Genomic DNA, 72,089 nt, shown 5'->3' on the forward strand with positions numbered 1-72,089 from the left:
GCTGTAACTTTGGCTTTATCTGCAGCTATGTCACACAAAATAGCAGCAATGTAAGTCATAACTTTTAAAGCCAACGTTGAAGCTGCTGAGGCAGATTTCACAATTCTGTCATAGTGTTGTTAAGATTGAAGTTCATATGAAGTTCATATCATAAAGTGAAGGATCAGGTGGCAGTCAAAGAGTTAAAAAAAGTTACAAAATCAAACAGATCAGGATACAGTAGCATGAGGAACTGTAGAAATAGGCAGAAAAAAGGTGTATCTGGTTGGGGAAACCACAGTGCTCTGAGAACAAAACATTGAAACATGCAAGTTCAGAGGAATTTTATTTCTCCCTAGGCATAGAGATAGAAAATGTAAGGCAATACAAGAAATTGTGGATACCCAAGAAACAGCAGTATAACAGTACATTAACAGTACAAAATCTTAAATGGTACAGAGCAGTGGACAGCAGATTGCATTGACATAGTCTGTTATAGGTCTCAGTATTACAGTGATTTACACTGAATTAACACCAATCCAGTGATTCCTCATATTTTTCAGTTATAAATTACATTTAATTAAATTATACAGATTTTAAAAAGTAAACATTTTAAGTGAGCCTTTGAATGCTAGAAGGTGACATTTTCTTTGGTGAAAGAAGAATCTGAAAAAGAATCTGCTAAGAAAGATAAAATCTAAAATGCTGAGTGATATGCGTTTTGGTCATATTTGCTTTAAATGGGTATTAATCATTTTTATTTAAAAAAATTGGACATTATTTGAAGAGAATTAATACTTTCATGAGGTGCTGTACATACTGTAGGTAAACAGGCACTGTTTAATGATGGGCTGCATTGCATTCTTGGAAAAAAACACGCAGTTTAATTTTATGTTTTGAAAAAGGTGTTTCTCTAGCACATGTGAAGGATATCAGACAGCAGTTTCATAGGCACAAATGTGCATTAAATTCATCTTGATGATGATTGCAACAGAGCCAATCCCTAACAAAATTCTGAAATTGTTAGTTACTGTATAAGTTTCATGGCAGGTTATTGTAATTATTATTTATATTTTTTTGCTTGTTTTTGCTATTTAAATGACATAAGTAGATTCCATTTCAGATACAATATCTATGGAATTTATTTTTTAGCAAGAATTTATTTCACAGAATACATAAAAAAACATAAGTAGTAAGCTTTATACTTAAAATGTTTTTCTTTGCGGAGAAAAAAAATCTTTGTTTTATTTTGAAGCTTTTTTAATATACGACTCTCAATGTTTTGGGGGTATTCTCATTTTATTTTGAAACTAAACATTTTTTTTTATTTCATAGAATTTAGAGAAAAACTTTATTTTGGCCCTTCAAAAAATCAGAATAGTTCTTGCTCTCGGACAGTGTTTTCTGAACTTAACATTATATGAAACATTGCAGAAATTCTACGGATCTGTTGAGGGTCATGTGAAAGACAGTTTGATATACTTTAAAGCAGATTTAATATTGAAAACCTGGATCTCTGCATATACAGTACCTTAATCCACTTTCTGGTCTACCCATTTACTGTTTCCATGCAAAATGGACTGTGCGTGGGGGACCTGCTCTGAATTTTATTATTAGTTTTCTCCTTGTTGGCGCAGCTCAAGGTGGAGACAGTTGATCTATTTTAGCAACCTCTCAGTGTTTCTGGTACATCTTCTCCTTCACACGGACAAAGCCATTTTACCTTGACCCAAGGGACAGGGGCTAAAAGAGATACTAGGTGCAAACTGACATCCATAAATCATGAAATCCTTCACAAAAATTAAAGTTGGGCCTCCAAGTGAAAAACAAAGACAAAAACCCTAATGAAAATGATCCTGAGGGTTTCTATTTAAATGTCACACATTTTAGGAACTTATATGTCATATACTGTATCTACCATTTTCATAAGGTACTGAAAGTAAAAAAAACAATAAGAACTGTGTTACTCAACCCTGAGAAGATCAACTTTTTCATTCTAATATATATAAACCGACTAGGATTTAAACAGGACCATTATTAAACCTTATCTCAGTTTCTCCACCAAGGTTATATGTAAATAAAAAATGGATAAATTGATAATGCTGAAATATCAATTAATATTTCCACATCATTTCATTTCCACATTATGTCCTTCAGACGAAAAGAATGACAGATGGGTCACAGCTTTCCTGTATTTAACTCACTGGTACCATAGACCTACAGAGACAGCAAAAATACAGTATGACAGTGTATGACATTATAATTGTCCAAATCGTATGCAACCACATATTCTTATTTTACAAATATTTTTCTGTTTTTATAAAAATAAGTGAATGAATTCCACACCTAACAGACATTGGAACAGAAAGGATTTCCACAGCAGCTGGTGGTTGGGGTAACGAAGATATTTGCCTTGTCCGTAAACAGTACAGTATGCTATCATCTACAGACCTACCAATAAGAGAGATCACTTTATTAGCCATATACAATACCTTGCATTTGGACTTTGTTAATATTAAGGAAAGAGTAGCAATGCAGCATAGAGTATATTTACAAATCAGACAAAGATAGCATAGTTTAATTTTTTTATGACTTTTTTAAAACTTTCTTTGCATGCATGATCTTTGACAATATTATTTAAATTACATTTTACCATGCTGGCTGGTTTATATGTATATTCAGTATCAATATAATTTATATACAGTATATACTATACATTGCGCAATATTGGCTAGCTCACTTGTCATATTACAACAACAAAGACACTACTGTGTAACTAGAATCTAGAAATGATGGATAGGTGGGTCTGTGGACGATATATGGTTGAAATATCTATTGTTTTCACAATAATTACAGCACAAGATAGAAATGAGCCCTTTATGTTGTATTCAGTTTCAAAGAACATATGTTAATTTCTAAAGTCTATAGAAATAGAACAGCAAATGTAAAAAGTTAGAATGAGAGGTTGTTCTGCTTTTCATTGACTTGCTAGAAACACAATAAGATAGTATTTTTTTTCTTTTTTACAACCAGTATCTTCAGATTTAAATGGTATTCTGAATCGGTGTCTCTTCATAGAAAACTAATTAAAGGAATCAAAGCTGTTTTAATCATGGCTATTCTGGTAATTAAATCAATGATTTCACTGTTGTGAATGGGAGAAGCACAGGGGAGATGAAGCATGTTCTTTTGGAATTTCTTAAAGCACTAATTACATTTGAAAAGATAATTAAGTCATAAATCATCTACAAATCCATTAACAGAAATCCCAGTGAGAATTAATATGTCAATACTTTGAAGTCATAATTTTATCTTAAGTGGCCTTTATTACAACAGACACTTTAATATACATTGTGTTAATGTAACATAATATAAGCAAAGTGTAGATCAATTATTTAGGAAAACATTCCTAAATAATAATAAAAACAAAAGATTAATTTTGATGAGTTTTAATTATCTTCAGTTTTATCTTTTTTTTTACTGTTTTAATTTGTTTTATTAATTACAGTTTATAACTATAGTAGAAATTAAAATGAGACATTTTCCATATCAAAATAGGTGTGAAACTTATCAAAATAATAGTGAAATTTGCAACTTGATTGTTCTTCATACAGATGCAGCCATTCAAAGTGAGCGGTACAGACATATACCGCAGGTAATTGGCTGCGGTATCGCGTATCATGACGCAATATGACGCGGTGTGTGATTGGTTGACCGACAGGGGCACTCGTGGTCCGTTGGTCTGTCGTAGAAAGACTTACTGTAAACGTCTTTACTGTGCCCGTTGTAGATATTGAATTTTACCACTGAAGGGAAATCTTAGTAGCTGAGCATAAAAAGAATAGGAGCATACTGTAACGCGTGTGAAGGCCATAAACGATATTAATTTTGGAACATAAACATACAGTATATAGCTGGTCTTGGTACTTTAAAGAAAAAAATACACACCAGTATTCCATTTCTCCCTAAAAATTTTAAGCTTCGAAGTCTTTAACTAACGTGATACCGGAGTCAACAAGCATACTTTTAGAATTTGATTAAAAGGGAATATAATATGGAATCGCGCATCTAAAGAATTTAATAACGGTATGATTATATTCGTGTACTGCGACAGGGCTGTGTAGGGCTGTTTCGCCTCCCTGTTCATGCGAGTTGTCTTGTAGCCTACTGGTCTAGGTGCGTGACTACCAACTGGCAGGTTGTGTGTTTGAATCCAGCTGGTGCTGGACTTTTCTTTTAACAAACATTTCTTCGAAAAAATAGAATAGCGATATTATGGACAATCAATTTACTGGTTCTTTCTGTATGAACCAGCTTAGAGGTTCATACAGAAAGACAGCTTGTGTTTAAATTGAGTGTAAGGTAATTTATGCTTCTAAAGTCATGGTCAGCATTTATTATTGTACTGAGCTGTAAACTTTTTCTGTGCCTAGTCACATTATTTTATAGCGTTTTTATTGCGTTATTAAATCCGGTGGCGCTGTGTGTTAGTTTCCTGACTCCCATGTCACATGGTCTGTGATTGAATCCCATGGAACTATGACTTTATTTTTTAACAAACATTTCTTTGAAAAAATGAAACATTTCCCTTGGTCAGAGATTAAATAAAACCTCACTCGCACCAAACACATTTATATTTCTAAATATCACGACATGATCGAATTTAAGTATTTTTAATAACAATGAATAGTCACCTATGCGTTACAAAATATACATTTATATTGATTTGAATCGCGTTTTGATTTAAATCGTAAACGCGTGTTTAAATATATGTGTTATAAAAGCGCTGATTCCTATGGAGTGTGTCCCGCTGGGGATTCAAAAAAATTATTTTAAATAGGCTGATAAAGCTTAGACTACTGTAACTGTATTCTAGCCTGTATTACAACAGAACATTGGACAATGCAACGTAAATTGCAAAAATGCACTTGGAATCTGTCCAAGCCCTCCTACAAAAATTATTTAAACTACGACACTGATCATTCATCTCTAAATAAACTTTATTTTATATAGCATTTTAAGCGAATAGGTAATTAGATTGCTCATAAACCTAATCGCTTTTTCTTCATAAACACAGCGTGATTGCTCTCTGAAAATGCTTTTCCTTTATTTTTACAGTAGGCTCAGATTTCAACTATAGATCGTATTATTATAAACTTTCTTGGAAAAATGTATTTTATGTAAACCATGTTTGCTATTAATTCATTTAGGGCTAAAATACGTTCATTGTCTTATAATCGAGTCGAGTTGACATTGGAAGCCTGCCACACCCGGACTGTTAAACCAACGCATTAGCACGTCAAAGCCCATTGAGGGTATTGAGCCAGTATTGGCTTTAGTATTCCCCCCCTCTCCCCTCAATTCAATTCAAGGTGTTTTATTTGCATGACAGATGGGTACAAGCAGTGTTGGGTATGTATATTGTAACGCTTACGGCAGACAGGCACTGTGTAAGAGCCGGCGCACCAGAGCAGCGCACCGAGGGAGCGTCTGCATTTATAACTTAGTTTTTAAAATTAGTCAAGCAATATGAAGCATCTCCTTTTACTTTTAAGTCCCTTAAATACATTGAGCACAGCTTTCTCACCATCCTTACACAAAGCAGAAACTTTCCGATGACTCACAGTACAAGTGGAAAGATTACAGATTTTAATCGTCTTTAATTTTGTCTTTAATTTTGCCTGTGGAGTGTATCTTATTAAGCTCTAAATTGCATTTTGAGCGCGGTTTTTGACTTTTTTTAAATTGCATTTTGGGCGTGGACAGCACATACAAGGGTTAATGAACTGCGCCAAGAAATTTAAAATAGTATTCTTTAGGTGTGAGGGTAGGAGTGGACCGCAGCAGGCATAATCAGCAAACCAGGAAAACAAAGAACAGGACAGGTGAGATGTGTATCCAGAAAGCGAGTGATCAGAAAAAGGAAATGGAAAACGCAGAAAAAGGAAACGCTTTACAGGATAAAAACAATAACAACAGTAGTGGCTGGGCAAACGATTTTTTTTATCGAAATACAAATTGAGATACTGCTGAAAACTGCTGAATGAATAAAATAATTTTATTGAAAACGCGTTTGCGATTGTCTGGTATTTAATTTGGTCCCTTTTAACTGTTTTTCGATCTACTGTATTGCTTTGAGATGCCACTTTTAAAGGCGATATGTAAAATAACGTTTTTTATTATTGTTATAGAGAAACATGATCAGATTTTCCCTGGTTCAGAAAAAAGATCTAAAGTGCTACACATAACTTTCTTAATTCGATGTATTTAAAGCAGTGAACTACTGTAGGTGTCACATAACATTCAGAAATACAATCACGTATTTGACAAATAAAAACGATTATAATCTAATCCTTCCACGTTTGATCCCAAAATCCCAAAAAATATAAATCTTGAAGGGTAGAAAGCTATGCTGAAAGTTTATTAAGATACTTAGAAGACAAAGATACTGTATCAATTTATGTTTCATTAGCCTGATTATGATTAAAAAACACATATAATTAAACACGCCTTTGCGATTTAAATCAGAACACGATTTAAATCAATATAAATGTTTATATTGTAACGCATACTGTCCAGCCTCCATTTCTCTATAAAAATTTACTCTGTTGCACACACACACACAATAGAAGCAGGAAGCAGAAGCAGGGACCGTTGTCAAAAATGACCTAGAATCGATCATGTTGCGATATTTTGAAATATAAAAGTCAATTGATTGTCCATAATATCGCTATTCTATTTTTTCGAAGAAATGTTTGTTAAAAGAAAAGTCCAGCACCAGCTGGATTCGAACACACAACCTGCCAGTTGGTAGTTACACACGTAGACCAGTAGGCTACAAGACAGCTCACATGAACAGGCAGGCAAAACAGCCCTACACAGCCCTGTCGCAGCACACGAATACCGTTATTAAATTCTTTAGATACGCGATTCCATATTATATTAGCAGAAAAGCTTAAAACTACCACTTTTTCACACGCTATTTCACATGCTACTTAAATACTTCGATGCTTAAAATCGTTAGGGAGAAATGGAATACTGGTGTGTATTTTTCCTTTAAAGTGCCGATTCCTGGAATCTGACTGGCTGACACCCCTCTGAAGTGGTTCCGTAAAATCTGGTATACGGAAAAGAAAGCGTTGATAAATACAAGTGTCTTTTAATACACTCTTTGCTGTGCTCTTGAGGATCCTTGTGATATTTTAAGCTCTAGTTGAATGATAAGTGTCGCATTTTAAATCATTTTCGTGGTTAGAAATTATGAAACGCCCTGTTAAAAGCAAGGAAGTTTTTATGCCCGTTGAAGTAAAACAAAATGCCTGACAAAGTATGGCTTGGACAGATTCCAAGTGCTTGTACAAATGTGCTAAAGAAATTATACTTTGAGTATACAGCTTGTCCAAAGTCATCCATTATTAATACTATTAGTAATATCTTCAGTAAAGGCTTTGATGCATAAAGATTTCTGATAAAGGTAGGTTGTGTACTTTTGTCCAACTGAGCAATCTTGCTTTCATAAAATATACCAACATTTTAATGACTGATGATTAACATGCTGTAATACACAGTTCAAAATTAAAGGCTCAAATGCTGTACATGAGAGGTTAAGCTCCCCCTGGCGGTTTTACAAGGCGACGCCGGATAGTTAACCACGTGACACCACGTGAACTGCGTGATACCGCGACACGCCCACCGGGGTATGCCGCGAAATACCTCACCAATTTTGAATGGCTGCATCTGTAGCTGAATGGAACAATATACTGTAAGTAACTTTATACAACTACTGTATAGTTAAATGCCAATAAACCACTGATCTCTTCAATATAATACTGATTAAGCGATAGTGTATGACAGTGCATGGAAAATTCATATATACAATTTGCAAACCTGGTAAAAAGTACTTCAGCCCTTCAATCCACCATAGAGAAAGAAAAAGAGAAAAGAATAACTAGAGTACTAAAACATTTGTTGATGGATGCACTGTGAAAATTCAAGGACAATCAACTTTAATAGATATGGAGCCTGCCATAAAATCAGCAGCTTCCTTCATCTTGTGATTTAAATAGAGAAGTATTATTTTCAGTAAAAAGCCATGTTGATTGTTATGTTTAATGTTTAATGAAAACTCCCACACAAAAGCAAAACATTCAGTGCTTGAGGATTGATTGCAAAAGCTGGGACTAATTTTCTGTAAGTACCAGGGCCATTCTAACCCTCCAGTTTGAATAATTATCTGAGCTTCAAGTTTGAAGTTCTAGCTAGTCTAGTTTTATTTTTTTAAATAAAATATTAAAATAAGGCCTTCCATAAGGAATGTGCAGATTTCAAAAGATTTTCCATGGCTCTTAAAAAATTATCATTAATTTTGTATAAATGTAAGATGTTAGGGTTAAGGTCAAGCTAACTATTTTTCAGTAAATGGACTTTGATACTGGATATTATGCACTTTATTAATTATATCCATTTTGTCTTTTGTAATTTGTCTACTTTGCTCAAAAGATAACATAGTGGAGCCCCCTGTTAGTGGGGGTAGAAAACTTATTTTGCTCAAGGTGTGACCAAGTTGGAATGATTGTGTCTCTCTCGTGTTTTATAACTACCTGACAGAAACTGATAATTAGGTAAGAGCCTAAGAATTCATTTTGAAATCTGACATTTTAAGGTTTTGAGGATTTTTAATAAGGCTGCTCCATATGGAAGTCACCCTGGTTGCTTCATTGCTCTTTCAATTTCTTATAAGATCCTGAAGAAAGATGTGAAGACGGGGGTTTGAATTTAATCCTTTCTGTAGGGGGTTTAGACTTCTAAGTCACAAGCTGGGGTTTATGGCAGGAAAGGGGGTTAACTGATAAGGATTGCAGATGCAAGCTAGGAACCCCCCTGGGTGTAATGTTAAACTGACCATTTGCCCAGAACATCGTGAACTGGCCAAATACCATGAACCCCCCTCTTTACCATCAGACCGAGTGACGTCAGAAACGGAGAAGAAAACACTATATAACCCAAAAGTTTGTAACAGTACGTGGAACAATACTTCGGTTTTGTTGTTTCTTGCGGGAAACAAGACTTCGGCTTTATTGTTCCTTGCATGCAATAAACTCATCTGTTTTACTTCATTTCGGGATCAAGAACCTTATTTCTTCTGTTACAACAAATTTGGCGTAGTCGGCGGATGCTCCAGAAGGCGCAGAACTTCCCATCGGCAGGAGAGACGGTCAGCGCTCACATTACTAAGAGGTAAGGACTCCTCTTTTTAAAAAAAAGTCCAGACTCTCTCTGACCGATTGGGAAATCTCTGCTCCCTGCGAGAATCGCCCGAGATGACGGAGTAAACGTGAGTTTCTGAATTCCTCTGGCCCGGGGAAGGCACCGGTGTATGTAATGGGTTGTTTGCTGTAAGCCCAGAATTTGGTCTGGCAGGGGTTCCGCGGTATTGTGTACAGGCGTTCGAAGCTGGTGTATGCCTTAATTGCGCGTGGAGTTTTGAACGGGTTTTGGACCCTTACCGTGAAGTTCAGGACTGGTGTGGGCCTTAATTGCGCCTGGAGTTCTGAAGGTCAGAACTGGTTTGGGCCTTAATTGCGCCCGGAGTTCTGAGGCTCAGAATCGGTGTGGGCCTTAATTGCGCCCGGGGTTCTAGAGCAAGTGGTGCATTAAATGCACGTAGTTCAGGACTGGTGTGGGTCTTAATTGCGCCCGGAGTTCTGTGGCTCAGGATCGGTGTGGGCCTTAATTGCGCCCGGGGTTCTGGAGCTGAGTGGTGCATTAAATGCACGTATAATCCAGGATTGGTGTGGGCCTTAATAGCGCCCGGGGTCCTGAGATTAGCTACGCCTTGATCGTGCACAGATTGGCGTGGCGTGGTTTTTTTTTTGTTTTAAAGGAAACAGGAGTAGAAGAGATATATATATGTATGTATGTTTTTGGTGTTTTCCTTGTTTGTGAAATACATATATACACGCACGACACTAACATAAACACACCTCATAATAAAAGAGCAAAGCATTAAGTAGCAGGATTTAAAGGACGTTGAGACCCGAGAATCGCCCTGATTGAGCTCAGTGCGTAAGTCCACCCCGGGGCAAAAGCAGCGATGCTGGCGTTCTGGGGATGGTGAATTACTGATCAAGAAAGGGGGTTTTCGAGGTCTCGTTTCTTACCTGTGAACAGTGTGGTGTAAGTCCTCTAAAGTCTCTGAGAGGCATTTAGATCTGGAGGTAACAGACGCCCTTGGCTGAATGAGTGCAGGAATGCACAGGTTTTTTCAAGTGAAAGCATCCCCTTACTGTATGAGCTGTTACCTCACACACGACAAAAGTAAAAGAGACCGAACATGTGTGCTAACTGATGGTTTGAGAAAGTGGTGGAAGGGTCCGTTTATATATTGGAAAAGTGTAAGTTGACGGAAAAGAAGGAGAAAAATATAGGAAAAGCGTTTGTCAGAGGGAATTTGGGGCGAAGACGCCTGTAAAGAAAGCATATGAGTATTGATTGGCAAAAGCACAAGCATGTAGCTCCCACCCTGGTGCACGGCCGGCACCAGTGGTGGCAGATACATGAGGAAAAAGAAAGAAATTGGGATGTGATTTAAAAGTGTGTTTACGGGGAAAACAAAAACCCGGAAGAAAAGATACTTTACTCGCTACGAAAGAGTATAGAAAAAAAAGCTAAAAGAGGCAGTACAGGAGAATGAGAAACTAAAGAAGGAATTAACTCCTGGTCACGCTGCACTGGTTAATGTGCTGCAGCCAGCGACTAAGTTATATCCTGCTCTCCCACAGGGGAACAAACAGGCAGGAAACGAAAATAATTGGGATCAATTCCCTCAGTGGCCATATGGAGAAGGGGGGTCTGATTGGGATAACACTTGGTATGAGTGTGATAAAGACGGATCAGGGTCTCCCCTGTTAGAGGGAGGGCGCCCCCAGATCTGTACTCTCACTCGAAGTGGGAAAGGACTTGATGTAGCAGGGGCTGGCGCCGTTGATGACAGCGCCACTCTAACACTGTCTCGCACCCCGTCGAGGGGGTCTGCAATTGCACCTACCTTCCCTGATTTCCCCCATACGATCAAATCCAAAACCGTAAGATATTGACCGGTGGGCTAAAGTACCGTACCCGAAATTAGAAATGCAGCGAACCTGGAGTGCGCTTCAGGAATTAAAAGGATTCATGTAGAAGTAAAACAAGAATACAGCACATTGTATTACGAAGAGAAAAATATATTCTCGATGTGTATGTGTGTTTTATGAATTTGTGTGCCGGCATGTATGTGTGTAACTGTGAGTTTTGGTCTACTAAATGACGGTGTGAGTGTGTTTAGCCAGCGGGACTGGCTAGAGACGTAACTAAAGAGACTTGACGAAAATCAACTTAAGGAGATTGGAAAATATAAGAGCGTCTGAAACGTATAAGTACAGTACAGGTGGACGTAAAAGTAGTTAAACAGTTTTTGTATTTTTATACAATTAGTTGCAATAATGGAAACAATTTGGTTTTATTCGAATGTCTCGAAACCAGACATGCTGAAACGCTGTAGGTTTAGAATCGAGACTGGGGAGAATAACGTCTTGTGAGAAAATCTGTTTACCTAACGATTAGATCCTGTAAATCCCTTGTAGCCTCCCTAAGTCTGTCCCAGTCCAGTGGATAAAAATGTACTGTTAATGGAGTGTTGGTTTCTCTGTTAGGGGATACTGGAGCACTACTGTCCTGCTTGTTTCACTCCTCTGTTCAACAGTGTACTATAGAGCAATGTATATGGGAAGATGGCAGGAGGCCACAGGAGTATTGGGACAGCAAGTTTTACTTGCCGAGTACCAGATTTTAATGGGTGGTTTTATTCCAGATCTATTGGGTTGGAATATTATGCATTACAAAGAATGACTATGCAGAACAGGGTATCACGTGGCTTCAACTGGCTGTGATCACTCAGTATGTTGATGGTATTCTGAGTGCTTCCCCTGACGAGGAAACCCACAAGTCTGAGTTGCTTCAGCTTTAGAGTGTCTAATAGAAGCAGTTATGATAAGGCCCTTTTGTGTCTAGCATTGTGAAATTTTAACAGGGCCTGGGTGCAATGTTTTTTTACAGGGTGAGCACAACTCTTAACAGATCTGCTTAAGGGGGGAGTGCAGTACAAGGACAAGATTGCCTTGGTTCCCGCAGCAAAAGCCGCCTTTAATAATTTGAAACAAGTTCTCTTACAGGTGCTGAGACTGGGGTTTCCTCAGATGGATCAACTATTCCTTTGTATTATTGCAAGTTGCTGACAGAGGCCACCCAAGGAGCCCGCGAGCAGGTCCTGGAGGCGTGGGGACCACCACCTGAAGGAGGGCACAACCTCATCCCAGGAGAGTGGGTGTGGATCAGGAAATTTCCTTCACAGGTTCTCCAGCCCAGGTGGGACGGACCCTAACAGATCCTGTTGACAACCGAGTCTGCGGTTCGAGTGGAAGGAAAAGATCGCTGGATCCACGCGCCACACTGCCGACGAGCCTCATCCCCATTTACAGACTCAGAATGAAATCATTTCTGCTTATAACAATAATTGTTGCTGTAGGACTATGTTCCGCAGGAATTAATGATCATCTCTCCCACAAAGGAGAACATGGAATTAATTCCTTTTTAGGCCTCTCCTATCTGACAGCTAAGAAAACCAACCAAAGTGCCTGCTGGGTGTGTGCCGCATTACCCAAATATGTACAGGGAGCACTTCCTATGGGAGCCATTCCTTGGCGTCTCGAGGAAGTCATAGGCATGATCATTTGGTGGGATAATTTAGGAGATTTTAATATGACAAACTATGGGGGGTTGCCATAACACGACTTTAACCTGCACAACATTACAATATCTACAGGAGCGAGGCTTAGAGCCCATGAGTTTCACAGGCTCTTACGCTCCTAAATATAACAGAAGCCATACACCACCATACCTGACTCTCAATAAGGAACGTGAGGGAAACATATGTTTTCAGCACACTAATTGGTCTGCACTTGATTGGATGGAGTCGTTGCAACCTTACCATCGCTGCAAATATATCCACCTCTACCTTCCAAATTCCAGGATGGGATCGGCACACCCCATAATTCGGTATAAGCTTCTTATTTTCAGAGGCATGGGGAGCGCCAAACGGAACATCTTTCATTTGTGGAAAACGAGCCTACCCATGGTTGCCAGCCCAGTGGTCTGGCTCATGTTATTTAGGATATGTGGTTCCTCATATCCGTGTTCAAATCCACAGCCCCCTCGGACCTAACCACAGACCACAAAGAAAATTGGCTGATTGGGAATATTATTTAGGTATAATATTTCCACAAGCCGGCATGAACTTTCTGAGTCGAGAGTTAATTCAAATGGCCTCAACTTTAGAAGAATTAGCAAATTCTACCTCATCTAGTCTGAAGGCTGTTAATGATGAGATGGTAGCCCTCAGAACAGTGGCCATGCAGAACCGACTAGCTTTAGATTATGTACTGGCGGCCCAAGGAGGAACTTGTGCAGTAATTGGCACTGAATGCTGCACATATATTCCTGATAATTCTGAGCACATCTCAGATCTGGCCCAACACATTTACAATGAGGGACAGAAATATCAGGACTATTATACTGAAAATTGGGGAATTGGGTCTTGGGTAAAGTCTGTGTTTGGGGCCTGGGGTGGAACCTTTTTATAGTGTTTATCTGTAGGAGTAGTATTGTTTATATGTATAATGGTAATCATCACATTCACAAAAACATGTATCACATCTTGCTATAACCGTGGAACGTACAATGACATGGCAATACATACCTGTTCGCCAAGAAAGGAAAGATCTGCCCTGACATTGTATGTATAAAAATAGGCTACACTGACGTATGCCATATTTTATAAGGGGGGAATGAAGAAAGATGTGAAGACAGGGGTTTGAATTTAATCCTTTCTGTAGGGGGTTTAGACTTCTAAGTCACAAGCTGGGGTTTATGGCAGGAAAGGGGGTTAACTGATAAGGATTGCAGATGCAAGCTAGGAACCCCCCTGGGTGTAATGTTAAACTGACCATTTGCCCAGAACATCGTAAACTGGCCAAATACCATGAACCCCCCTCTTTACCATCAGACCGAGTGACGTCAGAAACGGAGAAGAAAACACTATATAACCCAAAAGTTTGTAACAGTACGTGGAACAATACTTCGGTTTTGTTGTTTCTTGCGGGAAACAAGACTTCGGCTTTATTGTTCCTTGCATGCAATAAACTCATCTGTTTTACTTCATCTCGGGATCAAGAACCTTATTTCTTCTGTTACAACAATCCTTACTAACTTGACTACATAATAGTGTTTCCATTTGGAGTGTGATGTACTCTGACATCTGTATCGCTCTGTTACTGTAGCATACTCCTCCTAAGTCTATAACCACATGCATCTCTGGGTTCATATCTTATGCTCAATATTTGTGTAAAACAATTAAAAAAAATGGTAGGGAATTGAAAACATTCATAAAGATATACTCCGTTGAATGTGAGTTTCTAGAGTTTGTAATTATAAGCTTTCACTGTATCTGTCTTGTTTTCTTGTAATATAATTGTCTGCCTAAAGCACCACTCAGACAACAGAATTTTGTTTGTCCCCTATTCTTGAATCTAACTTTAAATGTTTCATACTCTGCATATCCAGTTTGTGTTCTTCATTTTCTTGCACTACTGTCTACCTGACAAAATTCTTCAAAATTCTGTGAAAAAAACTGTGAAAATATATTTTCATTTTCATTTTCATTTTGATTACAATGTTAGTTGAACCATAAACACAGAATAGTTATTTAAAGATACGCATATCATTCAGCACATGGTGCCTGTAATGTTGACCCAGGGTATTTTCATTCAGTTGTCAAAGATGTAAAGATTTTACAGTGTTCACTTGCCTGCTCTATTATTGAAATGCAGGTAAGTAACATGAGTGTATACACAGTAAGTAACATGTAACAAACAGAAAAAATATATAATTAAATTCTAAGCCTTTGCCAGCCATGAACATATAAGACCCTAACACTGATTTTAAAGGGATAGTTGTCACTTTAATCATAAGCCATTTTTGCCACAACAACTATTGCCTTTGATTTGTTTCTTAGGATTTTTTTCAGTTTAGGAAGATTTATAAATCTACCAAGATGCATCTTACTAGCAGTGGACTTTACAAAATGCTCCATTAATTTTGGCTAACACATTAACTTTGGCTATTCCAAGTTAACATAACCACAATGTTAAATTAATTTGTTTGGAAGATTCTTTCTTGAAGAATTTTCTTTGAAAAGCTTTAAAATCTTTAATTATAAACTTTTTTTCAGGGAAAAAGAGGGAATGTGCACATGCAGCAATGAACTGCATTAATTTATTAACTTTGTCAATGTTGTGTTTCCCAGATTAGTTAACATAATGAACTACAGTAAATCTGGCCAAATTTTACAATGTGCACATTAGGTTTGCATTTTAACAACCAATAACAGCCATTCTACAATGAAATTTCAAAATCCACACAGTTTTCTGTCTTAATTTATCAGTTATCAACATGTCACCCATGAATATCCTCAAAGACGTACACTTCAGTAACTGTATTTACGTGTAGATGTGTAGTCCCCAACAGAGCTGGTTTCTTGGTTTCTCTGCTCTAGTCTGCAGTCTTTTGAATCAAAACATCTCATTATCCAGACAAACGTATATCAAAACCAAGTTGCCTTCAATCATGCCAATACCAACAAGGCAACCTTCATCATTGAAGCAGAGCATAGATGGAGCTTTCGTTGCTCTTGCATTAATTAAAATTTTGTCTTTTCAAGTGACTGTTTCTCTAGATTCTTAGAACATTGGGGTAATTCTAACTCAAATACCAAACACTGAGCATCTGTTGTTTTTATGAAAACGCATGATTTGAGCTGAGCATTTTATGATCCCAAGGAAAAGTATTATGCTTCAAACTTATCAGCTTAGTGAATGCAAACAGCATTTTTTTATTTATGGTCCAAAGCAACAGCAAACATCACCAACAAGAATGTAGTGCTACAGTGTTTCAGGGGATAGGTGAGTTATTTTACATTGTTTGAGAGTGAGATTGCAGAGGGGATTAAAGATTTCCCAGGTCTCTTGCCATCACAACTGTGGATACAGGGATGTCCTAGATGAGAGTAGTGTAAATTTATAGTGAAGGTGGTGTGCTACACACTCCGTAAGGTTCTTAGCCTTCTTTACACCCCTTTGTTTGTAGAGGTCATTTAGGTTAAGGGCAACAACTCCTAACTGGGCTAGAGGTAATCGGTGGTGGTAAACTGGGATCTGTTTTAAGCCAGCACTCTTCTGTTCCACTCCTCTGGGAGTGACAAACAGAAACATTAGAGACAGAATTATAAAAATACACATAATTGTGGATTGGGCAGACAGCAAGTAAAATGTAATGTTTAATGTTAATGTGGATTGTCAAAAACAGACAAGTGAAAGATAACGATTTTCTTAAATCTAGAATAAAGGAGTTTGAGAGGAGATGTGATCCAGGTGAGATGAGGTGTATAGATGAGATCATCTGAGTGGACTATTTCCCACTCAGCAGAGAAAGTGGACAGAAATACTTAGATCACAAAATAGAAAAATATTTATTTATACAAAGGCTTGTGTGTATCTGGAACAGATTTCTCTGCCAAATAGCTGAGGTCCTAACTCAGGGTTCCTTCATGAAATTCTTGTGTTATGTTTTCATAAATGAAAAAATGTGGTTTTAGTGGCTGCAGTGCAAATGTTTCACAAATATGTTCTACAATACAGTGCAGTAAAGTGACAAATTTGTGCTGCATGTTTATAGCAAAACCATCTCAATGTACTTTTTGAGACTAACATGGCTCATCTGTGCCTATTATAGTGACATATCCCTCGGGAACCTGGATAGCATTGAATTCTCCTGAAGCAGGATACCCAGTCTTTTGGCATAGTGGAATTCACTGCCATCTGGAAAGTGGGTGCTGTGTGACTCTGAGACCTGGGACATTCAAAAGAGCCGCAATCAAATCCCAGCAGGTGCTGAGTTGCACCCTACACAAAAGCCTCAGCCCCCTTTCAGTCACATGTTTCTTAATGGGTTAATGGGTTGGATAAGTTGCTCTCAATGCATTTCTTTAAAAATGGATCACTTTAAAAAGGGTAACTAAAGCCCCATGATCTGATGGCATATTTTGTCTACAGTACATGCCAATGAAAAGTGACTTAATGTAGTGTGCTCTAATAACACTGAGTACTGTATGTTCATCCATGAAACACAACACCAAAGGGTTGTTTCTCAAGGTTTTCAGTTTCTCTGAACAAATGAGAAAAACCACTCCACCAGGCTGGTAAATTAAATACATGCCAGATTTGTTACTAATAGTATTGATAGCAAAGAAATATATTTTTTTTTATTCACTTGAAAGATTGCAAGCCTGCAAATACATCTTCCTATTCAATTTCTAAATAATAACAGCCTCCATTACTTTTTTCTCTTTCTTTTATTTTGTGATACTTTGCACCTCCTGACTAACAATTTTTCTAACATGATTCAGCAAAATCAGTCAATTCTATCTGTGGTGAATTAAAAGCTTTCCAAATAATGATCATCTTTTTAAGATGAGGAAATCGTAGGAACAATGATCTTTGTATGTGTAATCCCTACTTACAATGAAACAGATGTTTGCCTACACTCCCTGCAGGTTTTAAAAATATTTAAATGAAATGAACACATTTGAGTTTTAATTCCAGGGTCAAAGTTAACAATGCATTTTTGGAAAAATTGTTATCCACATCAGCCAATTAATCATAGCAATGTTAAACAAAATAATAATCATTAGCCAACAAGCAACTCAGCAAAAAGTCTGAATAACCTATTCTAATATTATAAAGCACTCCATTTCCATGATAATCCTCTGCATCTTTGATACTAAGGCTCTGATCCCTTAACCTGTCAGTGCATTAAATTACAGTTCAATTCCAAGTCAATTTTAAAAGGCTCAGCCGTCCTATAAATAAGCAGGGATTGCATTACAAAACAAAAGCTTGCCAGGATGACAAACAACTCAAAGTGTAGGCCCACATAATGATAATAGTAATAAAAAGAATGAGGAGCAGAAGAATTAAAATGATAAAAAACAAATGTATTTACCATGGTAAATTGTTAGTTTATGCCAGCCTAATGATATCAGATCATTCTATCTCCCTAGATTCCACCCTATTATGAGTTGTCAGAATCTAAAAGAACAAAAACACTGAATGAGTATTTAGTTTGTGTGTGTGCCCTGTGATGAATTGGCACCCAGTGTTTCCAGGAAAGGCTCTGGATTGATACAGTATGTTGCTTATCATGAATGCATGGGTTATTAAAATGAATAGATAGGTTTGCTTTTTTATTATCACCATGTTTTAGGCGGTTAAAGGCACTTGGCTTCATTTTTACCTTCACAACCCATTAAATACATGAACTATAAGTGCAATATAATCACAATACAAGTTAGTTATGGCCCTTCTGCATCAGATAGCTATAACAATAAAGGCTGACTACTGTATGAGCCTAGTATTGTATTACCACATTTCTTATACTGTACATGTCTAAGTTTAATATACGTATGTTTAAAATGAGAGAATTGACAAGGAAGGAGCCTACAATATACCATTTTGACTGTGTTCACATCTGTTTGAGGAAATAGATAAATATCAATGAGCTGCACATGGCTATTTTAAAGTTATTTTTACTCATTCATTCAACTGATACTTTTATCCAAAGCAGTTTTTATTTGTTCCCATGAATACAGCCATAATCTGAGTGAATTGCCTTGTTCAAAGGTACAATAATGATCAATGGAACAAGTAAAGGTTTATTGCATGTTGAAAAGAGAAGAAAAGAAACACAACATGTTCTTCTTCCGGTGTCAAGGCTCCACAGCGGAAATATTGTGTTTCTTTTCTTCTCTTTTCAGCATGAAATAAACCTGTTCCTTTGCAACCTACACATGCTGACGCAGATACCTACTTGAACTAATAATGATCATTATATTTTGCATTCGTTTTACTAGGAATATTTGTCAAAGTCCTTTTAGATTCTACACTACTCTTAATGCAATTTTATTTTCATCAGACGATCCATTTTTTTTTCTGTCTTTTTCTGATTCAGGGTAGCAAGAGAGCTAGAGCCTATCCCAGAAAGCAACAATCCATCACAGCGTGCAATTGAACATGCACACTCACACCAGGGCCAGGTATGCTACCTGGCCTCCCTATTATTTTTATTAGTGGTAGCAGTAGTATAAACATATTCCCCATATTTCAAAGAGAGTGGATGTTATTACTTGTTTAAAGCTTAAGAGATTTATACAGTAGATGGTTTTTAATGTAGTACTCTATTCGTGCCTTAGACCCTGAGTTACACTTGTGGATAAGCTTTGCAATGCAATTCTTCAACATCAATGTTTTATACCTTGTACTGTACAGAAACACAGTTCCACTCCAGGATGCCGAATAAACAATTTCTAAAGAAACAGATCAATTTCTCTTTGATCTTACTTATCTTCAGGGAGCTATTAGGAAAGAAAAATGTCATTGTCAAATAAGATTATATTGCAGTGATTGTTAAATAATTTATGTTGTGGCATTAATATTGTTTTCAAGTATTAATAGCAGACTGTATACAGTACACCTTACTTTTGATTTGTTTTGTAGTTCAGATTTACCTTTAATTTGGTTTTGGAATTTCATTGTAGAATGGCTGTTAAAATGCAAACCTTATCTGCACATTGTAAAATTTGGCCAGATTTACTGTAAAGGAAAACATAGGGATTATAATTTTTTTATTTGTTATTGTAAATAGGATCAAGCTTTCTGTTCCTTGCACTTTGTAAATGTACAGTATATGGTAAATCTTGATATTACTGTTATAACTGATTTTATTATATCTGTGAGCCTAAATGGCAATGTTTTATTATAAGGTTGAACTGAACCAACGCATTGTATTTAAGCAGCCAGTGTCAGTCAGTGAAGGGGAGCTGAGTTGAGAAACAAAACCATTTTAGTTAAGGCTCAGTTGTGAGTTTGGACTATGCAGTCCTATTTCTGTTGAAAAATAACTTGTAATTTGTCATTCCCCTACGTGATTGTTTTCTTTTTCCATTAATATTAACATTATTTTAAAACTTTGGTTTGTTTTGTTTGTTTTGGTTTGTTGGCAGTTTTGTCTACCAACATCATCAATATCTTCTTTTTGCAGATAATAAATTGCTGTGAGTTTTAGCATCCCTACCTCCTCTGTCATGTGTAGCTCTTGTTGGAATGTGTGCCTGCTTTATGATCATGTCTTAACGTTATCAAAGAATATTTTTGTATTAATTATACAATTATTTAATAAGAAAAATGTTTGGAGGCACAATATACATTGCTTTATACAGTATATCCAACAGAAAATAAATGTCAGGATGTGTACATGCATAGCATGGATTAGGTTGTCTAAAATGTCTTAAGATGTTCATAGAATTTAGACTAATTGTTACAATGTTATTCTTATGGTTTTGAGTGGCAAGTCATCTGAGCCTCTCATGCTGTAAGGGGAGGTAATAAAACCACTAGGAGGAGATATACCCTTCCAGAAGAGGGATATGGCTTTTCCAGTCAGAGGGAGAGTGACTTACTGTATGAAAGATCATTATGGAAGCCACAGAGAAGTCTGGCATTCCTTTTGTGAATGTATTGTTTGTTCTTAGAAAACCCACTGCACCAATGGCCAGATGGGTGGTCTTGCAGGGCATCAGTGCCCATGATGTAAAGGTCCCAGGCTTGAAAACCTGTTTGACACCCCATACAACAAAGAATGGCCCTAAAGCTGACTGAAGTTCTCACATTACTTACATCTCAGAAAGCAACTGCCTCACTCACAAGGAAGGGAGGCACTGTAGGAGCCAGACCATGTTGAAACCACTAAGGATCACTTGCGATAGTCTGAACACTTGCAACAGCGAAGAGAGGAATGGAAACAGGTGGAAGCTTGCTCTTCTCTTTATATTATAGGCAACAGGCGTATACTGTAAGTAGCCCCAACTGCATCTCCCTCACTCATCAAGAAGAGAGGAAGAAGAGCAGCTTGTGAGAGAGTCAAGCCTTTCATGCCCTCAGAGCAGGAGCATCAGGGCAGTTTTGAAATCCTTCATTCTGGTGATTGTTTTAGGAAAAGGGGCATACACAAAATTCTCAAGATGAGGGCTATGGACTGTTTTGTTATTGTTTTTCTTTTGTTTGTATACTACTGTATACTGTAAACCTCTATTCTTTTGTTTTGGAGAAAGACTCTCTGGGCTCCTGGAAACCAGGGTGTCATATAGTGCTGAATCTCCAGATTTGTTGAGACCTCAAGACCATACTACTGCATTGAAAAGTGAGGTCCATGGAGATCTCAAGAAAAGGTGATTGTTACTGTCACTGAGTCCTGAATAATATGCTTTGGGAACACTGTGAATTGAAATGATTGCAAAGGGGTTTGAGCACTAGCAGTATTGAGAATTGAAGCCCTGAGCCAATTCTCAAACTCAATGCTACAGACTAGACAATGAAAGGTTTGAGAGCCAAATGCAGGCATAGAAACAGCACTGTATCACTCTTTATTCTTTTAACAAAGAGGTCTTGGTTTCCAGAGAAAATGTTCACAGTGTGAGCACAAAACAATATGATGAAGAGGCAAAAAACTCTTCAGCTGCTCAGAAGCTTCCCAGGCAGTCTGAAAGCTGTCCTTGGGCTTATTGTCTGGTCACTCTTATCCTGGTTTTCCTCTGTTACCCCCCTCAGCTATATATGCTCAGTAGATGGGAACTTCAGCTTGGTAACATGCTTTCACTGGAGCTCTCCTGCTGAGCTCCCTCGTATGCTGTAAATGACCTCTCACTGGCCTCGTCTGTCAGGTATCATGTTTGGGCAATGGTTTGAATTGACAGGATAGCTCATTCCATCCATCCTTTTTCTAACTGCTCTATCCAATCCAGGGTTGCAGGGAGCCAGAGCCTAACCCAGCAAACACCAGGTGCAAGGCAAGCTAGTCCATCAGAGGGCAGACACAGACACATACATTCACACCAGGGTCAGTTTTCCCAGAAGCCAATTAAACTACCATTATATCTTTGGCCTGTGGGAGGAAACCAGAGCACACATAGAAAACGCATATGAACCCAGGGAGAACCTACAAACTCCACACAGATACAGTAGAAGCCCAGAAGTTGAACCCAGATCCCTGGCACTGTGAGACAGCAATGCTAACCACATCGTCACCATGCTGCCTGTGAGACACAACAAAATACTCTAAAATAAATTTATTTAAAACATCTTAATATTATTAATGATAACACTTTAGTTTTATGTTAAGTTTGAATTATTATGTTGGTGTGGTGGGAAGAGAGTGTCCAAAGTTGTTGCTATTACATAGAAAAATGTAATTCAGTAAAAATGTTTTGAAAAAATGCTAAACATTAATCCAGAAAGTACTCGACCATTAAAAAGAAAGCTTAATATTTCACACACACCAATATAAATTTCTCAGAAGCCAGTAATAGGGATTCCAGTCACATCTTTTTTTCCATAATTTTATAAATAATAATAATATCCAAATAAAAAGAAATCAGAGCTGTTTTGAGAAAGCTTGTAATACTCTTCAAAACCTACACAAGAATGACTGCAATAAACACAAAACTGATTAGACAAAAGAAATGTTTTCGAGTTTTCACACTTACAGAATCATCTTAGGAAAGTGGAAAAAAATAACAAAAAGTTGCAATATTGCTGATTGTTTCCCACAGCATTCAACCTAACCACTTCTTCATGTGACCAGTCACCATTATCTTTTCTGTTGCCATTTTTGTGTACCAGAAAAAAAGAAATGTCAAAAGTAAGCATGTTTAGTTATGATGTATAGCTAAATAAAGTGCACATAAGCTGTATTTTTTAAGCTTTACTGCAAAGAAATGCAATTACAGATGTTGCGTTCAGGGTCTAATACTCCGATGCTGTTATGGGGTTTCTGGTATTTAAACAAATTTCTTGTTTATTTACACTAACATCAGAATGCTGAACAATTCTAAATTATGCAAATGGCTTTATATCAGCCATAGGAATGATTACTTAACAAGTTAACAATTATCTGATTGCCTTGTCACATCAACGTAAACATTGTACAGTATGTCACTATTTCAACTACAAGGACTGTCAATTTTTTTTTATCAAACACTCAGCGTTTGTGTTTCTGCCTTTCCAATCAGTGGAGGGGAATTTTGATCAGCTTGACAGCAGCAGCAATGCACTGAAGGGATGTTGACGTCAAAACTTTTTGTTATTGAGTCTTGAAAAAATAGAGAGGGGTAAAATATTGGTATTTTTAGTGTTTTTTCTCAAGTTAGACTCAACAGATCCTTTAATTAAACAATAAATCATTATATGCAAGGAATCTAGAAGATTGGGAATCTACATTCAAGTTAATGGCATAGTTTATCTCTTCAAACTCTTCACCTAGCTGTTATTTCTCTCTTTCTCAAAGACAATGGCATGTACAGTAGTCCATCATGGCATGCCAAACACAATCCTTCTTCCTTCAAGCTGGTCCAACAACTGAATGCATTTGTTAAAATGTATACAATTACCCATATTTCTTAATCAACTGTACCTTTAGCTAGACAAAACTAATTTAGTCTAGTGGCAGACTTCCATTTCAGCTCCAGCTTAAGACTTCAATATGAGGTTTGCTTTGTAATTGTATTTAGTAAACTGAGCTCACAAATTGTTTCAGGGCATCTGCAATTCGGTGATGTCTTTCAAAATAATAAGCTTTCATGAGTGTGACAGTTTTCATCCAAGTAGTTAAACAAGAAAAATTGGCATAATTGGGAAATTAAAGTAAGTCAAACTATCAAGGAAAAAATTGTGAATTTTGCATTCAACCTACAAAATTATTTTCAATCTAAGCGTTCAACCTAAGAGTTCATTCTGAATGGTTTCTGACAGGCTGCAAAAGACAGGTGTATATTTTTGCCAGTGGGCTTCCAACTCAGTGTTATGTCAAAAAATAATTAATTAGCTCCCTGAAAATACCTTGGCTGTTAGAATTGCTTGTTTCCTGGTGGACACATGATGCGTGCTCTTGAGAAGACAGAATACAGTATCTTACTGTATATATTAATGACCTTTTCACAATTTTTCCTGACATCGTCCTCAATAATAAGAATGCACCTTTGTTCTTTCAAAAACGTTTAAATTGAAACCACTTCAATCTATAAATGTGACAAGGCAACTATATGTTCTATTTTTATGAACTATATAAAGAAACACTTTGTAAAAAACAGTTACATTACCTTTATATGTCCACACTGATTTTTGTGCCAAACAAACATGTACTGTAGGGCACTCTCTGTCAGCCAAGTACCACACCGAGATATCTGAAACTGCAACAACCTAACAACCTTATCTTGTCTTGCCTGTTATCTTGTCTTTAAATGCTCAGCATGTTTTCTTCCTTTCTCCTTTGAAATTAGTAATCTCTCCACATCAGATATTAAGAAAAATCCATGTTTTTTAGGTCATTAACAATGTCATCCTCTGACTTAATCGAGTCTGTCTAAAAATATAATAAGGCTTCGCGTGCATTATAGGATGAGCCGTTACTATGAAGCATACTGGCAAATTCCCTTGAGCCTGGAAACCCAGTTTAAAATAGCTTTTGCTATACCTACAAGGGTGTAACACTACAAAGTTCTACACTTTGAGATACTGTATCTGCTTAACTGGCAACCTAGTGGCTATTAATTTAACACCTACCCAGGTCCCACATTTAGATTCACTTGGTGCTGTAAGGCAGTAATTAATAATAATAATAATAATAATAATAATAATTGCTTACATTTATATTGCGCTTTTCTGGACACTCCACTCAAAGGACTTTACAGGTAATGGGGACTCCCCTCCACCACCACCAATGTGCAGCATCCACCTGGATGATGCGATGGCAGCCATAGTGCGCCAGAACACTCACCACACATCAGTGGGGAGGAGAGCAGAGTAATGAAGCCAATTCGTAGATGGGGATTATTAGGAGGCCATGATTGGTAAGAGCCAATGGGAAATTTGGCCAGGTTACACCCCTACTCTTTTCGAGAAACGTCCTGGGATTTTTAATGACCACAGAGAGTCAGGACCTCGGTTTTACATCTCATCCGAAGGACGGCGCCTGTTTACAGTATAGTGTCCCCGTCACTATACTGGGGCATTAGGACCCACATGGACTGCAGGGTGAGCGCTCCATGCTGGCTCCACTAACACCTCTTCCAGCAGCAACCTTAGTTTTGCCCTGCTGGGATAATGTTGGGACAAGGCATCAGTATTCTGTACATATTGCAATAGGTTGGCAAAAATAGTTAAGATATGTAACAAAATATTTCGGGCAAATCAGTATAATTAAATGGTTTATTTTAGTAATGGTATGGCATATTACTTCTTTTTATTCTTTTGTATGTTATTTAAAATTAAAACAAAATCAACCTACACAAATATAGCTTACACATATCTTGCATGCCATTTTCCTTAAGCGTCACTTTGGAAAGATGTTGTTTCCCAGGGTGTTTACTGTATATATTGTATCTGATCTGTGGAGAGAAAAACTCACATGAATCATCTGGTTCGAGAATGCTATGACACTGTTGAAAACTACTGCTGAGAATATAAATATCTAATGAGTGTGAATATATCACATAATTTGTTATGATAATTTCTGAGGTCACAGTCATTGGTAATTATCTTAATTAATATTTTCTAGTGTACATTTGTCATACTGCTGTGTAAATAGACTTCATTGTGCCTTAAAGACACTGGACCTATATTTAAACCACATAGGTACTTAAATGCTATAGGCTGCCCTGGGAATTTTAGTGCCTAAGTGAGTATAGGACCCATAGCATTTAAAATGATATAGCTGATGGAAGTAGAATAAAAGACCTCCGTGAACCAGCAAGGAATTTTACATAAAGTCTTAAATTAAGAAGAAGAAACCCTTTCCTTTGGAAATAAGAGTTCGTGTCTCAGGTTTATTTTGGTGCAATAGTATATACTGTATCTCACACCACCATATGCACAATGAAAACATTGTTTCATTTTTCAATATTTGTTTTTATTAAGATATTTTCATTTTGATAGAATGGCTACTAGAGAAACCTGAAACATGCAGGATATTGCAGAGGGACCCTCGTAAGGACAGAGGTAGAAGTTGAAAGAGTGCTCACAGCTGTGGGGTTTCTGGCTGGTTAAGCACCTGTCATTGTCTGCCAGTGTCTTTCCAGCAGATAATTATAGTTCCCAATTTACACACAGAGCAGACAAACACACTCACACCCGCTTGCAACACACTTAGAGGAGACAGCAAGTGTCTCTACACAGTGACACTGATGAGAAATAGAAACCATTTCCATAGCAATGAGCCCTCAGCTGGATTAAATTAACAAGTCTCACTTCAGCGGATGAGAGGGGATAAAAATGGAGGTGACTTGATATTATGACTCAACCAGGCAGAATTGTGATGTGGAATGAAGGGCTTAATGAAAATGACCTTATTTGTATATGTAAGGAAAGTTAATTCCATGCAAAAGTCCCCCCAACCCCTCCAAAATAGCATTTTACACAGCTGAAGGTCAGGAGTGCTATATTTGTTTTGTACCAGTATTAGACATTTGAACTGATAGTGAATTAAGGTTATTATGTCGTACCATGAAATGATCTTGAACATGAATAATAAATGTGGTTACTAAGGTGAGGAGACTTTTATTTTTGAGGCAGACAACTACAGTACAACATTATTAAACATTGCCTAAAAATCTGTGCACGAGTCAATAAGATTATTTTTTGTATTTCAATCAGTAGATTTAGCTAAAAATATCCTGAGCAATTAAATCATAATTATCTGTTTAAGGAGAATACATAGTTTCAAGTACTGTATGAACTTGTAGGGTGGTATTAGAAAAATGTTTTGACAAACACAATCAAAGCCATGTTTACAGCAGAACCTTGTCTGTGTTTTGTGTCTAGATGAGGGCTATCTAAAAATATATTGTTTCTCTAACCTAGGAAAATGAAAGGATATCCTTTTTCAGCATGAGCCATGAATGAGGTAGAGAAGAAATAGAGGAAGGAAAGCTGTTCAAAATAAAAAAAAATAGCTGCATACTCTCATACTCTTTATTCAATAGGAAATTTGTAATTTAGATTAAATTCTCAGAAAAGAAAATAGTATGGAAATAGTATAGTATAGTATTTCAAATGTTTTTTTTAAAATCAGGAGCATAATTTGTTCCTGATTCTCCAAATATTAGAAGGCACAAAGTTGGTGTAGATAGGTATATTGATCCAGAAACAAAGGAGCTCATGCATTTGAACAAAATCTGTTACAAGTCATCTTACAATCAATTTGTCTTATAAGCTTGAAACTGGGGACATGTTTTTTATTTTATTTTACATTGTTTTTGCTGTTTCTTTTTTTAAACTGTTTAAATTCCTAGAAAAAACATGGGAGTTAACTGAAGGAGAAAGAGGGAAACTACGATTAAATGCATCTAACAGAACTGGGAGATGGTGGAAAAAACAAGCTTTCAAAGTAGATTTAGGTTTAGAAATGCCTCAATTTTGAAATTAAATGAACAATTATTAGCATTTATTCACGACTGCATACTGTTACTTGAAAATGCTGTATGTTTTAAAACAAAGAGACAAAGAAATTTCAACATCGAAAGTGCTACAAGGTACCAGAGCACTCAATTGTGCAAACGTTATATCTTATGGCATTCTTTTGATTTTTAATAGCTTTCTTGAGCACTACCATACCTTCACTTTGAAGTATGCCTTAAAAACAGAATTAGCAATGCATTAGTGTTTGTACAGGCCTTTCTGAACAGCTCTATCACAGAAGCAATTAATTGGAGTCATTGTATCGGTTAACCAGAGCCATGACACACATCCTAGTTATTAGGTTTCTGAAGAGAGCAGCTTGGCTCTTGGAGGAAGCTGTTAATGTGATTCTAAGAGTACATGCTGACCTGAACCTGCTTCAAGAAGCCAATGTGTAAAGAGCAGCTTGCAAAGCCTGGAAGTATTTTCTTTCAGCTTAATGTATGTTTTGGAAAAAAGATTAGAGTTACCTTCTTAAGGTTATATAATGTATACTGAAGTGAATCACAGTTAAATTACATAAAGAATTTTAATTTTCCAAATGCATAAATAAACATTTTAGATGAAAAGTAAGATAAAAATTAACACGTTTGTATTATTAAGTTATTTATTGTTTTTTTAATCATTTAACGTTTGTAACTTTGTAGTGCATTTTAATTGGTGTTAAATATTTTTAATCTGGTATAACTTGAAACTGATATCAAATTAAATCTTATCAGATTTAACTAAAAGACACCTGTTTCCGTAACCATTAGCTATAGATACAGTGCCTTAAAAAATGTCCCATTTATTTAATTACAAATACCGTATACACATTTTTAAAGGAAATATTTTAAACAGAACACAACTACTCAAACTGAAAACTTTAAAAGATGAAAGAAGTTAAGTGTCAGCAAATACTCTTTAGTTCAGATACAGCACCTTTTTCATTATTTGCACTACTGTAACTGATTCTATTCTATTGTGCAATCAGTAATTAGTAAAGAAAGAAGTTGTCATAATTTAAAAACAAATGGGAGAAACATGTAGGAACATAATTTGCTGAGGCTGAAATCATAGACATGTAAATTATGTGGCAAATGATTGCTGTCTTTTGTCAGAACACCTGCTAGGACTACCTGTTTAAATCAAGGATCCAACCAAGGTAGAGTAAGAAAAGCAGAAATATTAGGAAGCTTTGATAATTTAATGATATTCATAACATATAATTTGAAGCCATACATGTAAATATTACAAACAAAGGTTTATAATCTGAGGAAAGCATGATATGAGGGAGAAGTGAAGTGAGCGAGTTTGAAGGTATTCGACTTAAAGCATAGAAGACATACAGTACTGTACTGTACATCAGTAAAATAAGTCAATCAAAGTTTACAAAGAAATTTGACCAAACTGATTTACGCTATCAGAAATTCTACTTCAGAAGATGAGTAAGGACCAGTGAAAAGGGATATTAGAAAAGCCATGTATAAAGTATATGATCCAGTAAAAGAAAAGTAATAGATTTTTAAACATGCATAAAACAGAATACATTGAGAGAGAACCGAATATTGCAATGGAGACTTTCATAAATAATGAATTTTTTTTCAGCTTTACAAATGCAGAAGGATTAAGTTAAATGTCTCTGGGATAACAATGGAAACGTTTTAGACAATTATAGGGAAATGGTTGATGTATTGAATGACTATTTTTCTCAGATATTTACCATAGACGAAATCAACAACATGCCTTCGACTGAGGAAAGACAACATTCTCTATTAAATAAAAAAGACAAAAATACAAAAGAAGTGTTATGGATATTATTCCAATTGTACTTAAGGAAAGAAAAGATGATGTCCATAGGCTAAATGTACTCTTCCAGGAGTTACTCAAGGCGTGGACAATACCCATTACAAAATGTAAGGTCCATCTATTAAAAGGGATAAAGGGATTCCAAAGCTAAAAAAACTATTTGTGGACCTACAGTATAAGTCATGCTCCTAATATATGAAAGTTGATGGAAACAATAATTTGAAGTAGATGGTTTATGGCAATAGAAATCAAGGGGATAGTCAACACAGAAACGGTAGGACTTTCTTTACTTGGTAGAATTTTTTCAACAAGAAACACCAACAATAGTTATCAGCAGGGCATATGAAATGGTTAGTATAGATTTTCAGAAAGTATGTAATCAATGAATTGGGTGTATTTGAACTGAAAAGAGATTATAAGAGTCTGAAAACAGAAAACTCAACAATTACCAAAGCTCAAACCATGGCTTTTTTTTTCAAGAAATTGGAGGATAATATGTTTGAATTACTTAGCTACCTACATCCTAATAAATTATGGTATGTGTTCCAAGTTGCTACAGTAAATACACTGAAGTGGGACATGTATATATCTCACTTATCCAGCATCACAATTTCACCACTTAAGCACATTGTGAGAGGTGTTGATGGGGTCTGTTAATTTAGCCTCAAACAAAAGTTACGCTAAGATGCCATAAAGCTGACTTGCTTTAGCAGCCCCAGTGACTTAACACTATATAATAAAAAACAGAAACAACACCCACAAACAGGATAAAGCAGATCAATTCTGCTGCATATCAAAGGACAGAACCTAGGGCAAGACAGAGTAGGACAAGAAGTAATTACATATCAAAGAACAGGACAAGCTCTCAGATTGTGAAACAAACTTTCTTCAGACTGTGTATAAGACCTGGGAAACACTTGCAGTTTGTCTGTTCTGTGGGGCAGACCCAGAGCGCATGTTGGACTTATTGAGCTCAATTAAACTGAATCTGTACAAGACTGTTTCCTGCTCCTCTGAAGAAGAATTTCCCACAACACTAAATACATAATCCTCTTTGTGTTCTAAATACACAACATTTTACATCCAGTTGGCTGTATGCAGGTAAACACAATAATACCACTGGGAACTCTTTAAAGTTGTGCAGAAAATTGTCAAAATGAGTGTAGTAGAACTTACTCTGAATGTAGAGAAGATGAATTCTTTTCTATAAATAGTCTTTTTCTGGAGGCATTATGGTGACCTCATTGCTACATGAATACAAGCTTAAGTCACATCCAGATTTCTATATTTTGTATTTTTCTGTTGGATGCTTATAAAGATACATTGATTCTTACCATTCCCGATTTCTATTTTCTAATAATTTATGAAAAAAAAATCAAACAAAAAATATTTTTATTGGGTGAATAGTGCATAAGAGTGTTTGAATGTTTCTGAAATTTGAGAAATTGACATTGAAGCAGCACTGGGGGTTGGGGGTGTGGGGGGGGTGTTAGTCAAAGCAAAGATGTTTGAAAGAAGACAAGCATATTGTACAGTGTGGCTGGTTAGGGCAAGGAAGATGGAAAACAAATTGCTTGGCATCCTAACTAATGTAGACAAGGAATCTTGCTTGGAAACTGTGCTAATGCAATCCTGCATACACAAGGCAAGTAATCCTTGTTTTACCTACAGGGCTTTATCAGCTGAAGAGGCCAACTCTCTTTGCATTGTATTGTATTGAGCAAGGGTCGCTCTTGACAACTTGATGTGGAGGCTTGTCCAAAGTGCACAAAACGCTGACTAAGTAGCAGCTGAGAACTTACTGTAATCCTCTGCTTACATTTCTGATATAGTTTTTTGTCTTTTTATAGCCCATGAAGAGAAAGGAGACAGGTTATTCCCTAACTCCAAACAGGACTTCCAATTCACATTGAAGTCTGCAAGGCTTGTAATTCAAACATGATGCTGAAAAATGCACTGCAGTCTGACTGCCCCTTTTAGCATTTTCTTTGAGGATTAGATGTTTCCTCCAGCACGTATTTTTTCGTATCTTGAGTCAAAATAACAATAGTACACATTAAAAAGAAGTGTGTAACACGTGAATTAAAATTAGTTCTTAAAAATGTGTAGTAAACATCAATTGTCAAAAACCGAGCTTTTCTAATACTGAAAATTTTAAATAAATGATTTAATTTATTTTAGAATTGAACCTCTTTCTCTTCTTCACTTGATTATGATTATGTCCATATTGCACTACAACTGAGCTTTCTAATTCTCATTACAGCTGTACTCAATTTCTTGAAGATAATTGAACCCTTAACTGAACAAATAATTTTCCTGGTCTAATATATTAAATTCTCTTAACCATTGAAATCCCTAGGGATTTGAAGCAAATGTTGAATGCTGTGATGTTTCAAAAGATGAAAATCATATGAGGGCTGTAAGTAATTAGTTCAATTAAGGTTTCAATTAAGAGTTCTGAGAGTTCAACTGGATAATAAACCTGCAGACACTGGGGTCTTAAGAACAAAGATTGGGAGCACAACACAAGATATTGGATAATTATACTTACATTATATAATGTGTCACGGTTGGTAAAGATAGCTAGTGACACTTAATTGCAGGATATTTTGACTTTGCTACTTTGTAGCTGACTAAACTACCCAGCAAATTTAAGGGTGCTAGAACCTTTTTTTCCCCTGTAACAGGTTCTTTGTATCTACCAGATCCACCAGTGCACACACTGACCAGCACATGACTTTAGTATTACGAAATTATCAATTTTATTAAAGTCTATCATTCTACCAATCACAAAGTAACCGTGATTCAAATTATCCACAAGGGACACACACTCAAACATCATATGGATCCCAGCAACCCATAAAAACAGTATCCCTAAGGTGCAGTCCAGCAGTGTCATTGTCCATAAAAGCAACTCTGATTGGTGACCTAACTGCCATGCTTCCTTTCTTAAGTTAAATTATGCTGAATGCGTTTCTGCCTTTTTTACTTCATCCTTGTTTTAAATAGGAGACAGAAAGTGGGGATGGAAAAGCAATTCAGCTTTGCAATGTCGCATAGCTGATTTCCTCCTTTCATTGTATGTTTGAGCTGGAGCAACACAACAGTTTCTGCTGAAAAGGTAATTGTAGTTAATGCCATCCTGTCTACAATAAACACAAGTTCCTTCCCACAATCTCAGCTGTCGTGAGAATGAACATTACCCTTGTCTCAGCAAAGCAACTAAAATTACATGCTCCAAAGTGTTGTCCTGATGGAGTTTTCTGGACACCAATGCAAAGATAAAACTGTCCACCCAGCTAACCTGCATATACATTATATAAATACAGGACAGACAAGATAATGATCGGCTGTTAAAGAGCATCAGAAAAACAGAGATTGGAATTGTCTGAATTTAAGAGTGGTTAGAAATGTGGGTTATATCAAGCCATTAATTAACCAGTGTGTTTGGCTACCCATAGGTGAGTTATAGCAATTGAAATAAAAAGTACTGTACCTGAATGGATGTAATAAAGATAAATTAATGAATTATCTATTTTTATCCTGGGAGTATAACGGCATTTGGTCAGTAAACACTGCAAAACATTATTTTAAGAAGTCTATGTCATTGAAAGTTCTTCTATGGTCAGTCTTTGGCCACTGAAAGTGTTACTTTAGCAAGGCTGAAAAGTCATCTTCTCCACCAGAAAAAAAAAGAAGTAATAATTGACAAGCAGTGATCTTGGAGACAGATTTAATATTTTTTCAGTGCTCTTTTCCCCCAGTGAAGAGTAATGATGCTGGTTCCATAGTGGAGGTTACAGTCTGTGTAACTGGTAGAGTCTATTTGTGAATACGTTCCAAGCAAATTTCCCTTCGGGATCAATAAAGTCTTATCTAAAATCATTCAGGGCTTTGAGTTTTGGGGTCACTTTTTTATGACGGAAATCTGTAAAACAGATTATTTCACTGCTGATCAAATTGATAAACTGGGCTTGTTGGCTGCACTTACTGGTCCATTTTGCTACTTGCTTCTCATTGCACAAAACCAGCATAATGGGAATTTGGGATGTAATCTGACATACAGAGTCATTGTTACAGTAACTTAAAGCCTTAAGTGTAAACGCATTTAGCAAAAAGTAAAGAACTTAAATAATTTGATAGGAGTGAATTAACCATCACTATCTTCCATAGGTGGGTCTTTTTCAGTGTGATTTGTTTGGGGCTTGAGACATTGCTCTAGAAAATGTTGTTTAAAGTTATAGTGTAACTACAGATGTTTGTTTTATCTCAAATTTAATTATCCATCCCAAACACGACATGTGGGGAAAATTCCATCCTGTCATTTGTAATGGTTCTTGTGTTCTTATTCAATATTCTGACCCCCAAAAGAAACGAAGTACTTACAGTACAACTACAGCAATTTTTTTTCCTAGCACATGGACTGACATTGTATGGAAAAGACATGACATATGTAAATCCAATACACTATTTGACTTTAGTGATCAACAGGGTACATCAACTGTGAATGTCACAGGCTAGTAGCAAATATGGTGAACACTGGAAACAATGCATAACAGTGTGATGCACACTGTACTTTGTACCAGGTTGTAGTTTTATGTGATTCTGTTTCATTCCTTTTTTAAGGCCTGCATAGGCATGTGCATATTGACTTGTCTCTGAGCCTTAAATGTCACATCTTATCCACATATGTTCATTGATGGTTCAAACTCGGGCATGCCGGCATATTTGTCACATTGATTTTCTCACTAGAAAGCTTTTATTGCACTAACAACATGAGGATGGGTGGTCTGTTATGCTCGCCGCTGTACAACAATGGGGTTGTGCCGCAGCTGCAATGGTTGGCAGCCATGTCTCCACTCTGCCCTAATCACCATGCAGATGGTTTATGTACCTGCCTGGTTGTAGTAAGGCTCTCATGGGACCAAGTGCTCTGGGGTTTTCAAAACCATCCGCTGTCTCTTCTCAGCAATCTAGCAATGATGTTCATCACTATACTCCTGAGCCACCTTCTGACATTCCAGCATACAGTAGTCCTTCCTTTTTCTCGTTTCCAGTTCTCTTGAGCTCTGCCTGGGAGCTCTTCCTGTGGCTGTGCTGCCCAGTGGCTTCTCGAGGTAGCTGAGTGTGGTTGGAGGTCAGGATCCTGCTGTGGACCTAGACCTCTCCAGATGACACCACTGGCCTGGTCTGCGCCAAGTTTTCCCAGTCCGTCCTGATGGCACATGCTGGCCTGGTCTCTGGAGGAGACTCCCTGATGAGCATGCGTCCTGTTCAGCCCATTATTGACATGCTTTGTGGATGACTTCTCTGATTGAGAGTATTCTGCCAGACTTCAATGCCAGACCCCTGGGAGTAAATTGCCACTGTATTATGTTGTGGCCGGCAAAAAACAGCTGTTTAGCTCCCTCCCCTAAGTTTACTTTCTGATGTATATGGTGGTGAGCAGCGATTTGTTGTAAAAGTCACCATCTTACCTAAAACGCAAGCTGAGTGGTGTGGCCTTGAGCCAAGAAGGATATCTATTAATTGAAAACACCTGCAAAATAAGGCACAACTGGTCTGGATAAGTAATTAGCACTCAGAGAATGTGAAATTCCACTTGAGAGAAAAGAGCCTAGGTTGAACTGAGGGGTATCATAGGTCCTGGAAAGGCAGGCTTCATTACAGTTTATTTACCAGGCTCAATGGGGATGATGTGTGCTGCCAAGGAGCAGGGTTGGCCAGCTGAACCTTGGCTGACTAGAGGCTTTAGAACCTGGAGGAGTGGGGGTATTCGCTTGGTAAGGTAGAAGAATATCTTCTCCCTGCAGCTCAAAGAGATAGAAGTATAGAGTCCCAAGTTTGTCACGTGCCTTACTGTCAGCTGGTAGATGGGCAGTATGAGAGTGTGAGAGTTTGTCATTCTGTAATGAGAGTCTAGAAAATCATCTCAGCCATTTTGCTAAACAATGCATCATGATATATCATGTTAGTTTTAGGAAATGGCAGAATAAGATCCTCTGATAATTTAGCTACAAACAGCCAGATGGCCTCCTCCTTTTACAGGTTTACAGTATATATTTGTGCCTTAAAAAAGCGAAACTATACCCGAGGTTTGATCTTGAAAATATTTAGCAAATAAATCTCAAACTAGCATTTGGAAAGTTTAAGAAATTAAACTATTAAGGTGCTGGATTTTGAATGTTGCTTTTGTGGTACATATTGATATCTGTGTGTTTTCAGTGGTTTTTTTTTTGGTTGTTAAAGCTTTCTTAATTTCTTTTGCTAGACTAATGTCTTATACAGTGTAAGATTTTGCATGTCATGCTCAGGTAATAGGTGATCCCTATCACTGGGCAAGTCACAATTCTGTGATGTGTTATATTTTAGAGTTCTTGAATTTCTGTAACTGAGTACTCTATTTAATTCTTCTAGCACTTATTTTTTCTTCTCAGTTCTTCTCAGTCTGGGTTAAGATGCTTTTTTAAAATACTAAATAGAAACCTCTGCAACAATAAATTATATATTTTATTATAAACTTTAGATTGTACTGCCTAATAGTGTACAGAGTGGTTGTAGGTGCGAGATAGATGTTTTATATAAATTAAACAAACGAACAGAAGGATGGCTTCTGTTTCTGGAGGCACCAGTTTATTCTTACTGCTCTAAACCCTGTCTCAGTATTGGAACAACACTGACCTGGGAACAGATCAAATAATGATATGTTTACCTGTTTCTCAAACCTGCCATACTGTATATAAGTGCAAAAACATGGGTTTTCTTCATCTTTTCTTCAAAAATCATCCATAGCATCAAGTTAATATAAGAAATGTCTACTAAACATTGGTATAAATAAATATATTAAATATTTTAAAATGAACAATTAAATCAGTGTACCAAGGTGGAACTGCAAAATGTTCCATACAGTATATTCAAAATTAAATGGACATCAAAAGATTTCATAATGATGCAAATGTGGGGGAAAAGCAAACATTTCTTTTTCAGATGCTATAGTTTTCTCTTACCTTTTCAAGATATGATGTCTAGGTCAGTTTGTGCTTGAAACTGTCCCTATGTGTGTGCATGGGTACTTTAGTGGGCTGGTATCTGATATCCCTTATAGATTATAATCTTGCCTTGTGGCCTATGCTTTCAGGGTAAATTTGCTGTTAACCCCTTGATTAAGCAGTTTTCTGATAGTGGATGTTCTGACTCTCTGGAAAAAATCTGGGAAGCTTTTTACTTCAGCATTTGTTAAGTTTTTTTAAGTACAGTAGTTTTGACATACAACATAGTACTTCTTGCAGACTGTCACCACATAGCCGTGTGACTAAAAATATGATATTATCTTTCAAGGCAAATTGATCCCTAGATTTGAGATTTTTGTGTGTCAGCATATCAGTAATGTATATTGTCTTTGTGTTAACCTCATATTATGATATTGTACTGCAATCATTGTTTTGTTGGTTAATTAGTACAGTGGCTTTGCTTTGGCCTAGTTTAAGTTTGAGATTTTTTGTTAATAGTTTAATTTGAATTTGTATTTAATCTAAATCAAGGTACTATATTATTCACTACAAGAATTCCCATTCCTCGTTCTTTAAAAGCCTTGTGCATGCCTCTGTCCACACCAGCAGATAATAAGTGGCAAAAGCTTTGTGAATGCCAGATGCCAAGCACATCCCTTGCCTATAGAAATAATTCCAATGATCCAGCTGAATTATCTAGTTTTAGAATTGCACTGCACCGCAAATCCATTGCTATGCGACTAGTCATCCTGGGATGTGCTGTGTGAGTTCTATAAATATGCAGTTTCTCCTAATTAAAAACATGCTTCAAATGCCTGTTTTCATAGAAAAATGTCAGTGTTGTAGATTGTAGACTGTCATATGAGTAATTCTCATTAAGGAAAGAGAAGAATCAGTGACACATTATAGAGTTTTGCTTTTAAACAAGGTATCCTGTTTATATTAAGATGAAGAAATTATTTGTTTTGTATTATCACAGCAAGATGCCTATTTCAGTAACTCCTCACTTTAAGTATCACCTATTAGGCAATTATTACCCCCTTACTTGTAATCCATAAATCAGCAATAAATAAGGCTTTGTAAGGTAGTTACTTAATTCTGCAACCTACCAATTTAATGTTAATAAAATGATTTTATTAAAAAGATCAAGATGGACAGCATGCCTTTGGACTGTGTAAGGAAACTGGAGGAAACTAATGAACACAAGGTGGGCATTTAGTTTACACACACACTGAGCAAGATTTGAAGCCTGGACCTGTGGAGCTACCATCTGCACTACATGTTGCCCTATCAATGAATCTTATTTAATATACAGTATAGTGTTAGAAAGCTCCAAGACCCTTAACAGAGTCCTGTTTTAAACTGATGATAATGTAAACTGGGTACTGGAGTTCGCTGTAAGATTACGATTACTGTACAACTGCAGCAGCAGGAGTGATGCAGATTACCTCTCTTACTCTTGGCAAATCAACATTGTCTGAGGACTATTGTATGCAATACTGCACTGAACATTCATAATCAACAGCCTTCTGTGCAGGTCCATTTGTACAAACATCATAAGCATGGGCTACTGTATGTATGCAAGCTAGAGATGTGTGATTACATAGTAAGAGTAGTAACCATTGCTATAAAGTGAATTGGGTGGCAAGAAAGGAATTGAGTGAATTGTCAGTACTTCGAACAGAGACATTGGATGTTTCAGCATTATTGCATTATTGCAAGTCTACAGACATCAAGCGCTACAGGAGTTTTGCTGCTACTGTATGTCACTAGCAAGATTGCCTTGGCCAGCTAAAGCTCATCCAATACCAGCAGTACTCTGTCATTTGTCAATAGCCACTTGGGGAATCCCTTTCACTGTCAGCCAATGACATGACCCAGTCTTGAGCACATGACACCTGGGTTATCAAACTCACCCTAGGCTCTGAATGGGTAGCTTTACTGTAATGTATGAGCCTTGTGCATCTATACTTAATGGGAGTTTAGTGTTTTCTGATAATGTTTCTGCTTTCTGAATAGCTAATGAAGAATATTTTAAATTACACCATTGAAGTAGCTAAGGAAATTCAAAAAGATTTTAAAGACTGGGCAAACACTATATTCATTTAGATAAGTGTTGGTTGATGTATCCAGGAAGCAAAGATATAAACATTTAAATTAAATTGCAAAAGAAATTAAAAAGGGCCATGGGAATCTGGAACAAGCTATGTCGACATGATGTCGAATCTGATACACTGGCTTCCTTCAATAAATAGCTAGCTGAGATACATGGATCACTTAACTACTACAAAACAAGCTTGCTAGATAAACCTCTTTTCATTTGCAACTCTTCCTATACTCTGATGTTTTTTAAAACTGCCTTACCATTCATCAAATCCACAATCACAGTGATTAAAATCATAATTCTGCCTATATCACCTATGTTTAATCTGTCTGTTGCCTAATGTACTTTCATTTTTTATATAAAATATTTTGATTGATTAATATAATTTTCAAAACATAAGAATATTCTGTTAAGTATAACATGTAATAATGTTTTTTCTGGTTAAGAATATTTCATGTGATTTATGATGCACATGGAAAAATTAAGCTAAATATTTAAACAAAAGCAGACAATAGTCTTATGTTCAAAAAAGCAATACCTGTATACACATAATTAATCATTCTGTGTATTGTCAGCTTCTATACTCAGAGCTATGTGTTAATAATAGCCTTTACCAACCATTACTTACTGTATATACACCAATGATTTGTTTGGCATGTCTAATGCCGCTGAAGGTGTCCAGCACAATCTGTGAAAATAAAATATTTTGATAAATATCATTTTAGAATATTCTGTTAAGAATAACGTAATAAAGGAGTTAAAGCTAGTTAAAGGCCATACTATACTCTTGTCAACCTAGTTCTAAATCTAGGATTTAGGCTAAAGGCAGGGTAATTTAAATGTTAATGTGCCAGAAAAGCTTGGAAAGCCTACAAGTGTTTGGAATGGCATTATCGATCAAGGAAATAATAAGGTATTGACAAGGAAATAATGGTAAAACTACAGATGGCAGAACTTCATCATTATGGCACTTGATTATAATAACCCCACTATGTCCAAGTCTCTGATTAAAATAAACAATCCTCTGCAAAGTCTCTTTCTCCAGTGCAGACATCAGTAAAGCTCACCATATGTTGCTCCCATAAAGTCATCCAACCACTTGCCCCTCTTCAGAGGAACAAGCTGGATTTGAGATAAATCGTATCTTTTAGGAGTCTCTGTGACATTGAGTTAAACATACTCCAACAAACAGATTACAATAAGAATAGCTACTTTTGAATGTCTTGAATGACTTTTCATAATTAATCTCAAATAGCCAATCATTTCTCTTTTTTAACCTATTTGCTATAGCCTGTAATTACTGAATTTGTCTTTTGTTTCTAGTCTTTACTTCGGGAACCAAAAATAAGACAGTGGTCACATGCCACATTTCACATTGTTAAAACAGCATTTCGAGGAAAGGAACAATATACTAAAATGCTAATTTAGCTTTCTTCTGAGAATTATACTAAAATCAGAACTACTTAGAAATATAAGCATGGCTTTCCTACAACAATTGATGCAGGCATGTGAAGAGCTTAAATCCAGTTGTTCACCATCATGCTGTGTTGTCTGCTTTGCTATTTCCAAATTTCTCCCTTAGAAAATCACGATTCACATTTCAGTCTGAGGATGTCTTCATAAAATAATATCTCCAAGGCCTTTTTTATTTGGTTCTCTCTAGGAACAGGTGACTGACTACTCTGGAATTACAGGAATTATCATCCTAGCATCTAGTTGCATTGACTCAAGGGCCAGTTTAAATTTCATGTTCATGTTATAAATCTGTAAAAATAAACTTTTACTGCCCAGCTCCCCACCCCAGAATTGCTCTCCTTTTCCATAAAACTTAAACTCAGAAATAGTTCATATTTAATAATGTTACAGTATGCTAGACATGCTAATCTTGGTGCTTTTATTTGGGGATTCAAGGTTTGAAAGAGAAACAGCAGCTTTCACATCAATGAATCTTTACATTGTAATAACTTACTTAATATATCAGTGCGTTTTGTTTGTTTTCTTCATGTACTGAGCAATTCATAGAACAGGTCAATTGTTGTACATGTTAAGCATCCATTTTCTTCAAAAAGAATGTAGTGAAATATATACTGTACATCATCCTGTCCTGATATATTTCCTTAGACCTACTTTTCAGAGTCTTTCTGTTCTTCCTCAGTATCCATTTGGCTTTTGCCTGTCTTTCCCAAATTTGCAGTCTTTAACAGTTTTTGACAAGATTAGACTGTTTTCTAGGCCTGAAAAGCAGTGATAAAAAGTAAAGCTGAGGTTTAAGGCCGGCTTTTATCAAGGTTATCATTTGTCTTTGTCTCACTCTCTAACATTAATTAACAGATGTAGTTTATATACACAAATAAACTTTGGGAATGCAGAATGTTAAACAAAAGCATTGCAGTGTTGGGTGGTGGTGTCAGAGACCAGAGCTAGTTTATCATCTGTTTGAGTTTCTAAATTATACAAGAAGTCACAGACCTGCAAATTGGATTTTAGAAGTCTTGATTTTACTGGGGTATTTATTTACCTCTAGAGGTTTATGCATTGTCCATATAGTACTTTGTCAATGGCTGTTCAGCATCTACAAGAATGCTGTAAAAGGTACATAAAAATGTATTCAATAGGATTTTGAAATAATTTGTAATTTATATTTGAGTTATTCCTTTCTTCATTTCTTCTTACTGGCATTACATTGGTGTGATTTACAGTCTTATTGAGGCTTGGACATACTGTAACCACCAGCCAGATTTTACCTTCTGATGGTTTTAACAAACTGTTCTAGGGTGTTGTTGCAATGATGCTCGTATAAGGGGTTTCCTCCACAGTCCAAGACATGCTGGTAGATAAATTGGCTTCTGGGAAAAATGGCCCTGATGTGAGAATGTGCATGTCTGTGTGTGCACTGAGATGGATTGGTTTCCTGTCCAGGGGTGTGTTCCACCTTCTGTCACTTGCTTGCTGGAAAAGGCTCTGGGTCTACCGCAACATTTAATTTCATTAAAGTGGTTAGAAAATGGATGGATGGATATAATTTGCCAAATAAAACATTGTTCTTTGGAATGAGGGTCTATATGTGGCATTGTTCTCCATTGACAAAGGAAATTTAGAAAAAGGGAATACAAAAAGACCATATGTTTTAACATTTTAGTCATTTTTCTCACAAGAGCTATTGTTTTTTATTTTTCATTTCTGGAGGTCTCAACTGTGCTTTTCCCTTCTGTAATGAGTCCAAGAGCAGATCATTTATTAATATTAATGTACATTTAAATAAATAACATATAGTATAGAAAGGGATTTCCTGAAGGTACTGTGGCTATTTTCCACCAAACAAATACTGTACCATCTGCAACTCAGAGTAAATTGGCATGGTCCTTGTTTCATTAGCAGTGCATATACAGTAAGATCATAGTTTTCAATAAAAAGATCTACCAAATAAATATAAAACAAGTCATAGATTGGTTTGCAATTTATGAAAAATAAATGTTAAAGATACTCTCTTCCTAACTGTGACTGGAATTACAAAAGAGCTTATGTACTGCTGGCAGATGACTGCTGGGAAGTGTGGGCCTGGATTCTCTTTACTTTCAATTTCTGGGACTTGCCAGTTTCTGGCAGTTGTCTTTTTGAGAGATTCACTGCTATTGTAAACAGCACCAACTTTCCAGTAAGGCATTGTGAAACTTGTAATATCTCAAAAGATCAATAGTTCTGATAGATGGGTGTGAAAGAATAGCATGTCTGATAGTCTTCAATCTCCCGATGTTTTGTCTTTACAATAAGCAATTCCAAATGCAATGGGTATGTAATGAGCAATAATTGGCAATAACAATTTTGTTATAAAGAAAGTTAATGTTAATTAGCGTAACGGATCACCCATGATGGTAGCAGAGCATGAGGGAAATTTTCCACATTAACTCCCAAGTACCCTGTAATATGGTGGCTCCCTGACCAGTATTACTGTTTGTAATTGGGTTTTAATCTTAAACCAGTCTATGACTGCAAGCATTTCTTAACCCTGGTGTACCTTAAGTTAGAGTAGCAATAGAAGTACCCTCAAGCTAGTCAGTTCCATTTAGGTCAGTCCGCTCCATAATGGCCTTCTTACTTACCAGTGGACCGACACAGAAATGACTGAGGCTGATACTCGGCGTGAACTTCTAACCTCCTAACCTAGGGAACCTTGAACCTTCCACTACTAATTAATTTCTCACCAGGAACTTCCACTGAAGCTCCCAACACATGCCTAGCTCAGCCTGAGCAGACACTGACAGATGACTTCCTGCCATACGTCTTAGACAGCCTTGGACTATCCCTTAGATCAGGTAGCCACTTACATTGGTCAAACCCATCAGGGATTGGATTGCAACCTGCCTTTTCCAGGAATTAGATGGTACCTCAGTATCTCGGTGATACTCTTGTCAGCAAGGATCTTATCCATGCAGTACCTTACCGCAAGACCCATCTTCTCACTGCCCTCCTGATAGTGAGGGTGTATCTCCCTGTAAGACTCTTGGTCTTGCTGCCTAACCTGAGAGCAAGGCTCTGACTCCCCTGAATCGACCGGGACTTATAAGTCACTTACTCTATAGGGAGACATCTTCACACAGTGGCACTGATAAGAAAACCATAGGATACTAACATATGTGACTAATACTGGAAACAATATAAGCCATAAATCTATAACACATTTTTTGCACAAGGTTGCAGATGCTGTCTTGAGAGATTGTGTTCCGTTTCCTCTAGTGGAGTCTGGACAAGTACTGTATGTGTTTGTTTACTAGTCTCCGAGTCCTGTGGGATATGCTCCCCCAACTTAGCCCAAAAATGTTCGAAGGGGCTCCAGTCTGTCAAGTGGGACATCCATTGTGCACCTGTCACATTTGTATCTTTTCAAAAAAGCCACTTTTACATCAGCAACATGTAGGCATGAGACTGAGGACATAGTGCCCATCCACGGCTGGGCAGACAGATGCATAGGACTGTAGGAGAAGAACCTGTCACAAATGCCATGTAGCCGTAGGGAGAACATGCAAACTCTAAACAGAAGATGCCCCTGGACTGAACTGAGATGTACTTCAGAATCCAAGACCTATGCATCAGCAATGCTAACCACCCCACTGTGTTGCTTCACTACATATTTTCATCAAGTTCATTACCAAAAATTTCACTGTCAGCATCATTTGGATTGTCCTATACACTATATACAATTTCAGAATGTATGTCCTCCATGAAGACTTCAGCATTGTTAACACCTTCCTTTTTGTGACTAATGCTGCCACAGATACGTCACTGTACCGTTCCAGGCCTTCTCTGAGAATAAACTTGAGTGGCTCCTGAGTTGAAATCCTTCTAGGTCTCTTTCATGAACTCACTATTGCAGTTTAGGTCTTAGAAACAAAGTTGGAAAAGATCACACCTACAGCAGAAAAACAGATGTCAAATACAGTTAGTGTGTGTAAAAAGACTGGATTTCCCCATCAAGCTTGTCTCAGTCTCCTATGGTGTCCTTGGGAAATATGAATCATCACTTTTAAAAGAGCATGCTAATTATTTTTTTTCTTTAATACTACCTATCATGGAATAAGCAGTTGTGCATCAGCTCACTTCACTGCTAAAAGCCTTATACAAATAAAGTAAAGATATATGTTATAAAATGGGTGTTTATGTACACACAGTGTAAGCCTCACCACATAAAACAAATTTATGTACTGTATCTACTGTAGTATGTATCAGCTTCCAGGGACTGAACTGCAAGCTTTCAGGAACAATCTGGTGTTTAACTGGTTGGCACTGTATAAGCAGATTTGAGAAAGTTTGGAGTTGGAGCTGGACTTTTCAGGCTTGAAATCTCTGAGACACCCAGAACAGAAGCAAAGCTCGGTGTTCTATTAATATCCCTTTCATACATTGTTGCAAAGAAAAGCATTTCTTTATTTATAAACCCTAAAATTAAAAATTCCAACCTAGAAAATAATATTCAACTAACTATACACATTAAAGGCAATGGGCAATGACATTTTAGTACACAAACATTTTTATGAAGTCTAGTTTAACCTTTAACAAGTAGTGTTTGGAGGCTAACCAATTTTAATTTTAGAAAAAAAATCCACTTAGTTAAAAAAACAAGTGGAGGTTTCTTAACAATCAGCAGATGAGAAGTGAGGATGTAATAGATATTTCACTAAGTCCAGGTAATACAATTCTTCACAAGGAAGGCTAAGTAAGCTCTGATTTTTTTCAAAAGAATTAAAAATGGTCACAGGGATGAGTGCATGCCTTATCACTGCTGATGAAATTAATTAAGTCAAAAGCCAAACCATATTGTGAAGTTTGCTGTGAAGGGATGCTTCATCTTTCAAATCATAATATGGTAGCAATGATTTGCGGATATCAAATTTTTCACATTTCTCTCGATCAGGTAATATTCATGGGACCCACTATGTAATACCATTTGGAATTCAAATATTCAGCTTGTGTTAATAATCTCTAGCAATGTCTCCAACACAAATTCTGTCTGCATGAATGATCTTGTCAGCTTGTTCAGAAGTGCCAAGATTTACTGCTGCATGTATCATCCCAACCTTGAAGCAAGGATGTTTAGTCCATATTCAAAGAGCTTGTGCACAATGGAAGAAGACCATAAACAATGTATATCCTTTTGTGAATATCCACTCTTTTGCTCCCCTTCTTGCAATCACTGCTTTCTGTTCAAATAGTTGTTCACTGCACCACTTTGGTTGAATACTAGTGACCTCTAATGAGCGAGTAGGCAGTTACACCTACTGTCCATCTCTCATCTGCAGTGACATGTTTGATTATGGTTGCAGTTATCCTGTTCTTGACCTGAATGTTTCACTCTCAAGCCAATCAGATGGGACAGGGTGAAAATAGGGATCACTGTAGGCAGTCAATGTCATTCTCTCTGCCAGACCAGGCTGATATTATGTAATTTATCACCCCCGAGGAGAGATTTAACTTAGTGGAAGTAATACTTTCTGACTTTGTCCTGCTTTCTTATTGAAGCTGCATACTGCTTCCTAACTTCCTAATTAAAACCTGATACACTGAAACTTGTGAATGCAACAGAGTAAGTCTAACTAAAGAGTAATATTTAAAGGACAGATCCTCATGTGGGGAAATAATATCCAGAAAAGCAGAAATTGGTGTAATATGTGAAATAAAGTAGAAAAAAATCACAGTATGTGAGGTATTATTAGTTCGAAAGCTACCAATTTGGGTTATTTATGGCAACATTTGATAGCACTGTTTACAGTTGGTTGCTAATTTTCATTTCCTTTAGCTGTTTACTTTGCAAATACAAATAAATGTCTGCACTGACAAATTTCAGTTCTTATCCTTAACTTTTCTTTTTTCAATCCTTCCAAATTATGAAATGCAGATCTAGTCTAGAAGGTTGCATTTATTTCCTAAATTGGACATCCCATGAACATGGACACACAAAGAAAATGATAATTTTCTGATACAATCTCTACATACTTTATTAATTTGGAGTAAAGTTCTGCTGGACAAGGATGTAATGAAAACTACATACTGTATGTGTTTATAAAAAAACAGGCATGCCTATATTTCTGTACAGAATCTCTGAATCTCATATGCTATAAATTTATGATATAAAATGTCACCTACATTTGTGATATAAAAAGACTGATTTTGGTACATAATTGTTTAAAAGGCAAATTGATGTAGATACTCTATCTTGTATATTTTCAGTTTCAGAAAGTATAGGAAAATACAGTATGTACAGAAATGTATATGCAAGTTAAATCTACCAGAAGCTGCTCTGAGTTTTTATGAAAATACTTTAAGCCTATATTTAAAAATATTTATTTTATGCCGCATGAATAGGATTTCAAATGTGTTCTAAGAATAGGACCAGCATTACATAATTTATGTTAAAAGAAATAGTCACAGCCTAATGTTGAAACTCTGATGTCTTTTTTTTTGAAGAAGCTCATCAAAATGATCTTCCACAAGGTGAAAATGTTTCACAGAAAATATATTACTGTACTGTGATGATTCATATGACATTGGTGGTGTGCTCATCCTGTTTATAAAAATACCACAATCCCTTGACATTTTCAGTCCATGGGATTCCCCTGCATTTGCTTCTGTCTTTCCAAGTACAGCCTGCAACCATGTAGTAACCCCAGTGGCACACTTTCCAACAGCTGTTTCAGTCATATGTTCCTTAAACTGAGGTGGCCTTCACCAGATTGAAGCATCTGCCACTTATGTACGTCAAAATTTTTTTCTTGCTGATCACAACCTTCCATGCACTATTTTTTTTAATATTCTTCAACTGTCATTGAAAGACCATTAGAATTGAACTTTTAAAATATTTTTATCTATTTATTAAATGATCGGGGTCAATGAAATTGTAGGGAAACTGTACATATACAGTATATGAATGATGAAGAATCACTTTTCTGAGGTTTATAATTGGTTTTAGTCTTTTAAATTTCTTTTTAAGTTATTAATGATTAACCTAAAATATAACAAGGGTAAAACAGCAGAGGATCACGACTACAGGCATTCCTTTACTTATCAAAATATATTTTTAATGAAAAGTTAACCACTAGTTTAAGTTGTAAGTGTGCCTATTTTGTGTTTTTAGTACAGCAAGAAACACATTGTTAAAAAAAGAGTTTATTTTTCATGTGCACCAATAGCTTCGTGAGTGTACATAAAAATGTGTACACCCCTATTTAAATGTCTTTAAATGTCTACTTTCTTTTTGTGTCAAATTGTAAGATGAAATGCTTTCTGTCTTTACTTCCAGAAACATTCTAGAACGTTTGTTGTCATGGTTGCTCCCCTATTGCACTATTGTAGTTCATTTGGAATGATGGTATCAAGTGTTGGGGAATAACAGAGGAGAAAATGTCAAACCATTTTAAGAGTTTAATAAACACAGAGTCATCATAATATTATGTTGCTTTCTCTAACCAATGAGTTCTGTAAAGTGTGCAAAGTAAATCTGGATCTGTATACTTGTGCAATGTACAACAGGTCTTGCTGCAGTTATTGATTCTGTTTATGTTGCTTTTTTGTAATACGAAAGAAGGATCGGTTATGGATTATGAGCGAGAACAGGCTATCTGGCCCATCTTGCTCTTCCTTGTTAATATAATACTAATTATCCCAGAACCTTGTCAAGCTGTTGGAACGGTCCCGTTGGATTTGTACCTACAAAGTGGTTTGACAGTTTCACCCACAAGTCTGGCCGAAGAAGCACTTCATGTTCTTGATTATGACTGTCTTTTAAAAGATATTTAAATTCCCTGCAAATGCTCTGGCCTGAGTTTGAGCTGAAATGCAGGTACTAATTTGAAATGATGATGTTATTCCTTTAAGTATTTTACATACCCCACTAGAATTCTCCAGTTTCTCCAAGACAATCAGATTTACTTCATCGTCTTTAGATTTTCCTCAAAACAATTATCCAAATATTTATGGCATCTCCAGTCACACGAACTTTACTAAAGAGGTCAGGCAGGTCAAACAGAAAGCGAACTCAGTTCGAGTGCTTAGATAGGGAGGGCGAAGGTCGAAGCCAGAAATCTTTAAAACACAGAAGGACATCCATGCGAGTGTTGCAGCAAGCCAATTTCAAAGCACGAGGAGTAGTAAAACAAGCTAATTCAAACTCCGAAAAGCACAGAAGAAGCCAAGTGGAAATCTGAGAGTGTTGTCTAAAAATGAAGGTAGAACGTCAAAGCCAGGAAATACTGTAACATTCACAGAAGAATATGCTAGAGAGTATAAAGGCACTGGTGCAACTGCATGACATAGTGAGGGATACTGTCATCACAAGGTTTATTCATCTGCTGGTGAACAAGGAGAATAATAGCTTAATTACGCACCAGTGGTATAGACCTCCATCCCAACATTTTTAGTAGAGGATGCGATGAGTTAACAGGCTGGGTTGATGGTTGTCTGGTGATGGAAGTGCTTTGGGTACGCACACCAGTGTATTAGAGAGGATGAGCATGATTAGGATGAGTCTATGCTCAAAGTGTAATAGAGCTTTTCTCCACAATAACACAAAAAAAGCCAATTCAAGAAGTTCTGAAAATTGAAATGCATTTAAGATGTTATATTATTGTATGTATTATCAGATCTATAAACAGTAACTCCATGTATTTTTTCTCCCTTTCATTTAGCAGATCTTGTCGAAATATGCCATAGAAAAGGCATCCGCTTATTCATGTTCAAGACGGATTGGTATCCAAAGTTTGATAGATTCTATGGTACTTTAAAGAAATGAAAAATAGATTACAGGAAATTTCTATGATAAACAAAATAAGTCTGTTAAGTCAGATCTGTTTTTTTCTTTATCTCTTTATTTTTTACTTTGTCAAAACCGTATGTGGTAATATTAATTTTGGAACAGTTTCATTCTCGTGCCATCTGTTGAGAGGTTCTTCAGAAATCTGGAGAAAAAACACTAGAAAGGCAATAAGCCTTATCTGTTTCAAGCAGTGGATATTATCTTCTCGCTGGAAGGTTTAACATTTTCCAATATGTCTGTTTCAATACATTTCCAGATAATCAGGCAACATTCTAAAAATATATTATCTTGCATCTTGGATGCTTTTCCTTATAGCTTCATTTAGTACTTGATGATGCCTATATTGTATGCATGATTATCAAGTTACGTAGCAGAAGATTTGATGATTGCTTTTTTTTTCAAATGTTTTATCATTTTGGGGGTAAGGGTGAGGGTGCAAAATCCCATTTTTCTCTACAAAGTTAACTATTCAGTTACAATTTCCTGCATATTGCACACACGTGAGAATGAGTGATCTTCCAGAATTGTCTTCTTTTCAGTCAGTGAATCTCATTGAGCTGAAAAACAGCAACTGCAAAAGCCAATGATTTCCTTGTGTAACCAAGTGGTAAAAACCCACTGTGCGCCCCAAATAGGTGCCTCCCCTTTAAGAGACCTAAGTGAAGTGGTGTCAGTGAAAACAGCAACTGCAAAAGCCAATGATTTCCTTGTATAACCAAGTGGTAAAAACCCACTGTGCGCCCAAAATAGGTGCCTCCCCTTTAAGAGACCTAAGTGAAGTGGTGTCAGTGATAACGTACATGGGTGTGATAGAAAGCTAGAGGTTAGAGCACCAGGACAGCACAGTGCATGAGGTGTTGGGGAGAGTAATTGTCACCAATGTCATCTACTGTATTTTGTATATAGCATGTATTTATTGATTTTACAAAATTTTATTTTATGTCATAATCTAATAATATTACAAAATACAGATTTTGTGTGTGTTTTCGGCATGTGTTTTGCTCTAGTTTTGTTCAGTTTGCCAGCTTTGTATTTTGCATGTTCTAATGTCAAACTTATTTTGATTAAAACTTTATTTTACTGAACTACTATATTTTATTATCGACAATAAAGTTCTCTTCTTGACTAGTGTCCTCTCTTTTAGAGATAGCAGCCATTATTAAGAAAAAACAAAAATATCTTCTCACATGAATCTTGGTTTGTATACTGCAGGCTACACATGCACGCTCAGAGTCTGCTCTGGCATCACCTAGAGGTTACTGTATTTGAGGAGATGGCAATGAACCTCAGAACATTCTAACTTCTCATTTCTGGGAACAAGTGTTCTTGCAGTTCAGGCAAAGATAAGTTGCTGGAGCTCTGCCCCAGTTTTGCTTTGTTTTCCTGTACCTTTGTATCTTCATTACTAGAAAAGCACTCCCCTACTTTCACGGTACTCTGTCCCTGGTTTAATAGTTCAATAAAACCTTGTTAATGGGATGGCCCCTCTCCATTTGGAACTCCAAAGTACAAAAATCGACAACAGTGACAGGCTTAGAGTTTGAATCCTTCAACACAAAATGCTTCGACAGTGGAAAGTTGACAGAAAATATTGATTGTTTGGAGTTACTTTGTAACGCTATTGACCCTTCCAGAAAAAAACTCACCTACCGCATTTTTGTCTTATAATTGTGCATACTTGTACAGTAGGCACACCCAAATTCCTATGGAAATACACATACAGTACACTATGTTCACCTCATAGACTATTAGTTTGCTTTTGAGATGTACAGTACTTTATGTGGAGGTTTAGATTTTACTATACAATTATTTTAGTCTATCTAATAGCAGTTTTATAAATGCACTTGCATATTTTCACTTATAAAATGATGATATGAAAAGTTGTGAAAATATTTTAGGAAGCCTAAAAAAACATATTTTATTAAATGATGTTCATAGTATACAGTACATCTGAGTTATGTAACCGCCCATATAGCCCAACAGCAAATTTCAAATGATTCAGGAAGGTTCCACTTACATTTTATTAAATTGATACCTGCCATCCATTTTCTAATCTCTTCATCCAATTTAGGGTTGTGGGAGATCTAGAGCCTATCCCAGTATGCAATGAGTGCAAGGCAGAGTACTCTCTGGACAGGATGCCAGTTCATCCCAAGATGCACACAGTAAACAAACACACTCATTCACACCAATTTTTCCAAGAGCGAATTAACCTATTAAGATTGTCTTTGGATTGTGGGAGGAAACTGGAAGAAACACATGTAAACACATGGGGAGTATACAATCTCCATGCAAATATCACCCCAGGAATTGAACAGAGGGCCCCATTGCAGCAATGTTAAACATAGGCCCACTGTGCCGTTCTAATTTGATACCACTTAATGTAAAATTGTAATTGATAATGAAGTATTATCTATCCATGTCAGCCAATGAAATACTATATATATATTATTATTATTATTATTATTATTATTATTATATATGTTTGTACCTAAGATTAGTAACTAAGATTGTAACTAAGACGATAAGAAGGGTAAACATTTGAAAATGTCTGAGTTTCAGAATGAGAGATACAGTAACTGTGTTTAGTGATTCACATGGTTTGTTTTTGATTCACTCAAAGGAGCATTTATTTTTTATCGCTGTGAAACTAACACATTAAACATGTATCATAGCTAAAGACATTAGATCTCATCCTCTAGTTACTATACCATGATGAAAATATCACCAAGAAAGGTAATAAAGTACAGAAACTTAAAGACAATATTCAGTGTTTGATGTATTATTCAGAGAGTCACTACTTTTTCTTCAGTCGTATTAGAATTATTATATTGTTTCATTGCCTTATCCAAATACTGTAGTTCATGAACACATTTAAGTCCCATTAAAAGCAATGCAATCCACAGCTTGCTTCTAGGCAAAGTAACTTTGGTACATTTGAAGTGCCACCAGTGACAGTTATTTCAGCATCTGAATAGTTCTTCCTCTGTTGAAGTTTAATGGCAGAGAAGAGTTGCAGATGGTCTGGAGATTAAAGAAAAATATCTTCCAGACGTGCAGCTTCACACCCTTTAAGGAAAATGTACCAGTCAGAACAGTGGCTTGTTACCCTCCCACAGGCCTCAAATGGAAAAATGCCTTAATTTAGTAACTGGAGCGAGTAAACAGCTGAGAGTGAATCAACATCCTTGCACAGCTTCTTAGGAAACCTTTTAAAAAGACATTAGATCAACAAAAGACACAGACTGAACGTTTTTTTTTTCTTTTTGGAAATGCTTAAGAGCTGATTATAGACTGCTGTCTAAAACTATAATAGTTTATGGTCATTTTTTCCATTATAGTGCTGTGCATTTATGTTTGTGTGTGTCATGAGATTACATTGCAAGCTGAGCACAGTGGAAAAAGAGAACTTTTTTATCTATGGTTATCTTTTATTGTCTTTAGGGAATTTGATCTTCAGTGTTGTTAACTTAAATGATGGACTTGGTGCCAGTTAAATGATACATTTAATGTGTTATATGATAAAGTATGATGTCAGTGATGTTTTAACATTAACCTTGCAGGTCTGATATAGTGACATTTCTTTAAATGTTATTCAATGCATTAATCTGGAACTAAAGTAACCTTTGCCAAAAGGACACTTTTAACACTATTGGATAGCCTTTTTAATGTGCTTTGTGCACTGTTAACATAAACATACTGTAGCATTAAAGCAACAAGTTGTATTTTATTTTCATAACACTTTTCAGAAATATCCCAAAGCTTTGAACAAAAAAAACAAATGAATATGTAAGATTATGTAAGTATGTATTATTTATTTTGTATGATTTTATTTTTCGGATGATTCTTATACAAAGGTCATAACAACAGTTCTAAATCCAAAGAGACTTAAAGCAACTGACAAATTAATAAAACTGTAAAATTAATTGTTAAAGGTGAAAATATTAAGATTTTTCATGCATGATATAAATGTCTGAGTCCCTGTTAGTGTCGGGGAGCAGGAGCTAGAGTCATTGCACAGTGTGACTGAATGCATGATTACCCATGTACCAGAGTCTTGTTTTTGGCCTGATGAGTAGTCCCTGAGCCAGTAAAAACGAAGAGAGCAACATGCTGTACAGGGGTGGAGCAAATCTGTGGTTTAAGCAGGTGGCTGTCCCAGCAGGGCTCTTTAGGTCAGAAATCACATTGATTCTGAACTTACCGCTTACAGTATACACTCCAGACTGAAAACATTTTCTTAAATATAGTAAAAATGACTGGTGAATGCAACATATATTATAAATTGAACAACAACTCTTTTATTGAATCTTATCATATGGCTATGGCTATGCTATGGCTAGCAGCCATATCACCTTGAAACTCACAACTGCCAACCTGCTGAAGCTAAGCAGGTGTGAGCTTGGTCAGTACCTGGATGGGAGACCTACTGGGAAAAACTAAGGTTGCTGCTGGAAGAGGTGTTAGTGGGGCCATTAGGGGGCTATAAATTGGCTTCATAACTCTGTTCTCCTCCCCACTAATAGCTGGTGTGTGGTGAGTGTTCTGGTGCACTATGGCTGCTGTTGCATCATCCTGGTGGCTGCTGCACATTGGTGGTGGTGGAGGGGACTCCCCATTACCTGTAAAGTGCTTTGAGTGGAGTGTCCAGAAAAGTACTATATAAGTGTTAGCAATTAATTATAAATTACCTTTTCCACATAATAAAATAAGACAGTCCAGAAAAAGGAGATGTGCCACAAAATACTGTACATTCCAGAATTTTAGCATTGAAATACCTAAAATATTCATTGTGTTGTATCATTCATACTAATTTCATGATTACAAATACAAATAGCTTGACTTTAAAGCACATTGTAAAGCAACAGTTTTAAATTTGCTGTGCCAGTACTTTTAGAGGGCATTTTTGGAGCGTGATTTTTCACTTAAAATTTGCTTTATAATTCCTTCTGAATTTTATCTTGAGACAGAAAGGGGTACATGTAGGTAATTCTTGCAAAGGAGTAAAAAACTTTATCAGTGGGACATGTAAATGTTAAAGGCAGCCTTCATTGTTTCACAGGATTCCCAAGTCTGCATCAAAACATTGTCTGTGAAACTCTTCCAAAAGGTGTAGTGAAATTTGAACCGTTATCAGCTTCCACCCACGAGACTGTTCTTTCTGGAAAAATCTTTGCAACTGTTCTTTTCATGGAACATGAACATCATTTAACAAGATTTAGATGGGAGTCACGCTTTTTTAAATATCTGTGGCCAAAGCTGGTCACATTACTACTACAGTATCCCTTTATTTTGTGAATACATTACCTATCAAAACAGTGGTAGCTCCTGTCATACGTCTTTAAAATGACAAGCTCTGAGGGCACTTTCTTGTTTGGCGTTTTTCGGGGGTGTAGTTCCAGTTCAGTGTCACTAGGAGAACAAGTCATTTACACTAAAGACTAGATCTATAGAAAATATAGTAGAACACATAGAACTCTGTTACTGTATGTTGCAGTCCCTGAGGTTTCAGGGCCATGGCAAATGACGAGCTGAGTTCCACACACAGGTTGTCAGAGGAGCCTTGGGAGTCTTCAGGAAGGCTTGCTGGGAGTAAGGAGAGGATGAAGTAATCACGCAGGCCGTTTGAAACTGATGCTGTCTGATAATTGCGAAGCAGGAATAAAAGGTTGCCTTGAAGCAGAGGAGAGGCAGGCTTAAATGATGCCATCTGAATTATTGTAAAGGCTCCCCGCAGAATGATGCTGTCTGGAAATGACAGCGGAAAAGGTTGGAGAGCCGTAGGTTTGGAGGCGACAGAGAAAACAGAAAAAATATTGGTTGATAACTTGCCAGCTTGAGAAAAGGCTGGCAAAAAGACTGTTAATTCAGTGCTAGGGATACAACAGGCAAAATGGTGTTGTTGGATGAACATCTCAGTTCTGTGAAGATTAGCACTGAATGTTTAGTTCAAAGTCGGAGCACTAAATTAAGCGGGGAAAAAAGTCTTAAATAGTCTGCTCAATTACTTAACCGAGGTTGGGAATTTCAGCCTGTTTGAAAAATCAGCAGCCTTTGAGAGATGCATTCTGAGCGAGTTTGCATGAGGTCAGAAAGAGGCTGAGAACCCTCATAACTATACAGTACATGCAAAGTGTGCAAAAGCAAACTTCTATTTATTTTTTTTTATGTCGTAAGATAATAACAACAGGCAATATCTAGCACTGCTGCCTCGCAGCACTGACATCGTTTCTGGATCTGGGGTATTGTCTGTGTTGAGTTTGTGTGTTCTCCTCAACTTCACATGGGTTTCCTCCGGGTGCTCCAGTTTCTTCCCACAGTCCAAAGACATACTGAGCATGTTTGAATCTGTGTGTTCCCTGTGATGGATTGATGCTCCATTCAGAGTATATCCTACGTTGCACCAGTTGCTTACTGGGATAGGCTGGGCTCCCCTGCAACCCTGTATTTGATAAAGCACTTAGAAAATGGATGGATGTCCATTTTCATAACAATGAAAATGTTCACTCCTGAGGATTTCAATATATTTCATCACAGTCACTTGGAAATTGTTGACCATATGAAAATGAAAATTGGGGAACGTTTTTATTGCCGTTCACAACACATGATAAAGAAAAAAGAATTTGATGTTAACATCAAGGAATATATTTTTAGAATGTTTTCAAAGTGCTTTCTGTTTTTCTTAATTCCATCACTCAATGAAGGCATGACCAAAAATAAAACATTTGCATTTATTTTTTAATCACACTCCCAGTTAAGGTATGGCTAAGGAATAATGCATAAAATAAGATACAGAAAGAGTATATTTATCAGACGTACACCTTTCTTCATGAGGGTATTAAAATATTATGTTGGCAGTTGATAAAAGGGGGGACAAAGTTTTAAAATTCAAAGCTGCACTTTAAATAATGCTCAAGAAACTAAATGAAAAATTATCATTTCTGATCAGATCACTTAATTGGCCATAATTTCTTGTATTAGGAATTTGTCTTTTCACATACCCCAGATTGCTCTCCATGAGACACAGGCACACAGACGGGTAGAGAGAAGCTTGGGGTCAGAGCACAGGCTCAGCCATTTATACAGCACCCATGGAGCAGTTGGGGTTAAGGGCCTTGCTCAGGGGCCCAATGAAGTAGGATTCCTTTACCAGCCATGGGATACAAACCAGCAACCTTCCACCACAGGCACAGATCCTTAGCCACAGAGCCACTGCACCATGAAGTGTGTGAAACCTTCTTCTCCAAACAGATTGTTAAACATTTGATAAAACTGGGAAGAAGTCATTACATGGGAGATGGGAAGATTATGCAACTTCATTTTATCTTTATTTAATTTGATTTAGAGTCCAGAGTCGTCTTCATGTGGACAATTTCTCGAAATGAACTTTACTGCCTCTCTTCCCCCATATTCCTTTTTAATACCTTATACATGTTAAATTATGTTTTAATTGAAACATAATAACTTCACATATTTAGAATGCAAAAAGACAGATTTGCAGAACTGAAATAAGTGAGTCTTAACTTTTTAAAATGAGATTCCATGTGTTTCTTTGCACTTTTGATTTTTGTGTCACTTATTTTTATAAATGGATATCCAGTAAAATTAAATTCAATACAGATATTTCCATTGATTACATTACATTAAATCTCTAATTAATATACTTTAAATTATAACAATAATTTATAATGTAGCCATTATTATCCTTCTGTATATCTACTGGGTATACAAGCCATCATCTCATATTTCAATAAATTGAAGGGCACTAAAAGCATGGAACCACATTCTGTAACAACAATGTAAGTATAACTTATCATTTATTATTACCGAGCATTTGCAGTGTACTGAGCTTAACTGCAATGTAACCTGTAATGTGTTTCCTATCAATAAGACAATCAGATGACAAAGTTTCTTTTATATGGTCAGTCTAATAACATAAAATGTCATGAGTAAGTGTGTTCAACTAAAAAGTAGTATCATTGTAAGGAATATGGAATATAGCAATGACAGCTTTATTTACAAAGGATTTTCAAACAGCATTTCTTTGTTATTACTAATTGCTTTGAACAGTACAATCCTATTTAGTAATAAGTCATTTTAGCTCCATATTTAGTACCTTGAAGTGAATAAACACAGAGGATTATGTATGTCAAAATATTATCATCATAATGAGCCAGGGAATTTTCCATGTAGGCTGTATTTTATGTCTTTTATGCATCAACAGTCATTTGCATGTTTAAAGTACAAACCTCTTTCTCTTTCTAAATGCAATTGTGTGGTTTGGAGGCAATTACAGTGCAATATGTGGGCAATCGATGTCTCTGTGACCTTCTGAAATGACAGAGAAGCACAGAAGGACAATGCTGCCAGCTCCTTTATGTACAGGGGTAATCTGTGACCTGTTTTCCTACGAGATTCATGATCCTCCTGCAGAGTCTGACAGAGATCAACAATAGCTGCCCTATCCAGGCACAATCACAAATTCAGGATGTCATCTATTAAATCTAAAAAATTAAACCCAGTACTGTACACCATCACTCTGTTATCATTTCTACAACCGGGGTCTGTCAATCTGAGACTCCTCAGAATATAAATATTTAATATTTTATAAACCAAATTATATTTTATAAACCAAATTATATTTATATTATGTATTTTATGTCTAAAATAATGACATGTTAAAATAATAAAAAATGATGACTTATTAACACAGTAACACTAGTGTTCCTAGTTTTAAATTTCACTGCTTTGCAGCGCTGAGCCCTGGGTTCAATTCCAGACTTGGGGTGTTATCTGCATGTCCTGGTGTGAGTAGGCACACACTCACACCAGGACATGCAGATAACACCCCAAGTCTGGAATTGAACCCAGGGCTCAGCGCTGCAAAGCAGTGAAATTGTGAAAACTGTGTCCGTGTGTGCCCTGTAATGGACTAGCCTTTCGTCCAGGGTGTATTCTGCTTTGCGTCCGTCGTTTGCAGGAATAGGCTCCAGCTCCAGCTTGAATAAAGCAGTTAGGAGATGGAAGGATGGACTATCCACTATATTTAATACTGTATAATATAGTATGATAAATCTGCCCTTTAAACAACCCATTTAATGTATTTTATTTCTTATGCCACACTTGTCTTTTTTTATTAGATTCCATGTTTGGATAACTTTTCTATATTAATATATGAATTTCTGTCTGCTGTATGTCATTATACATGCTAATGTTAATAAGCAGGATCAAAAATGAGTTTAAGCGTCATTTTATGCCAATGTTGACAGTATGGCTTTTCACCACCAAGTGCATATATCAAATTGAAAATTGAAAACCGCAGTTAAATCCTGACTTATCATGTACAGAATGAACAACAGGAAGATTTCACACTTTTTTTCTCAACCTTGGTTCCAGCAATCTAGATTTTTACACGTCTGTAAACATATTAACATGACTAGATAATTAGACTACTAATAATACTTTGTAAAAATATATCTCACCAGTGTACTGTAACCGTCTGAAGCAAATTGCCTTACAAATAAGACTATAACAACGGTTGCAAACAAGTTGAGACAATTCAGCCAATTTAGCCTGTTTGGTAGCAGCTAGCTGATCCAAGAATATCATCCTGCCATTCCTTAACATAGGTCCGGGTATCAACTTCAGCAGGATGGTTGGGTAGGTTGTTAAAGATTTCTACAATTCTTAGGGTAAGGAAGTTGGGGAAAAGACACTGGAGCAATATTTCCTTTTGACAGTTATTGTAAAACAAATAGGATAATAGGGCTTTTGCCATCTTTGGGTATCAAAGAATGTCTTTTGTGTGTTTATCTACACACAGATAATTCTGAATAAACGTCAGAGGATTAAATATAAAGTTGGAGTGATCAGCAGTGTGGCTCATTTGAAATGTTGCACAGGCAGAATCTAAACCTAAGATGGATATATAGGAATTTTATCATTCTGTTATCTTAACTCATGGCTTCAGAGCACAGGAAAACAAATCAGATCTATACTGTAGTACATAGTTGACAAAAAAACACATTTTCCTGCTGTGGAGGCTCTTTTCAGTAATGTTGTTTTAAATGGTTGTTGCCTCAAGAGGCAGAGAATCATTATGCTTTAGTGTTTACAGATCCGAGAGAGGTTACAGTGAAATATCTGGTTGAACCATGACAGTCTCCACTGAGAACTAAAAGCAAAGATAAGCTAGTAAATTACAGCTGTTAAAAGGCAGTACATTCATTATCTGGACAACTGCGACCAAGGGTTATTCTGCTGATGGAGGGATGCACTGCCTATACCACAGTGTGCAAAGGGGAGGGAGAAAGTCTGTGCGTAACAAAATGTTTTTTATCGTTTCCTGAGCTTTTCCTGGCTGCAGTCCAAGACATGAAAATACAAAGAAATAGAAAATCCCCCTGGCAGGCAAGACTGTGTCCTTGGCTGATCTGAGAGACAAAGCCAGTGGCTTATAACGGCTTTGCTAGTTCAAAAGCGAAAGACCATTCCTGAATAATAATAATAATAATAATAATAATAATAATAATAATAATAATAATAATAATAATAATAGTTGTTGTTGTACTGTAGATGGTGATGATATAATATTAGAATTTTGATTATGTGCTATTTTACACATAACATTTATATATATTAAAGTGTATTAATTCAAATATATTTTTAAGTGTTTCTTATTCATTTAATTGTCATAGTATTTAAAATATTATAAAAATTAGAATCACACATATCACTTTCAATTTGACTTTCATAAACAGCATATCTTGTTATGGAAATACAGTTTAATTACACGTTGAAAAGAAGATAGAAGAAAAATAGATATTTCAGCTGTTGTTTATTTCTTCAGGTGTTTATTTCTTCTTTATAGCTCAATGTTGTTTCCTCTTCATGTCAGTATTTTTTCAGAGATTTAGGCTTGGCAGTATTTTCTGCCAATAGTATCTAAAAGAGCCGATTTACATTTTCTGTGTTGCAGGCAAACGTAAGTAACATTTGGATTTTTTTTAGCATTGCTTCATTTTTTTTTTAGTAACAATTTTTTTTAGCATTGCTTCATTGGATAAGCATACAGTACATCTGCATTTACAGTATATTATAGAAATAGACAGATATGCAGTTGCAGAAAAAGCTATTGGTACGCAGTATGTGAAACATACTAATTAATATATTAAGTGTAATAAATATTTTTGATGAACTAAGATTTGTTTTGCGATGATACTTGTACTACTGTATGTTTGGTGGCTGGAAAATAAAAATAACGGTATTTTGGGGGAAGGGGATTCGCTTGTTAGGTTACGGTAAATGTATTGATTACCTCAATACACAAAATTTATTAAGCTATACTTAATTACAACTATATAATAGCATCTTTGGAATGCAAATTGTTGTCTTTGAGAATAGAGTATATATATATATGTACAGTTTATGCCTGTTTGCTAAATTGAGGTGTATTGAAGTGTCTTGAAATTTCTTAACACAAAATGTGGTCAAGAGCCAAAACTATAATAGTACAGAGTAAAATCCTACCAGTCACCTCACACAATTGTGAAGCACATACAGCACTTTTTCATGTCACAGCAAAACACAGCAGAAGAAAGTGTTTCCTCCTGTTATGACCACTGCCCTGCTACGTCCCTTTGCTAGCTGTTGCCCTGGAAAAAACGTCGCATTTTCATGAGGGCCCGTGATTTCCTATGACTTAATGCTTTGCCTGGATCTCTTTCTGGCTATCCATACTAATAATGAAATCAATTATTCAATTGTTGCTTCTCTATTTACTGCTGAAGCACCGCGTTGATGGTGATTTGTCATTATTCATTTCACTACATTTTTCTTCCAGGTTGCAGAACTGCTCTCACTCTCTCCTCAATTGGACTGTATCTTGTACACCCCAAGAGCCGAATCTTCTCAATCCCTGATAATCAGGCAGAGCGTCCAGGGTTCTGTTCTTCCAAGCTCTGTTTATACCACCCTTGCCCTTCTCCACTGAATCAGCCTCCACTACTGGAGCCTGCTCTGTTACTCTGCATGTGCTGCAGCTTCAAGTCTTCAGTTTTCTCTGCTCCCCAGCTTCCATTCCTGTACAAGTCTGTACTCCATTCTGCATTCTAGTCTGCATGGGGGCTCCAGGCCTTCTCCCTGAACCCTGAACTCTTTCCCTCTGGCCTTTTCTTCTCTTGCAGTTCCGACCCACTTTGGGAGGTAGCTTTCGTCATCTAAGACACCAGGGCTCTCTCTGTGCAGCCATCTTTCCCTCAGCCCTGCAACTCCGTTTCTGTTCCATAGAGTCCTGCCCTTCACTTTAGTCTTTTTATCCGACTTCCTTCTTTTCTGCTCCCTTCCTGGCTTTTCTCAGAGGCACCTTTTTTCTCCAGATCTTAAGGGCTTTTTCTTTTCTCTCACCTTGTGTTTCTGGGGCTGTCTTGGTCACCTTTTTTTGCTGATGTCTCCCCAGTTCATCCAAAGGGCACCTGGGTATTCAATTGCATTTGCACCTAGGTGATTCTGTCGAAGTGATAATCCTGGGAAACTCAGCAGTGGGAACAGTGTACGCCTGGCCTGGTCTCAGAGGAGACCCCCTATTTGGGGTGTGTGGCTTGTATCACCAGGCTTCTGGGCCCTACAACTGGACCACCAACTGGGGCTTTCCTGCTTTACCACTATTTGAGAAGTACAGCGGTTATCCCTGGTGGCTCTTTTTCTGTTCAGTGCTCCGGCCTTCAGGTGTGCCAACCTTTATCTCTGGCTTTTCAAGAGGGCTGCCCTCCACGACTTGTTTGTACAAGGCTGGTGCTGTGCCACCTTTTTTCACCAGGGATGCAATGAGCCGGTTTCTCCTAGGACGAACACACCTCACCTGTTCTTTTCCTTTGCTGACCAGCTGGGGTAATCCCTGCTGCACTGGCCAGTTCTTTATTGATTATACTTTCTTTCCACTTTTCCATTATTGCAGACTACAAGCGCCGGCAGCCAGTAATCAGTTATTCTATTATCACCTAGTTTCTCTTCACTTTCCTTACACCCCAGAGTGCTCAAACCCTACCCAGTCATGTCTATTCAGGCGTCCATTGCACTTGGGTTCTGACAAATTACCACCCATGGCCACGTCATAACACTTCCTATATAAATAATCATTTTTGCATTTTTTTCTAATGATTTTTCTCAGTAAAGTAAAGTACAGTAGTAGAACCTGTTGAAAATGACAGCAGAAATCAAAGCTGGTTTATGTCCTACCGGCAACTAAGATCTTTCAATGTCATTTTCATGTCCAGTTGACATGGAGTGGAATGTAATTAAACAAATTCAGTCACTTCTGTTTCTGTTTTCTGAATTCTGTATTTCATTTCTAAGTGTTTTTATGTTAGGTGTGTAAATTACATTAGGGATTTATCATATCAGAAGACCCATAATAAACCAATAGCTAATATTGTTTATTTATAATGCTGACAGGTTTTCCACATAAGGCTGCTTTTTTACAGATTTTTTTATGGGTTTTTTAGATGAAACCTAATGTTGGATGCATGTCTTGCAAGACATTTACCATACAGCAACTAGCAAATGCTAAAGAGTTTTGTTAATAAGAAACAGTGAGTAGAATTTCATTGTAGGCTATACTGTACCTAGACTCAAAACACTGGTGTAAATAAACCACAGCAGGTTTAAACCATTAGACGTTTTTGTGTGTGCATACTAATATCGGCACAAAGCGTTATTGCAATGTACAATTTTTGATGAGGTATGAGTCATCGGTCTGAAGTTCAAAAGGTAGAAAAAATGTAGTTGGTGAAGGTAATCTGCCCAACACTGTGTATCGCCTGGCTGACTGTGCTTTTGTTCTAACAATTCACATGAATAACTTACACTCCTTACGTCACTAATTACAGCATCAGTGTTGGCATGTCAAGCTGAAAACCTGATCCACTCTTCCAGTGACATGGTGGAATACTTGCATGGTTTACATTTCACCATGTTGGGCTCTTCAAGTATTTATAAGGTGAACCAAAGTTTCCACTGCTTTAGCTGACTCACTTGCCTTCCCTTAGCAACTGATACAACCACAGACAAGTGAGAGAGGGATTGAATAGCAGACCGACTGGGTTTAAGACATCATATAAAAAGGCAAAGTTGCAAGGTTGTCCACACTTTTTCCATGAACTGGCAAAGTAGAGCACTTATCTTGGCCGTTTATTGTCTGTTGGCCACAGGCTAGCTTCTAACGTTATTTACTCAGAAACTGTTAATCTTACTTTAACTAATAATCTTAGCATTTAAGACAGGTTAACAGTAAACCAACCAGATGTCTGGGATATCACAGAGTTTTCTTCTGGTTTAATCAAAAAACACCTTAAATTTAGGAGGAATAAAATGTTTGGAAAGCCCTCCCATATTGAGGCAAACATAGAAACAATGCATAACTTTCAGTTGTGAGTTCTGTGCTGACCATATTGCATGTAATTTAATGCATTTAATGTGTAACTTTATGTTTTAATAAATTTCATGATGCCTGACTGGAATATATAGTAGAAATTGGACTGATGTTTGTGTAGCGCTAGCTAATCAATTGGTTGATCTGGACAACAATTGCAATTGATCTGTAAATTGATCACCTAGGAAGATGCCAACGCTATATGTATAGATTGAAGTAACTTATTCTAGGTCTGCGACTGTGTAAAATGGACTATGTAAAATGTTTTAGCTGTGTTAGATTTTACAGGTAGCTTTGATTAAGTGTTAGGCTGACCAGACTACATATAGGAAATTTATTTTCTCATACAGCTGAAAATACTGAACATACAGTACACGTACTGTATGTATATAGTACCTGAGTTTATGGAATAGAATTTCTTAATTTTGCACCTACATTTTCTTACTGTGGTGGAAACAAGGCTTTGCATTAAAAAAAAACATTTTTTAAGAGAAAAAATTCTGACAGCCTTGGCACAGTATTGTTTTAAGCAGCAGATGACAATACATTACATTTTGCTAATCAATACTGACAGGGCTTAGCACTCGTGTATAGTACAGTATGTGTGATGTGTGCTCAAAGAAATGTTAATGACTCATCTCCTATATCTCACTTTAGTATAGTGTGAAATTGGGGATGCTAGCCTAGTTAAGGCTTATGTCATCATCCTTACATCCACTTGCAACACTTTTCCTTCTTACAGAAGTTCACCTATTCAATTACTGCCAAACGTATTTTGTATGAAAGAAACAGCTTTCTGGAATCTACCCCCATTTGAATATAATGTAATGCTTAAAGCAGGTGCCTGTTGAACGCAACCCAGATAAAACACAAAACAGAATTGAATATGTAGTAAATTATTGTGCATGGAATTGCTAAAAATGTATTTTGTTAGTTTATTCTATGAGAGTGTTACAGAACTATTTTTGTCAGTTTTATTTTTAAGAAAATGTTTTTTCTAACAGATGGTGTGGTTTTCCTTACTATACTTAGAACATATATTCGAGGAGCAAACAAGATCAGAGAATGACTTTGCAAAATAAATGTGACTTAAAAATAAAAACTACTAGTATGCTTTACTGATTGGAAAATAAATTGAACCTGTGTATGTGACAAAATGTTTTAGCTATATTACATTTTAAATTAAGAGCTCGAGGATATGTATTTTTCTTCTTTCTGAATCTCAATGGAAATATTAAATCTGACCCATAATGTCAGTTCATGTACTGTCAAAGACAAAGGTGTTCAGCATTTTGAATAAATATAATGAAAGGTTTTGCAATGAAACTCTTTTGTTGTGTTTTAAATGGCTCTCATTATACAGTATGCACATACAGTACAATATGAAGGTCAAAATAATGTTCCTAAATGCAGCAATAAATATCACAACACTGTCAAAAGTATTTTTAACCAAAGAGTCATTGTAATATTCATGCAATATGGATGCACAAAAATATTAATGCAATTAAGTCCTGCGTCAAAAATAAATATTTATGCAATGGGGAGCTAAAATCACACAAATCACTAATTAACTAGTTATTTGTCACTCAGAGACTAAAAACTACCTCAGCTGGCAATACTGAAGAGTAAAGTGCATGTTCAAAGTTCAGATTACAGTATATACTGTATAAAGAAGGCAAAAGATAATAATAATAATAATAATAATAATAATAATAATAATAATAATAATTGCTTACACTTATATAGCGCTTTTCTGGACACTCCACTCAAAGCGCTTTACAGGTAATGGGGACTCCCCTCCAACACCAGATAGCTGAAACATTTGGTTTTCCTGAAAGTTTTTTTGTTTATTAAGAAGTAAAAGTGCTTTTCAACCCCCATCCCAACAGCTTTTGAGGACTCAGTTAAAGGAAAGAGATTGGGAATGTAAACCAAATCATAACAAAATCTTTTCAGGCTTGGAAGAATATATAATGCCAGTTTGAATTACATTACACTTATATCTGAGATAACAGGACATCAATGGATGCAGGCCTTCTCCTTCTCAAAGTTTTTACCGAGAGCCTATGCTGAACTCTATCAAGCTTCTTATTATTGGCTGATAGGAAATTCTTTATTTTGTATGGCATGAATTACCAAAATTCTTAGGCAACTGCATTTAATTAATGATTCAAATTTAGTCAGTAAAGGCATGATAACAGCACAAAATATCCATCTCCTTTACCCATTTGCATTATTATATTGTGAAATGTGCCCAAGCAATTTGAAACGCTAACCTACTCTAGAAGCTGTTTTTATGCACTTTTGATATCAGTCTAATGCTCCCGTTACTCACCCTTTATAGTCAAAGTTGCAATCTACACTGACTGCATGAACAGCTTGTCAGCTACAAAGCAAAGCGTGAGGCTCTCTATTAGCACTTTTTTATGCATCGTCTATTTTTGTGGTCATATGCATTTAAGTATAGATAAATTAGCTATATAATTGTCACATTGCGTAGTTTAGGACCCTGTGCAGACAATATAGACAATATAATCCGGAAGTGACTGGGAAAGGGGTTAAGGGGAAAACACGGTTAGGAGAGGAATGGAAGGGATAGCGAACAGGGGGAGGTGCCAACAGGGAATCCAAGTGCAAGGGGGGAATTCTGGCAAACAAAGCCAAGGAAGTCCAAAAGGGAAATCAGGGTGTAGTCCATAATCCAAAGCCGTGAGGTCCATCCAAGACAAGGACGATTAAAATCCCCAGGAAGGGGGAACTCCAACAGGAACACTGAGGTTAAAAATGGAGTGACGAGTCCAGGCACTCCGAGCCCTGGGCTGAGCTTGGTCAGGATGCTGATCGGAAGTCTATGCCTTCAAGCTGTGGACATAGGGCAACTTGAAGCTAGGCGGGGCTCCGGCTGTTTGTCTTCCAATGCAGAACCCCAAGCTTCCGGAGCACCGGATATAAATAATGCGTTGAATCCAGAGACAGGTGTACATGATAATGAGACAAAACACAAAAGGGTAAGAGGGCCCTCTAGAGGAGGGATAACGATTGTGACAATATTACAATGTAGATCAATGGTTCTCAAACTGTGATACGCATACCAGTTGTGGTACGCGGAGCACCGCCAGGCAGTACACCATATGACCCTGAAACTTTGTTTTGTGCACTGAAAAATTGGGACGGGTTTTCATATTTTTATTTTAATCAAATTAGTTTGTGTTTCGAATACACAGCCTACGTACTACGATACAGCGTCCGCTAATACTGAGTGGACACAAAAGCTACAATATAATTCTATACTATTGTCAGGAATGCGTGCATAACGGACATAAGCGGCCAATTATATTTAAAAAAGTGATCTCCAGCAAATAGGGAGGTAGGAGAATGTGCATGATTTTGGAACAATGCCAATGTTGTAAGCACAGGAAAGCATAGAAATGCATACTACGAACGCTGGCAATCTTGTGAGCACAGGAACCTGTGATAGATAACAGAAAAATATTTAAGAACTGTTCTAGGTTAATTTGAGAAAAATATACCGAGCGTCTCTGTGTTTTGCTCCCATGTGCATGAAATAAAAACTTCTTTTAACTTCTGAGACGGACTCCTGAAATGGAAACGGGGAAAAATGCAAGCTTGAGGATTGCTAAAGCAGGTAAGCCCCACACTTCTTGTGAAGAACTTTGTTTACTGTTGGCAAAAGAACTGACACGTATTATGTGTGGAGAAAAAGATGCTAAACAGTTTGACCTGCTGCCCCCTCTGAAAGACAGTCACTCATAGAACTATTGATTGATAGATAAGACTTTATTGATCAATAAAGTCTTATCTATCTGTCTAGATATGGTGGATGATGTCAAAAGTACGCTGATAGAGCACGTTAAGATTAACAGATGCTTTTCACTGCAATTAGATGAGTCTGTAAATGTCGTTGATTGACCAATTTGCACGTTTACATTAGATACAAGTTTGAGGGCATGTCCCATGAGGACTTTCTGTTCTGTAAGACACTACCAACAGGAACTACAAGAGAGCACTTATTTCAGCTTCTGAATTAATTTATCGAAGAGAATGACATCGACTGGATAAAATGCGTTGGAGTTTGTACAGATGGTGCTAGAGCGATGACAAGCCGACACATCGCTGTAGTTGCACGAATTAGAGAGGTTGCTCCAGATATGAACTGCAGCTTCCACCGCAAGGCCTTGGCCGTCAAGAAAATGCCTGATGATTTAAAATCTGTAAGACACTTGTGACAAGGCTTGACCAATTAATTCACATCTGCTTTGCTCAACTAAACAGGCTCACTCCTCTCACTGATATGGTGCTTTTTTATTGTTTATTTTTAATTGTTGTTGTTGTTCCTTCTGTCATTCTGTAAAGCGCTTTGAAAAGCCACCTTTAAAGGCGCTATATGAAATAATGTTTATTATTATAATATTTATTATATGTGTATGTGAGTGTGTGCACGCATGCACACACGCTCATGTTGGTCATTGAGAGTTTCTGGGGTTCCTATGAGAAGATGACTTGTAGGTGGTACTTGGTCCAAAAAGTTTGAGAACTACTGATGTAGATTTTTCACTCATTCACACAACCTCAAAAGAAGTTTGCAGGGGCATTAGCAAGCCCAATTGCTTGTGGCTGAAGAGCATTACTGGAGGTCATGAGTCATGTAAACAATAAAATGTCAAGCCACATTTTGAATGTTTTGTTACATCCATTAAAAAGTTTAGCTCCAAAATAATTTCAAAGATGTACAATATAAAGAGTATTGTTGAGGTAGAGATATACTGCAGAAAGAGATCTATGACACTAGCAGTTCTTCTTAAAAAGAAAACATGGTGCTCTGAATACCATTCCACCTGCTGTAAGCACACATTAATGAATATTGTATTTAATAAGCTACATGACCATAATATCATGTGCGTGACAAATCATGTGTGTGATAAATTCCTATCGCTTATTTTATTGTCATGTTCATCAAGCTCACAATTTCACAGGTTGCCATTGAAGATTTCAGGTGATGCTGGCTTTCATTGTCAATACAGTAAAGTCTGCTAGATTCAGCTACTTCTCTCACCTCATTGAAAATAACCATAACAACCCTAGACACTTTTTCTCCACCATCAACAGACTGCTAAAGGCAAACTGCCCCACCACAATACAATTCTTTAGCTCCAAGATTGACAATATCTGGCATCACATTCTCTCCACAATGCATGTGACTTCCACACCTCTGCATCCATCAGTAAACTGGTTTTGCATATGAAATCCACCACCTGGCTATTAGATTCCATTCACACAACTTTATTTCAATCCTGTTTTATGTCTTTCTGCCCCATTGTCCTCAATATAATATGTGAATGATTGAGCACTGCTGTTATACCAACAGTCCTCAAACCTGCTGCCATTACCCCGCGCCAAAAAAGCCAAACATGGCTTTGGGCAATCTAAGTAATTTTCACCCCATTTCAAACCCTTTCTTGCCAAAATCCTAGAACATTCTGTTACACTTCAGTTAAATAACCACCTAATTGTAAATAAAACAGCTCTGGTGTTTCCTGATAAAACATCCAAGTGTCGCTTTGCAGGAATTGGTGATATTCATCTTGATGTGTTCATGATGTGTTCACATGTAGATAAACACTTCTCCTCTGTAAGTAGTTGAGTTTTCAGAGTTTTCACAAAACCTTTGTTGAAAATGTTCACTTTTGCATGGATATTTCGGAGATTTAACAATGATTTTTATATGGACAATGTTTCTTTTGCTGGGAAATTTAGGGAAGCCAGTTTGCTAGACATATTTGAATGGATTAGATAGTGATCAGTGTGGCATGGTGGCAGAGTGGTTAGCATTGCTGCCTGACAGTTTGTGTGGAGGTGCCTCGCACTGTGTGGAGTTTGTATGTTCTCCCCATGTTGTTGTGGGTTTCCTCTGGGTTTCGTCCCATAATCCAAAGATATACTGTTAGGTTCAGTAGCTTCTGAACTAATTGGCCCTTGTATGAGTGTGTGCATTTCTGTGTCTGAGTGTGACCTGTGATGGACTGGTATCGTGTCCAGGGTGTATCCTGCCTTGTGTCCACTGCTTTGCTGGAAAGGTTCTGGCACCCAGGCAACCTTGTATTGAATAAAGTGGTTAGAGAATGGATGGATATTGATTGTTTTCAGGTCTTTGAACTTAATATTTGGTTGAAGTACTGCACATTTGACAGCAGTTGTAGTCAGTTGTAGTTGAAGTCTTTATGGGGTATGTCTCAACCAAAATTGTACATTGACTTAGAAGACATCTTTGTGGAGTGATCAGGATATGGTTAACCCATGGACATTTTCTCCTATCTCAGCAACTGAACTCTTTGAAATTCACCATTGACGACAAGATGGAATCATTACCAGTTACCTCCTTGACTTCCCTGACTGGCTACTCAGTTAGGACAACCTGACAATAGTATGTAGTGTCTGGATGCCTTTAACGATTGACTTCACCACAGTGTTTAAAATGTTTTATAATGTTCTGCTGATGTGTACCATTATACAAATTTAACCCTTAGCTGAAGTAGTTGTTTTGAAAGCTCAATAGTAATGGTTAATTTTTTGTTTGAAATTCACTACCTGGCTGAAGGACCTTAAGGAGACAGGTATATTTATTCTCAAATCATGTAAACCATTATTATGACACACAGTAAGAAACCATTCGACTAATTGTGTGGCTCATTAAGGTAATTGTGTGTAGTTAAATTAAACTAGGTTAGAAGCCATAAAGTGTTTGAATGCTTAAGCAGTCAGCATTTCTTTTCTATTAATCATAATTTTACTTATTTCCTTTTTTTTGCTTGGTTGTGTATTAACAAATATTAATGTTACTTCAACATGTAAGCTTGAAAATAACAAAATCTAATAATTGTGCAAGGATTTAAATATTTGTGCGCTGTAAAGTATCTGAAAGTCAGCCCTTGAAACATGTGCATTTGTCAGCAAAGCATATATTTATGACAATATTTTCTGAGAGTATCTTGCAAGGGGAGTCTCTAGAATTTCATTAAACCTACAAATAATAATCAAATGCATTTGGTAGAAGCAAAATCTTGTTATATAGCTGTAAATCAAAGTAGGAAAGTGTAATGGATTACAAGTCCATATTTCAAAGAATATATCGGTGTTAGAAGTCATCACATTAAAGGAATACTTTGATCAGTTCTTTGAATTATTCGTTGAAATACAGTATTGGACTTGAGAGGTCAATGGATACAGAGGTCCTTAACACTGGAATAATGATGAATGAAATGCTTTTAAGATATACCAGATATTAATGATTTTGAGAGTATAATACCACAGAGGAAGCATTTGTGATAGAGAGTCTGTGATATGACAAAGTGTCATGTACTGTACCTAAACCAAAACCCAGCTCTATGTGGATTAAATGGTCAACAAACATATAAAGGATAAACACACTGTATGAAAACATAAAAATGAAATAAAAAACAGTGATTTATTTTACTCATCTAAAATATTTTCAGTGGAAGATTTCATAAGTTAAGTAAATAAACTTACTTAAAGTGCTCTAGGCCAAATGTTGGTCCTTAAAACATTGTTTCGGATTTTACCCCAGATATTTTTATGAATTCACATGTAACTTGCAACTCTAATGTTGAATTTTTAAAGTACATTTTCCCTAGCACTGTGGATATACAGTACTGTATATTGCATACACTTTTGTGAGTCAAAATGTAGGGTGTTGTGACATTCTGATTTTTAACAGCTCATATACTATATATCATATACTATACTATATAGGTTTTTTGGCCCTAAATTGAAAAACTGTAGACAAAACAGACATTTTTCCAAAGATTGGAAAAGCAAGCATATAAGTGTAAAATAATATAAATCTGTGTCTGATTTTTTTAGGGGGATCCAATGAACAATGGAAATGTTTCATGGTTATTTTCAAACCTTTCTGTGAAAACAGATATGCTGTTGGCAGTCAAAGCAAAGTACTTTGATGAACAAGAGCCTTAATGGTGTATAACACATCCCAAATTCTCAAGGGCAAAAATGTTCTCGTATACATTACGCTGTACTTCCTGAGGGGACAAACACTCTTAATACTTTTAAAAGTAGTTTTTGAAAACAAAAAGAAGAACTCTTCCACATCTCATATAATCATCCAAATCATTTTAAAATACATAGAGCCATAAATGAGGTAAAACCTCACCATTTTATAATGGATTTTTTTTCTTTTCAAACTAGCATTTCAAAGGCTGGCAGCACTAAACTTTATTGCTGTAGAATGGAAAAAAGTAATCAAACATATAAAAGCTGTGTCTGCATACTCATACAAGGCTATCTAAATGCTTCTCATCTGCAATAATACTTCACTTTCTTGTGATAAGGAAGCCAAGGTGAATATGAATTATGGGCCTTTGCATAATCAATCCACCTTTCTACAAGTTTCAATTATTGACACTGATGCTTTTAGTGTTTTTAGTGGTTTTACTTACCTAATGCTTCACGGATTTGAATGTATTTTTCACAGATATATAGTAACTAATGTTTTCAACAATTGAATTGATATTAGTAATAATACAGATTAGTCTTCCTGAGTGGTAGTATGAATGCTGTTCAAATATACTGTAGTTTATCTCATTCAATCCTTTCCAGGAAAATAACAAATTCAAAATATATAATACGTATCACATCCTCAAAAAAGCATTTATTTTGAGTTCTGAAGCTTAACACATGCAGTACATGAAACAATCAAGAATCCAAGTAATGG

This window comes from Lepisosteus platostomus, chromosome 9, assembly GCF_059453375.1.
Source record: "Lepisosteus platostomus isolate fLepPlt1 chromosome 9, fLepPlt1.hap1, whole genome shotgun sequence".
NCBI classification, from domain to species: domain Eukaryota; kingdom Metazoa; phylum Chordata; class Actinopteri; order Semionotiformes; family Lepisosteidae; genus Lepisosteus; species Lepisosteus platostomus.